The sequence below is a fragment of the Chionomys nivalis genome, chromosome 14, assembly GCF_950005125.1.
Source record: "Chionomys nivalis chromosome 14, mChiNiv1.1, whole genome shotgun sequence".
In the NCBI taxonomy this organism is placed as follows: domain Eukaryota; kingdom Metazoa; phylum Chordata; class Mammalia; order Rodentia; family Cricetidae; genus Chionomys; species Chionomys nivalis.
Genome location: NC_080099.1, coordinates 31,681,094 through 31,753,182, shown reverse-complemented (window position 1 = coordinate 31,753,182; position 72,089 = coordinate 31,681,094). Strand labels below are relative to the sequence as shown.

Here is a 72,089-nt window from a genome sequence, read left to right as displayed (position 1 = left end):
TGAACAAGTCTGCCAGACCGAAATTTTATAGAGAAATAGGGAACTAACAGATGTCAAAACTCAATTGGACTCAACAGACATCTATAGAACATTCCATCCAAACATAAAAGAAATCCGAGAAACACCAAACTTTACAAAGCCACAAATAACCTAAAATATTTTGTAGTAACTTTAACCAAACAAGTGGAAGACTTGTATGATAAGAACTTTAAATCTTTGAAGAAAGAAATTGAAGAAGACACCATAAAATGAAATGATCTCTCATGTTCTTGGGTAGATAGAATTAACATAGTGAAAATGCAATCTTACCAAAAGTAATCTACAGATTCAATGCAATGCCCATCAAAATCCTAGCAAAATTCTTCACAGACCTCGAATGAAGACTGCTCAACTTCATATGAAAAAAGAAAACAAAAAAAAAACAAAAAAAAACAGGATAACCAAAACAATCCTGTACAATAAAAGAACTTCTGGAGGCATCATAATCCCTGACTTCAAACTCTACTAGAGAGCTACAGTACTGAGAACAGCCTGGTATTGGCATAAAAACAGGCATGAGAACCAATTAAATCTAATTGAAAACATGGTATCAATCCACTCAACTACAAACACCTAATTTTTGACAAAGAAGCAAAAAATAGAAAAATAAAAAGAATATTCAACAAATGGTGCTGACATCACTGAATATCAACATGTAGAAGAATTAAAATAGAGTCATATCTATCACCATGCACAACACTCAAGTCCAAATGGATCAAAGACCTCAACAGAAAACCAACCACACTGAACCCCATAGAAGAGAATGTGGGAAGTACACTTGAACACATTGGCACAGGAGATCACTTCCTAAATATAACCCCAGCAGCACAGACACTGAGAGAAACAATTAATAAATGGGATCTCCTAAAACTGAGAAGCTTCTGTAAAGCAAAGGACACAGTCAACAACACAAAACGACAGCCTACAGAATGGGAAAAGATCTTCACCAACCCCACATCGGACAGAGGACTGATCTCTAAAATATACAAAAACTCAAAAAATTGGTAATCAAAATAACAAATAACCCAATAAAAAATGGAGTACACACCTAAACAGAGAACTCTCAACAAATGAATCTAAAACGGAAATGCCCAACATCCTTAGCCATCATAGAAATGCAAATCAAAACAACTCTGAGATTCCATCTTACACCTGTCAGGATGGCTAAGATCGAAAATACTGATGACAGCTTATGCTAGAGAGTATGTGGGGTAAAGGGAACACTCCTGCATTGCTGGTGGGAGTGAAAACTTGTACAGCACTTTGGAAATCAGTATGTTGATTTCTCAGAAAATTAGAAAACAGCCTACCTCCAATACCGCTGTTGGGTAAATACCCAAAGGATGTCCTATCATACCTCAAGGACATGTGGTCAACTATGCTCATAACAGGGTTAAATATAATAGCCAGAACCTGGAAACAACCTAAATGCCCCTCGACTGAAGAATAGATGAAGAAAATATGGTACATTTATGCAACAGAGTACTATACAATGGAAAAAATAATGACAATTTGAAATTTGCAGGCAAATGGATGGACCTAGAAAACATTATATTGAGTGAGGTAACCCAGACACAGAAAGACGAATTTTATATATACTCACTCATAAATGGCTTTTAGACATAAAGCAAAGAAAACCAGCCTACAATTCACAACCCCAGAGAAACTAGACAACAATGAGTATCCTAAGAGAGACATACATGAATAGAATCTACATGGGAAGTAGAAAAAGGCAAGATCTTCTGAGTAAATTGGGAGCACGGGGATCATGGTAGAGTGTGTAAGAGGAAGGGGAGGAAAGGAGGAAAACAGAAAAAATATATTGCTCAATAAAAAAGTGGCAACATGAAATAAAGAATAATACATTGTTATCTCATCAATAGATCCTGGCTTTATATAAGTTGTAGAATCAAAATTATCTAGGGAAGTTTATGGCCTGCGCATCATGACCCCTTTGGGAGTCAAACGACCCTTTCACAGGGGTCACTTAAGACCATCAAAAAACGCAGATATTTACATTATGATTCATAAGAGTAATAAAATTACCAAGTTATGAAGTGGCAATGAAAATAATTTTAGAGTTGAAGGTCACGACAGCATAAGGAACTGCATTAAAGCATCACAGTATTAGGAAGGTTGAGGACCACTGGTCTAGGGAGACAAAGAGGATTATAAAAAGGGAAGGGAAAGAGAAAAAGAGGGCAGCAGGATATGAGAAAGAAATATGCTCAAAATAGATATATACATGTACAAAAGTTAAAAACAAACTAAACTAAACTAAACACCTCAAGAAAACAGTTTACCAGGAATGTTTTAAGTATATGCTGTGTTGTGCTGGAGCAAACACAGGAAACAGACATCACTATAGGAATACCATTCACACTGATGTTTATCCCTGGGTGCCTGGATATTATTTTATAACTAGAAGGCAATGCTTCATGATGTAATCCTGAAGGGCACTGGCTGCTGTCTCACCACGAAGCATATATCCAAAAACTCAGAGCTAAAAATGTGATTGGGTTTTGACAGTAGTTTTAAAATATAAGGAAAAGAAAAGCTTGGAAATTGAGTACACACATTTTTCTTTATCAAAGCAGTTAATTTCACAGATCCCTCTTGAACAGTAGAGTTTATAAACTCCTACTCCCAAAAGGCAGAGCTTACAGCGAAAGAAATACAAAACAGCGAGTGTAGAAAGAAAACTCGACTGTAAGACTTTTGCTTCTTATGCTGTATATACTGTCATTTAATTTTACCATTATATGTCATGTTAAGTTTATGAATTAAGTAGGTGTACGCTAAGAACTAATTCTCTCTAATACGTAAGTAATCTTAGAACAACTAAAATTTGAGGAAATCGGACTGAATTGTAGGCAGAAGATTCTGTACCACAAACTACCCCCAAATAACCACACAAAGACTTAATATTGATTATAAAGGCTCAGTCAATAGCTCAGGCTTGTTATTGTGCCTTTTCTCAGTACACATGTCCACCTTGCTTCTCTCTGTATCTGCTCTTTAGTAAACTAATCACAGCAAAATATATTCACACAGTATAAAGGAATATTCCACACTGAATGAGCTATGCAAAAAGAGTAATTCACGAAATAATAAGTAAGACCTAGTAAGTCACCACTCTGTGGCACAGACAGGTACCACTGAAAATAGCACAAACTGTCACCTAAAGAAATTCAATGTCAACTTGAAAATAAAAGGTTCATTTCACTTCTGTAAAACAACCAAAGGAGCAAGTTGTAGAAATTATATCTTACTTTTCCTGGCTGGACTGCAGAGCTGAGAAGTTCACTTGAAATAACTTCACATAGAAGAAGCTAGTAGAGAAACAACCACAAACCCTCCTATTGAAACATTTGCTGAATCTCAAAGATGCTGGAACTCTATGTTTTTATCTTTATTTACTTCAAGAAATTACACTTTTATCCCTTTTGATTTTTATTCAACACATTAGCTGTCTATGAGAGTGTTAATTTCCATGTATTTATATGATATGTAACATATCTTTTATTAGTGAGTTTCAATTTTCTTTTATAGATGATGCATGCTATGGCTCTGATTAGTGTTTAATGTGCTGAGATTTGTTTTGCAGACAAACATGCCAATATATTCCTTGTACAAATGAGAAGACACTGTGTTCTGTAACCATCAGATAGTTTATAAATATTTGTTAGGTTTATGACCTAATTCCAAGTCCTTTGTTGATTTTTTCTGTGTGAACTGTCCACTGATAAATAGTGGAGTGTTAATTGCTTGACAGCATATTAGAATCTCTGCCTTATCTTGAATATAGAAATGTTTGATTAATGTAATTCAGTGTTCTGGTAAGGTATATATAAATACTTACTTTATACATCTATTTATATTAAATATTTATTTAATCAACTGGTAATTAAATTGACCATATTGGTTTCATATTATACTTTCTAACTTAAAGTCTGTTTCAAATCAGTGCCATTGCCTTTGACTTTAGAGTTCTGTTCCCGTGTTTTATATTCTATCACTTCTCCTTGGTTTTTCCATCATTTCTCCTTAAGTGTATCTGTGACTTTGTCAATAGTGTGCCCCCTGAGGATTTAAGTAGAACAGTTCATTATGGCAGGAAAACATCAGCAGAGATGATGGTGTCTGGAGTGTTCAGGCATAAACTTCTCACATATTGCCAGACCAGGAAACAGATGGGATAGGAAGCAGGACTAGTCTACAAAGCTCAGGACCTAATTCCAGAGTTTCAACACCTTAGTCACAGCTACACTTCCTAGAGTATCAGCAACCTCCCAAAACAATGTCATCGGGGAACAAATAGTCAAACACGTGGGCCTGTGAGAGACATGGCACATTCAAACCCTAACAAAAGAGGACTGTGAGACCAGAGGCAGGAAGAGGGAGGAGAGAGGTAATAGCCGCAACAGGGCAAGCAGAAAGGAAGCTGCTGGAGGTGGGGGACAAGCAAGGTGTGGAAACCCGGACAGGGAAGACAGTGAACTGCTCAAAAACAGAAAAAAATGATAAATGTGTATGAAATTTCCATAATGAAACCAGCTACTTTATAAGTCACAAATTAAATCTGTAAAAATGGGCTGTCGTCGCTGTTATGTCTTGCTTCCGTATAAATTTACTAAGACTCCCAGTCAATCATTATCGATACAAATATGTATCGATTGATATTCTGATTTTTTTAAATGTTCAAATGAGTTGTTTGTTGTTGTTTTCTTAACTTGGTTGTTTTTGTTGTTGTTTTTTTAAGTTATTATATGAAAGAAATTTAAAGATACAAAATTATACTTTAGAAAGTTTTGCCATAAAATTTGTGACACAGAATAGCTACCAGGCAAGTTAAAGAACTGAGCCATAAGCCTTCCAGCTGTCTGATGAGAATTCAAGCTGGGTCCAGTGAAACTAAAATGCATCCAGTTTCAATACTGAAAACAGTTCTTGTTAGAGAGGGGACCACACACATTACAATGAAAAATTGTAGTTGAGCGCCTCACGACTGCCACCTTGAGGACAGGAAGAGAACTGGGTACAAAAGCCTTAGCAGCCTTGTGGAAGTAGAATTTGAATTAGTACTCACTCTTACCATTTCTGTATTCTATTTACAAGGGTTTATTCTTCCTCACTTTGTTCTCTCAGATTGCCTTTTCCTCCCTGTTTTTCTTGTTTCCCCCCTCAGGAAATTCAAATGGCTTCTTTTCATGATGATCATGATAGCACTTCTCCGTGTTCTCTTCAGTTTTATATTTGTTGTATTTTACCCTCAGTAACTTTCCAAAGCGTCACATACTTATTCCAGTCAACCAGCTCTCAAGTGCTTAGTTGCAGACAAAACTGTCTATGAGACACAATAGTCGCCTGTGTCGTGATTTAGGACCTCAGTAAATCTGCTTCTTATTCTTCCTACCCACATTACCGGAGTGTGCTCTTCTGCTCTCTACGCAGCACCCCACACCGAGTGTGATGCTCTCGGTTGTCAATTTCACCCAAATGGTAGGTGGGAACCTCAGTTGAGTAATCGCCTCCATCAGAGTAGGAATGTCTTTGCGGCAATTTCTTCTTTATTCCTCTTACTTCACAGAATATATTTTTAAACACACAAAATAAAATGAGATTGCAAAGGAAAGCAATCATGTTGAAATACAGCTGTGCTGGGGGGCAGCTGAATTGACAATACACACATTTCAGAATACCGATTTCCGCAAGGTGAGAACTCGTCAACTAACACTTTAAAGAAACTGCAATAAACTTTCTATGTGTGTATTTTTTTTCTCAGTTCTTCTTAAGTCTGCAAATTTGGATGATGTGCTCTAATTACTGAACCAGGTTTGTTGATGTGCTAGAAAAAAGAAAATGTTTTTTAAAATGATTAGAGATACACAAATACATTAAATAATGAAACTAGATCCAGAAGAAGCATGTCTTGATTGCTAATTGATACAGAAGAACCAGTCCCCCGGAAACAGTGCCATCTCTGGGCAGGTGGTCCTGGGCTGTATTGTTAATCTAAGAGCAAACCAGGAAGCAGCAATTCTCCCTGTTCTCTGCTTCAGTTTCTCCTCCCAGCACCTGCCCTGGGTGCCCTCAAAGGCAGACTATAACCTGTAAACTGCATCAAACCCTTTTTTCCCAGGATGCTTTACGTCATGGTGTTTATCAAAGCAACAAAAACCAAACTAGAACAGTAAGTACATAATGTATTTCTTATCTACCCCTAGCAGAAATACACATCTTCATATCAGCCTTGCCACATGCTGTGACGAGTACCTCAGGGACCTACATCCAACAGAGAAGTCGCAAGTGCTCTGCCACACGCATGTTCATTCTCTCTGCCTAATGCTATGCCACCTCACGTGACTTGGCAAATTTCAACTCACACTATTTAAAAGTGATATGCTCGGATAGTAAAGTTGGCACAAGCTAAAGTCATCTGAAAGGAGAGATCTTCAACTAAGAAAATGCCTCCATAAGATCTGGCTGTAGGGCATTTTCTTAATTAGTGATATCTGAGAGACCACCCAGTCTATTGTGGGGCATGACACCCCTGGACGGGTGGCCCGCCCCAGATTCTTTTTATTTTATTTTATTTTTTTCATTTATTTATCGATTGATTGATTTTTTTTTTTTTTTTTTTTTTTTGGTTTTTCGAGACAGGGTTTCTCTGTGGTTTTGGAGCCTGTCCTGGAACTAGCTCTTGTAGACCAGGCTGGCCTCGAACTCACAGAGATCCGCCTGCCTCTGCCTCCCGAGTGCTGGGATTAAAGGCGTGCGCCACCACCGCCCGGCGATTGATTGATTTCTTAAAGATTTCTGCCTCTTTCCCGCCACCGCCTCCCATTTCCTCCCCCCTCCCCCGATCAAGTCTCCCTCCCTCATCAGCCCAAAGAACAATCAGGGTTCCCTGTCCTGTAGGAAGTCCAAGTACCACCCACCTCCATCCAGGTCTAGTAAGGTGAGCATCCAAACTGCCTAGGCTCCCACAAAGCCAGTACGTGCAATGGGATCAAAAACCCATTGCCATTGTTCTTGAGTTCTCAGTAGTCCTCATTGTCCGCTATGTTCTGTGAGTCCGGTTTTATCCCATGCTTTTTCAGACCCAGGCCACTTGGCCTTGGTGAGCTCCCGATATTTGGTTTCTAGCCATAAATAAAGGACATTGAGCCTATAATTCGTGATCCTAGAGAAGCTAAATAAGAAGGTGAACCCAAAGAAAAACATATAAGCATCCTCTTGAATATTAACCTTCATCAGGCGATGAAAGGAGACAGAGACAGAGACCCAGATTCTATAAGAAAACAGGTTGAGCAAGCCATGAGGAGCAAGCCAGTATGCAGCACCCCTCCGTGGCCTGCCTCCAGGTTCCTGCTTTGCTGTAGGAAATCCTACAGCCAATAGCCTTTAAATTACCCGCCCACTGGGGCGTGGCCTCGTATACTATTTATGCTGGTGTAAAGTGTGCATCTGGTCTCTTTTCTGGCTGCGGGATTCAGTTACTGTTCTCAGTTCCAGCAGAGGATATTGATTTGTGAGTCTAGTCCTCAATAAATAACCATTCTCAATTCTGAGCTAGTGTGGGATTTCTTTTAAGCGTCCATCTTCATGGCCTTGCTTGAGTTCCTGCCCTGAGTTCCTTTGGTGATGGACTAAAACGTGAAAGTGTAAACCAAATAAACTTGATTTTTCTCTTCAACTTACCTTTTGGCCATGGCTTTTCGGCACAGCAATAGAAACCCTAAGCTTACCGCTGATCACTATCTGGGAAAATGCCTTACATGTGGATTTCATGAAGTCATTTCCTCAACTGAGGCTACCTCATCTCCAATGACTCTAGCTTATGCCATTTTGACACATAAAACCTCTCAGTACAACTGATCCCTTGTCCACTTGACACACAAACACATCATTATCAAGCCAAAACCCTTCCTTCCTTATTCATCCTCAAGATCTCATATCAAAATCATAATTTTGAAAGTCCCACAGTCTTTACAAAGTCAAACATTAAATTTTCAGTCTCTAAAATATCCAATCTATGGGTTCCTTTAAAATTCAAAATTAAATACCTTCTTCAAGAGGGAAGAACCAGGGTACCATCACAACCTGAACCAAGCAAAATCAAACTCCAACAGTATAAATAACTTAATGAACAATTATCTGGGATTCACTCACAATTTTCTGGACTCCTCCAAAGGGCTTGGGTCACATCATCAGCTCTGCCCTCTGCAGTACAAACAGTTTGTCTTCTAGGCTCCAACTGTCTCTCCACAGCTGCTGCTGTTCTTGGTGATCTTCCCATGGTACTTGCATCTCCAAAACACTGGACCTTGTGCCTTCTACAGTCTTTGATTTTGTTTGACTAATTCTCATTGATCTGATAAGAGTTCAACAATGAAGTACCACATTTTAATTTGAATTTTCCTGTTACTGTTGGTGATGTGCTCGTTTTTCATTTCATTTTTCTTTCATAAATAGTATATGTCTATCCTTTGCCCATTTTTAAATCAAATTTCTTGACCATATCAACGATAACTTATAATCCTTAGTATATATAATCAAGTATTTAATTATAATGTTATTAATAATTATGGTAGATGAGATTGGACATGTTCAGGGTTGCATGGCTGCAGATATGTCCCAGCCCTACTAAGGAGCTATCAGCAGTTGATAGTTATTGAGGAGAAAGTGTCATTCTCCATTTGGAACATGGCTGTGAATAGGTTGCTCATTGCTATATATCCATGTGTATAAGGGCAGCAGTGATTTAGTGGATTATTAATAACAAGTTTTTAAAATGAGATAATAGGCATCCTGGGCCTCTGGTTTTTCCAATATTTCTGTCATTTTCCCTGATCCTTAGATTTAGAGATTGTATTCTAGATATACAAGTTGTGTTTGGGCACCCCATGGTCACTTACTCTCTGCATTTTCATGTTGTGTATCTCTATGATTGGGTAATGAAATGTCAGTTCTATCAAGGCTAACCAAATGTGTTTGTGTGTGTGTGAATATATGTGTATATATATACATATATATATATATACAAATTCTAAATGATACTGATGATCTTATAAATAGTGATAAGAATTTTAGATTTGCAGACTTCTTTTATATCTATTTTAGCTATTTATAGTATAAGTTTTACATACAGTATGTATAGACAATATGACACCTCTGTAAGTCTTTGGGGATGTGCTACATACAACTCATAACAAAGCTTTCTATTTTCACAATAAATATTTATTGTGTCTTATTAGAAAAATGAGTGAGTTTTAGTGGATTTTTAGTGATTTAACTCAATTTTTGCCATTTAACTCAATTCTATGCTTTTTATTTTAACTTATATATCACAAATAAGGTATGATCTTATTAGTGCAAAAGATCATTGCCAAATGTGTTTTTAATTGTCTTCTATTACTCAGACAAAATTTGGTAGGAAACTATATGATTTTTATTTATTTTGTTGTTTTTGTTGCATAGATACATAGAGAGAGAGAGAGAGAGAGAGAGAGAGAGAGAGAGATTTTTAATGAATTGTCAAAGTGCTTTCCTGGGCTCCTGTTTCTAAAACTATTGGGAATCTCTTCTTCCTTATGAGGTATCTCCTTCATATGGTCATTTTCATAGTACATTTATTTAAAGTATAATTATATAATGTTCATAATGCTCCCTTTTCTTTCCTTGCTCTATCCCCTGCCATTGTGGTCCGTGGTGGCTTAATGAGAATGATCCCGAGGCTCTTGTGATTTAGTGCATGGTTCACGGTTAATGGGCTATTTAGGAATGATGAGGAGATATGGCCTTGCTGGAGAAGGTATGGGGATTGAACTTTCAGGTTTTAAAGCTCACCATTCTTGGTTAGCTCTTCCTCTCTCTATCTTATGGTTGTTGCCTTAGAATGTAAATTCTCAGCTAAGCTAATGCTCTGAAAGATTAAAAAAACTTAACAATATGGTTTTTGTTGCTAGAGTTTAACCATGTAACACGCTGACTCTGAAATCGTTTATTTTTTCTCATTCCTTGCTCTTGGAGTTGACATTAAATTAAAATCACCCATTTTCAATGTAAGAAAGAGACACACAATGAATAAATAAAGCATATGATTAATCTTTCACAACTATCCTTTAACACAAAGGAGACTGTCAAATTATCTCTCGTGTAATTCATCACTGTCTTTTATTTTCTGAGAAGAGTGGAGAAGTGTCCTTGATCCTGGTAGCATGGCAGGACACATTTGATTCATTTCCAGAGATACATAGGAAAATGCCAAAAATACTACTCTACATATTTTAGTGCTTAATTGGACCCTTTATTCTTGTGTTTCCTCTTCTGTTCCTCTTCTACTATGAACTGCTGGGAGCTTTGGTAACAATGGATGACAGTACTTATGGATACCGAATCTTTAGACTGAATTTAAGTACCTTCCAATGATAAAAGATGTTTGATTTTTCTCCACTCTTTTGTTTTGAGGTCTAATAACTCTTTATTACAGATTCATTTACTACCTTGTTTAATCCCAACCAGTAATTTAATATTGAATGACTTTAATATTAATCTGTTACTGTTTCCTCTCTTAAAATTTTTCACTTTTTTGTCTTTTGTGACCTATATTTGGATTTTCTCCAACAATCAAAAATCTTAATGTATTCTTTGGAGCCAACTCATATGTCACCTGTTTAGCTAATCCTCCTGAGGTTACCATTAAAAAATTTAGTCAGTCAGTTAGTTAGTTAGTTCATTAGTTAGTTCTTTAAGGATAGTAACATTATTTCCTATAAAAAAATTTATAAGTTTTGTGCATGGTGATAGATATGGATCTATTTTTATTCTTCTACAGGTTGACAACCAGTTCTGCCAGCACCATTTGTTGAAGATGCTCTCTTTTTTCCATTGTATACTTTTAGCTCCTTTATCAAAAATCAGGTGTTCACTATCCTAAAGTGAGGTATCCCAGACCCAAAAAAAGGAACGTGGGATGTACTCACTCATAATTGGTTTCTAGCCATAAATAAAGGACATTGAGCATATAATTTGTGATCCTAGAAAAGCTAAATAAGAAAGTGAACCCAAAGAAAAATGTATAGTCATCCGCCTGGATAGGGGAAGTAGACAAGATTGCCGGGCAAAAACTGGGAACTTGCTGGTGAGGTGGCATGGGGCTAAGGGGAAATGGGGTGAGAAACGTGAGAAGGGGAGGATGGGAGGAGCTTGGGGGAATAGGATGGTTGGGATATAGGAAGGGTGGATATGGGAGCAGAGAAATATATATCCTAACTAAGGGAGCCATCTTAGGGTTGGCAAGAGACTTGACTCTAGAGGGGCTCGCAGGTGTCCAGGGAGATGTCCCCAGCTAGTACCTTGGGCAACTGAGGAGAGGGAACCTGAAATGACCCTATCCTATACTGATGAATATCTTGCATATCACCTTAGAACCTTCATCTGGCGATGGATCGAGATAGAGACAGAGACCCAATTTGGAGCAACGGACTGAGCTCTTAAGGTCCAAATGAGGAGCAGAAGAAGGGAGAACAAGAGCAAGGAAGTCAGGACCACGAGGGGTGCACCCACCCACTGTGACAGTGGAACTGATCTATTGGGAGCCCACCAAGGCCAGCTGGACTGGGACTGAATAAGCATGGGTTGAAACTGGACTCTCTGAACATGGCAGACAATGGAGACTGATAAGAAGCCAAGGACAATGGCACTAGGCTTTGATCCTAATACATGAACTGGCTTTGTGGGAGCTTAGCCTGTTTGGATGCTCACCTTCCTGGACCTAGATAGAAGTGGGAGGACCTTGGCCTTCCCGCAGGGCAGGGAATTTGGACTGCTCTTCAGTATCGAGAGGGAGGGGGAATGGAGTGGGGGGGGAGGAGAAGAGGAGTGGGGATAGGGGGAGGGGAGTGGGGGGAGGGGGCAATATTTGGGAGGAGGGGGAGGGAAATGGGAAATGGGGAGGAGGCAGAAATTTTAATTAAAAAAGAATAAAAAAAAAATCAGGTGTTCATAGCTTTGTGGGTTAAAGCCAGGGTCTTCTATTCGATTCCATTGGTCAACTTCTCTGTTTCTATGCCAATACCAAGCTGTTTTCAATACTGTAGCTCTGTAATAGAGTTTGAAGTCAAGGATGATAATGCCTCCAGACAATCCTCTATTGTATAAAATTGTTTTGGCTATCCTGGGTCTTTTGTTTTTCCATATAAAGTTGATTAATGTCCTCTCAAGATCTGTGAAGAACTTTGATGGCATTTTAATGGGGATTTCATTGAATCTATAAATTGCCTTTGGTAGAATTGCCATTTTTACTATGTTGATCCTTCCAATCCAAGAGTAAGGGAGATCCTTCCATTTTCTGGTATCCTCCTCAATTTCTTTCTTCAAAAACTTAAAGTTCTTGTCAAATAGATCCTTCACTTCCTTGGTTAGAGTTACCCCAAGATATTTTATGCTATTTTGGGATGTACTCACTCAGAATTGGTTTCTAGCCATAAATAAAGGACATTGAGCATACAATTTGTGATCCTAGAGAAGCTAAATAAGAAGGTGAACCCCAAGAAAAACGTGTAGTCATCCGCCTGGATAGGGGAAGTAGACAAGATTGCCGGGCAAAAGCTGAGAACTTGCTGGTGAGGTGGCATGGGGCTAAGGGGAAATGGGGTGAGAAAGGAAGGATGGGGGGAGCTTGGGGGAATGGGATGGTTGGGATATAGGAAGGGTGGATACGGGAGCAGAGAAATATATATCCTAACTAAGGGAGCCATCTTAGGGTTGGCAAGAGACTTGACTCTAGAGGGGCTCGCAGGTGTCCAGGAAGATGTCCCCAGCTGGTACCTTGAGCAACTGAGGAGAGGGAACCTGAAATGACCCTATCCTATACTGATGAATATCTTGCATATCACCTTAGAACCTTCATCTGGCGATGGATCGAGATAGAGACAGAGACCCAATTTGGAGCAACGGACTGAGCTTTTAAGGTCCAAATGAGGAGCAGAAGGAGGGAGAACAAGAGCAAGGAAGTCAGGACCACGAGGGGTGCACCCACCCACTGTGATAGTGGAACTGATCTATTGGGAGCCCACCAAGGCCAGCTGGACTGGGACTGAATAAGCATGGGATGAAACCAGCCTCTCTGAACATGGCTGACAATGGAGGCTGATGAGAAGCCAAAGACAATGGCACTAGGTTTTGATCCTAATACATGAACTGGCTTTGTGGGAGCTTAGCCTGTTTGGATGCTCACCTTCCTGGACCTAGATAGAAGTGGGAGGACCTTGGACTTCCTGCAGGGCAGGGAATTTGGACTGCTCTTCAGTACCTAGAGGGAGGGGGAATGGAGTGGGGGGGAGGGGGAGAGGAGTGGGGATAGGGGAAGGGGAGTGGGGGAGGGGTGATGTGGGGGAGGAGGGGGAGGGAAACAGGGAGGAGGCAGAAATTTTAATTTAAAAAGAATAAAAAAAATTATAAGAACAAGAATACAATTTTTAAAATAAATAATATCCAAACTGGAATGTGAGGTCAGATGTGCTGGCAATATAAGATCAAATTTATACTCAGTATAAGCCAAACTCACAGTATCTAAAGTCAACCAAAGGTCAGACTGTGTAGTGTCACCTATCAATCCAGCATTTGAGAAGAAGGGACAGGAGGATGCTGAGTACAGACAACCTTGGGCTATGTAGAGAGAATCTCTAGAACAGCAAACTGAAAGGGCAAATCAAGGTTCTAACATCAGAGGGGATAAGCACATAATTAAAGCACACATTTGTCATAACTTAGAGGTTTTGGCTTAAACCTTAAACTTTCAAAATTAAAATTAGAGTTGGGTATTGGCTTTAAAAATGAAGTGATTGTAGATGTACTAATCATGGTTCTTTAGAATAACAAGTGATAGAAGGGATATCTAGAAGATAGAAATGATGGACACTGCCTGTCTCCCAACAGAAAGGCCAAGAATCCATGTAGTTGGTTATCTTGGCTGCTCTTCAGTGTATGTTGGAATCTCAAAGAAGTAGGTCCTCATAGCACTGAAGGAATGCCTCAGGCACAAAAGAGACAAACTCACCAGTAAGAATGAGAGCAAGCAGGCACAAAGCAAAAGTATCCCTCTTTCTTGTCTGCTACACTAAAGGATGTGGCACAGATGTATGGTGTGTCACCTGATACAAACTGATCTGGATTTAGAGAGAGCCTTCTCATGACAAATGATACAGTTGAGGAATCACAGATGTGCCCAGTTGCTTAGGTTCAGTTGACTCCAAGAGTGGTCAAGTTGACAACCAAGATTAGCCATCACAGGGGGTTAGTAAGATGACCTGGGGTGGAGGGAGAGTATATAGCTCCTGTGTTGTAACAGAAGACACTGAGGGAAAAAGTGTCAAGTCTCATGGAAATATGGAACATACACAGAGAGTCTGGATTATGTATATTATTGTGTCTTCTTTAAATTATTTGACTGTGAAGGAGCTAAGTACAAAGAGGCATTTCATTGTATGGGCTGCTAAGCTAAACCAATCTATATATTTTAAAGGTATCTTGATTCCAAAATTTGCTTTGGAAAAGAGGTTCTTCCTGTGTTTCCCCAGAGGATGAGAACCTGTGGATTGCTTCCAGACTAATGTGATTTGATGGACCAAGATCTCAGAAAGGTGCTGTGAACACCTCCAAAAATTATCTCATCCAACAAAAAGCAGGAAGAAGTTTGGAGGGAACTATACCCAAATTCCAAAATATTGGTTACAAATATTTGTTTACATTTAAAGGGAGATATGCCATAGAGATTTGCATTGGTATAGATTTTGGTTTATTGATACAAATTTAAGGTCAATTTTATTATATGTATATTTCTGCTCTTGCTTAAGGTATTGTGTTTCTGCATCTCATTTAAAAATGTAATGCATAATTAAAAATATAGATGAATACATAATCATCTATAATAGTCAAGCTTGTAGTCATATTAGGTTTTCTAGATATATAGAGATATATTTCAGTTAGATAGAAAATTTTCAAAACTTTCAGCGACCTTCATAATATGGCATTTAAAATGTTTTAATAACTTAGTACTTTTCATGACAGTGAGACACATCTGCTCCTGGCAGAACCAATTATTTTAAGAGGAAGATGAGCATTGAAGAGGCTCTTTATGGAGTTTGCTAGCCATTTGGACAAGAAACTGTTTTTGCCTAGACTGCTTGATGTTATGCTGTGTGAGCTGGACATGTGGGACCCACTGAGAGATGACTGCTGAACTTGCCTAAAAGTGAGATGGTCCTGCTACATGAAAGAGTCTGCCAGACATTCTGCAGGACACAGAAGAAGGCAACTGATGGACTTTGTCATTACAAGTCAGAAGAGATCATCAAATTTCCAGTTTTATGGATATTATGGGCCTGTGGGCTGAATGATAGAGAAGAACTTTGGGTGACTGTCCAGGCAGCAAGATATCTTTCAATTCTGGAGTTTTGGAAGTTATTTACAATGCACTTCCTGTTTACTTAGGTAATTTTATAACCTTCTGGAGTCTTTGATGGAGTTGAAGAATAGATAGAGTTTAGTCATATAAAAGATAAAATAGATATAAATATTGTAACTATAATTCTTGCTTGATAACTGGTTTGTTGTATGTAATCTTGCTATGTTAAAGTTAAAAACCTTAATTTTTATTTAAACAGAAAAGGGGAAATAGAATGGGAAGTCCTTCTGTCTATATGTTACTTTTATTGGTTAATGAATAAACCTGTTTCAGCCAGGAACTTAGCAGAACTGAGCTAGGTGGAGAAACTAAACTGAATGCTGGGAGAAAGAAAGCAGAGTCAGAGAGAAGTCATGTAGCCTCCACCAGAAACAGACATGGCAGAACCTTGCCAATAGGCCACAATCACGTGGCGATACACAGATTAATAGAAATGGGCTAATTTAAAATATAAGAGCTAGTCAGAAATATGCTTATGCTATTTTCTAAGCAGTGTTTAAAATAATATAGTTTCTTTGTGATTATTTCGGAGCTGAGCAGCCAGGATGAACAAACAGCCTTCTGCCTACAAGGCACAACAGATTCTAGTTCAAATGGGAAGTAAAATCCGTGTAGCAGTTAAAACAACCTTAAATGCATAAACTCGATGTACATTTGTTTTCATAACCTAAAGAAGACCATTTTCCTCACTGTGATGAAAAACTTTGACTGTCTCCTTTAGGGTTTCTATTGTGCGATGACGTACCATGACCAAAAAGCAAGTTGAGGAGGAAAGGGTTTATTTGGTTTACACTTCCAGATCATAGTCCACCATTGGAGGAAATCAGGACAAAAACTCAAGCAGAGCAGGAACCTGGAGACAGAAGCCGATGCAGAAGCCATGGAGGGGAGCTGCTTACTGACTTGCTTCCCATGGCTTGTTCAGCCTGCTTTCTTATAGAACCCAAGACCAGCCCAGGGATGACTCTGCCCACCATGGATTGAGCCCTCCTCAATTCATCACTAATTGAGAAAATGCCTTACAGCTTGAACTCATGGAAGCATTTCCTCAACTGAGGCCCCTTCCTCTGATGATTCTTGTGTCAAGTTGACACACAAAATCAGCCAGTATAGTGACCAACCAGAAAGGAGTCATTTCCAATTCCAGTATCAATATTGTTGATATTACAATCTGATATCAGTGATATCAAACACTAAAAGTGTCTTCTCAACATAGACTATTTTATATCTCCAGTGCCCACTGATGCTGCATTAACTTACCATTCTAAGCCATCTTTACTCTTAAACTAGGGACATAGCACACACCACAGGTGAAGTAAAGATTCTAGTGCCGCTGCAGTTTCTTTAACAGATAGAAGTACTTGAGAAGGTATAAAATCATAACTAACCTACAAAACTAAATTGTAAAGCACCACTTACCTGTTCCTTCAAACATTTGTTTAATTAATATGATTTTAGTGGTAATAGTTACATGCTTACTGAGAAAGCTTAATTAAGAAATACAATGATGAAATTAGTAAAGATACTAACGGAAGCCATCTGGACATTCAGGATCTCCACCCATAATGCCTGTGTTCATGTTATGTTTTTAAGGTGAATCTAGGAACAATTTAGAGAGCTGATAGAGCAAGACCAGATGCACTTTCTTAACTGATTATGAAGCAGATGGTTTTACGATCACATTTGTGTTGTGAAAGGTGCTATTCTATTATGTAAGATTCACATTTATGACACATGCTCCTCGTTTAGCACAGTCCTCCTGTCAGATTATCTCACACACTTCTTTCTACACATTTGTTCAGTAAGTGTGCAGACTGATTCTCCTAGGAAGATGGATACATCTCCCAATTACGTTGTTCAAAGGATGTTGTATACACAGCTCTAATTTTCATTCTGAAAGGATGACATCAGTGCAACTCACAGTTTGGGGAAGGATGAAAAATCAACACAGGTATTTGAAAACAAGGCTGGAATGTATCCATTTCACAAAATCTATAACCCGTGTAACCTAGAAGATTTAATATAGCCACTTTGTTCTTTTGCAAAAAAAAAAAAATCACCACAAGGTTGTTTAAAGACAAGGTACAGTACAATTTAGAGGTAAATCTCTATTGAGAACTAAAATTGAGATTATTTATCTGAGACTCCTAAATACTAAATAATATTTGCCATTACTTAACCACAATAGAAAACAAGTGTTTCTGTCGAAATAGGCATACCTTTCTGAATAAACCAATTGGATAGCTGTGCCTGTTATTTGTACAGTAAATTTTAATTTTTTACTATTTTTAGACGCAGTAAAATTGCTAACATAAGCTTGCCTTTTCTATAGACTCAGGCTTATGTGTCTTCAAAACCTGGCACTTTTCCCTGACTAATCTGTGGAAGTAAATTAATTTCAAATTTGAGTGTTCTAGTGGGAATAACCCTGCAATCTGAATTTGCTAGATTGGTGCTACTGGGAGAAGACCATATTCATTCAATTAGCATTTCTTAACTACCTACAAATGTTCCTAGAATTGCCACTGGGAAGAAAAATATAAGTGGATCTTTGTATTTGCCTTCAAGTTAATCTTAGTCCAGCTCAGTAAAATATTCCCAGTGGGGTAATAGTGGCACTATTACCTTGGGAGTAACCAATAACCATCTAATGGGACTTAAGAGTCACTCAATAGGGGGTAATTTATGTCTGGAACTGAAAACCTAAACAACTACCCACAGCTGATGAGGTCATGAATTTTTTCTTTTTCTTTCTTTTTTTTTTTTTTTTTTTTTTTTTTTTTTTTTTTTTTTTTTTTTTTTTTTTTTTTTGATATAGGCTTTCTCTGTAGGTTTGGAGCCTGTCCTGGAACTAGCTCGTGTAGACCAGAGTAGGCCTTGAACTCAGAGATCTGTCTGCCTCTGCCTTCCGAGTGTTAGGATTAAAGACATGCACCACCAATGCCCGGCTTTACTGCCACTTTCCAAAACCAGTAAAATTCCTAAAACAGTCTAAATATTTGTCCCTAGATGAACAGATAAGTGTGGTTCTTTCCCTTCGTCAAAGAAGCTTCTTTTTGAAGTAGAAGGAAACCATCACAGAAAGTTGCAGTTATCAATATCCAGGAAGAACAGACTGTGGAGTGTACAGCCCCAACTGACATACCCACAACACAACTCAGACCTATGGCTCAGAGGACTTAGAAGAAGAGGACTGGAAGACAGTAAAAACCATAGGACCTTGATGTTTGTTGTGAGGTAGTGTCTTCTAAGTATGAAAGGGAAGCTCCACCCTTAGAATATCAAAACTGTGGTCACCTAAACAAGACCCATACAGCGACAACACCAGTTGAAAGGCCAATGTGGATGGGGGAAAGCCCACAAGGTCCTACCTCTGGACGAAGAGCTGCAAGCAATTAATGGCTGCTGAGAGAGAGAGAATCAGTCTTCTTCAGGGGTGATCTCTGATAGGTTACCCAATCTCAGGTGGTCAGCCCTAAACACAAATAAATATGAGCAGCAGCAAGTGAACTCAGCAGGCTATATGAAGTCATGAACTTAAGAGAGGGTGGGGTGACAGAAGAAATTGGAGGGGTGGAGGGAGGGGTGTAAATGAAGTAAACATAGTATTCATATATAAAATTCTCAAAAACTGCTCTAAATTTTTATCAAAAACATACATAATTAAATGAGGCTCAGGCCCCTAAAAACAAGAAGAAAAGAAGAGACATATGCCTGGTGATAAATCAAGTTGAAAATTTTTTATAAATTTTAATGAGATTTATTACAAAGTAAAGTTTATTAATATTTCCTAAAACTCATTAATAATAGCAACTTTTGACACTTTGTGTTTCAATGGTTGCCTTGAGATCAATTTTACTTTTTAGAATAAATGGAAAAATTTTTATTAAGTAGCAAATAAAATCATTCATTGTTGCATAAAACTGAAAATAATTGTATGTGTATATAGATCTATATTGTAAGTCTCGGAAAGAATTACATATTATGTGTATTATATATATAATATTTGCATATAAATAATTATGTATAGCTACAAAGTTGTAATGCTATACTATAAAATAAAATTACACACATGATTATATGTATTGAGAGAAATTGCATTATTATAAACAAATATTAAAATGTAATTTAATGAAGGGCCCGAATGGCCACCAGAGTGGGAGAGTGGGAGAGCTAACCCCCGCCCTCATCTGCCATTCAGCGGAGTGAGCAAGGGAGAGATGCCTAACCCATCTCCTCACTGCCTGTGGCAGGTGGGATAGCTGGCCTCAGGGACCTAAGAGCAGAAAAGCTGGCTCTGGCCCTCCCCAGCTGCAGCATTCCAGAGAGTGGGCCCTTCACCTCATCTGGGCAGCACAGTAGAAGTGACCTTGGTGGTATGGTTGTGGGTCAGCCAACCCTGAGGGCATGAGAGCAGAACTGGCACCAGCAACCCTTGCTACCTGTAGCATTAGGTGAGCTAGCTGCGGAAGTGCTGGGGCGCTCCCCCTGGTGGTGAGGATGAGGTAGAGCTGTCAGGCTGACACAGCTACCAACCAGACCCAGAATCAGACCTATGAGTTGGCCCATGAGGACAACCTCCACCCAGCCACAACATCACCTGCTGGAGCATGCGAAGGGGTTGGTCCTGCAGACCCAAAGCTACAGTATCTTCAAGAAACAGGGCAACAACAGAATATCCAAGGAGAATCCCAGTGAGGGCCCATCGTCGTTAGTGTAGCAGAAGCCAGAGGCCTCTAACCAGACCAAAGACTCATTGTGACAAATACTAGCAAGTAAAGATGTATAGACTAAAGGGTATACTGTGTGACTCACTGCATCATGCTACAGCTTCCACAATGAGGTTTTTTCTTTTAAATTTTATTTTATTTGCGGGCGGAGGTTGCAAGGGCAGAGGGCAGATATGAAGGGATGGGAAGAGGAATAGGATTAGGGTGCATGAAATGAAATCCACAAAAAAAAATCAATAAAACATTTTTTGAAAAATGAAGGGCCTGAAGATATAGGTGATGGAAGACAAATTATAAGTTGCAGAAAGCATACCCGAGGAGTTTAGAAATTTCAACCGTTTAAGGATAGAAAATGAAATCAGGTCAGGTAAGATATACAAATTACAGGAGTGTGGGCTTCCTGCACCAGATTAAACTAACAGTTCACAGGAAACAGCCCTATGGGTTTCTCCCAATACCAGCTGGAGTGATATAACATTTTGAGTGATGGAAGGAAATAAGTATCTTGCCAGAAGCATGCCCTAAAACTAAACATTCATCAGGTAGGAAAACCAAGCAGTGGGAATAGCTTCTGCAAAGTTTCAGAGCTTTGGAGGGATGAGCCTTTATAGGGATTACAGGTCATTCCTGAGAACTGGAATACTCATCTCAAGGCAGAGGGAGGGGTCAGAAAAGACCCAGAGGTGGCAGTTACTTAGCTACAGTTAGACAGGAGGGAGGTGCTCCAAGGCTGTTACAATCAATGTATGACTACTCCTGATAATGAGGAAATGCACATTTTCTATATGCCAGAAGAAAGAGGTTTAGGGTTTTCTGTTTGTTTGTTTGTTGGGAGCTTGTAGATGAGAGCATTCTTTCCTTTTCAATCATGTTTCCTTTTGATGATGCAAAAGTTGAGCAGTGTCATAAAGTCCAGTCAACAACGCAGACTTCACATCCCATACCCCTCCATCCCCATCACACTGCAGAACGGCAATTATATATGATCACAAAAATAGCAAAGTTGGTTACAAGCTTTCTACAGATAACCTAGCATCTGTGGCTTGGAGATTCCACTACTACAATATAACTCATTTTTTACTAACCCATACCAGAAATGGGAAATTTCTCTCTGTACACTTAGGTTTACTAGCTAAATATTACCTTTTAGCAACTCTCCAGACAACCACTTTCTTGTGTTTCTCTATTTTTTCTTCCTACTAAAATACACGAACACATAAAATACATGTATTTTAGTCATCCTTCCCCTCCCACCTCCAACTCCCCGTATATCTCCACGACCTACCCCTATCTACATGTGTTTAGAACTTGTCTGTGGAGAAGCACTCACCCTCCCTTTCCAGTCATTGACTGCCTATAGTTTTTTCACTTAGGGCTTCTAAAAGAAGACTTTTCTTTGTCTTTCCCAGTCCCAGTGGACCAGTTTCTCTCTGCCTGCTGGTACCTGTAGTCACTTATGAAATAATCACTCAGAGTCTAAATATTAAATATAATTGTTTGGCCAATGGCTCAGGCTTCGTACTGGCTAGCTCTAACTATAAATTAATGCATTTTTAATGACCTGTGTATCACCACATGGCCATGGTGTTAACTCTAACCTGTAACTTTCTTCTTTGGTGGCTCTGTGGTGTCTCTTCTTCCTCATTCTCTGTCTGTTTGTCTGTGTTCAGATTTCCTGCCTAGGTGTATTCTATGCAGCCATTGACTGGAACAGCTTTATTCATCAACCAGTAAAAGCAACACATATACAGAAGGACATCCCACATCAAGGGCTGGTGCCCTATGGGATTCTCCCACATTCATGAAGAGAATTAGCTACTACCATCTTGCTAAGTTGCTAGTTTCCAACTATCTTCTAAGTACAGATCCTGATACCCACAAGTAAGTGTAACTCTCACACCTCACCAAAGAAGCTCCTCTTTTTGCAGTGGACAGAAGCTATTACAGACATACTTAGTGAGACAAAATGGAGAGAATCAGCAACAGGGGTTTGCTCAGTCCTATGTCGGGCCTCTATAACACAACATCAACAACAAAAAGGGATATTGAAAATTCTTAGCTTATAGCAATGATGAGGGAGGCTGTAAATTCATTCAAATCAATTTAAACACTATGCATATGTATCTATATCAAACTGTACTAGCTAGTTTTATGTCAGGCTGGTACAAGGCGATGGCTCTCAGCCTGAGGGTCACAGCCCTTTCGGGAGTCAAATGGCCCTTTCACAGGTGCCACCTAAGACTATGGAAAACACAGATGCATTGTAACTCATAACAATAACAAAATTACAATTATGAAGTAGCAATGAAAACAATTTTATGGTTGGGGTCACCAAACATGAGGAACTGTATTAAAGGGTTGCAGAATTAGGAAAGTTGAGAACCAGTGAGCTAGAGTCATCAGAGATGAAGGAGTTTCGACAGAGAAATAATCCCACAAGATCAGGCTATAGGCAAGCCTGTAGGGCAATTTCTTAACTAGTGATTTATATGGAAGGGCTCAGCTCACTGTGGGTGAAGCCATTTCAAGGATGATGGTGTTTCTGGACTCTACAATAAAGTAGGCTGAACATGCTGTGGAAAGCAAACCAGTACACAGCTTCTGCATCAGTTCCTGCCTCCAGGTACCCACCCTGTTGGAATTCCTGTCCTCGCTGCTTTTGATGGTGAATTGTTATATGGAAGTGTGAGGGAAACAAACCCTTTCCTCCCCAAATTGCTTTTGGTCGTGGTGTTTCATCACAACAAATGCAACCCTAACTAGGACACACACATCATGTAGTGTTCTATTAATGTTCATTGCTATGTTTTATGCATCGGTTTAAAGCACATTAAAAATGCCAAGTTTGGGAATATATGGAGCTGCAGAGAGTGTGCTCATTTTATGGTAAAAAAAAAAAAAGCTTTGGATTTTATCTTGTGATCAGTGAGGAAATACTGTCCAATTTTTGGAGAGAAGTGGTGTGGTTGCACACCCTATTCCCGATTACTCCTCTAGGCACAGCATAGAACTTAGAGCGGACACTGTCAATCTAGAGGCAGAAGGACCAGCCAGGAGTACTATTCTAAGGTCAAGTAAGAGATGATTGATGCCCCATACTGATGTGTGGTAGTAAAGGGCAAGTGAAAGATGACTGGAACCCCAGACAGAGATGCAACAGGAGGGAGGAAAGGCCTGAAGAGAAGAAGACAGGGGAAAGGACCACGTCAGCAATTGATGCAAAAGGTTGAAAGGGGAAAAATTCATGATATTAGGCTTGTGGACCAAAGCTAGTCACGATACAAGTATTGGAAGGGTTTGTATAGGGAAAGTAATGTGAACTGTTTTTAGGACATAGGAGGAACACCAGTGTGAACCAATCAAAAATCATTCGGGTTAGCGAAACGAGACAAGAATGAACATTGTGAAATACCTCTTAACAGTTTTCAATACTGAGGTTTCAATGTTCAGTTCCCCATCAGTCATAGATAGACTAAATACTCGAATCTAAAAATAAAAATTAGCAGGAGAAAAAAATGGAAATCAAAAAAAGTTTACAAGATTCAGACAAGAGTATATATTCTTGCTTGGATAAAAAGTGCATTTAAACATGATCTGCAAACTGCAAGCAGCCTTTACATTCTTAAAATAGCTAACAAATTGAGTTAAAGCACTCCAAATTGTCCCAATACCTTAAAACACATGGAACAAGGACCCACCTCGCTCCTCCTTCCTGCTCGGCATTGATACTATTTTTTTTTTATTTGATATGTCATCCTGAAAACCACAATATGAAGTCAGTGATGAAGTCAGGTACTCAGACCCTGGGAGGTATGTTAAATAGTGGTGCATTACATAGCTTTTTTCTTTAAATGAAGCACTGAAGCAGAGAGAATTAAGACACTCAGGAAGCTCATAAAACTGACAAGAATCCCTATCTCCAAGATTATAAAAGCAGTGAACAATCACTGCGGGAGGAGGGGGGAGAAGGAGGTTTTTTGTGAAACTGCCTGCAAGTTACGGGAACTTCGGTGGTACAGCTTTCCTTAGTTGTCAACACGCTGTGTAGTGCTGCAGCTGCCTGGGTCACTCTCCTGCGAGTAACCCCAATACATGCAGTGTTTCACAAAGCAAGACTTGATGGAATTATCCCTTCGTTCTGCTGCTGGTCTTCGTTCTGGTCTTCCGTAGCTGTTTGTTCTCATGCACACATCGTAACAGCGGGGAGCCCTTTTACTGTTTCTTAGTAAACTTTTGTATTTGGTATAATATTCAATTACTCTTATGTCATTAAATGTTTCTGTACAGAGGCTGAGGATGTGCAGTGATACACCACCACCACCATCAACCACTGCATTTCAAGGTATTAACCTCATGAAGCTCTCTCATGTTAAATGCAATAAGGAAATTAAAAGGTATACTGCCTGGAAATTAGAAAATAATGTCACGTTCATTTCTATGGATAGACCTTTAATTTCACACTGTTGCGGAAGACACCAATGATCTTAACTATGAAGTAATATTAAAATATAAAATTTTATATTCATAAAGCCAAGTAGCTTTGGCTTTCACTGTTTAAAGCAGAGCTATATGAATAATTTCAGCTAATTTTATGAGTTCATTTTTCTTACATTTCTGTTTAGATACAGAAATATATACTGAAAGTACACAAATCATTTAATATTAAAATCTTATTAAATTCATAACCAAAACTGGCATTTGTCAAACTATGTTTCTCAGAATATAGCTAGCATTCATTCCATAAAACATTTCACAATGCCAGAGAACTTTCATTTCACCTGCTCAACTTCATCCATCTGTCTTTACTCCAGAGAGCATTCACTTACAATATTAACCCGTTGGCTTCTACAGAACATTGAATTTTATTATATTTAGGTTTTCAATTAGTTAATTATTAGTGTTTTTATATCAATGACTGGGTGTATACTAAGCAAAATATAATTATGTTTGGCCACAGACAAAATAATGAATTAAGAGGCAACTTTAACTCAGAATCCGTCAGCTTCTTTCTTGCTTACCCTCCATTTATAGCCCTGCATTGAGGATCTCGTAGCTCAATAGTGAAGGCAATGGAGGTCCTGCAGCATCAGAGTCTGTGTTACTACAAAAGCAGTACTTATCCTTCCAGGATAAAGACCAGAAACTCGTGACTACTTCATTTCAGCACCATTAAAACCAATATCTCCGGTTTCATTCCAATAGCAAAAACTTACCATCCCTATTTAAAACCAATTCCTATTCTGATAAAGATACATAAGACATTCAAATCAGCATATGATCAAAATATGATCAAGCACCACTTCCGAAATCTAAAATAAATTAGGTCACCCAAGGAATAAATTAAGAGCATGGTTATTACAATTTCTTCCTTGCAAATCTTTTCATTGCTTATGTTTTTTTTAAAAAAAATGTTTATGTGTACACATACAGAGAGAAAGTTAGACATAGCTTCCTTCTTCTCTTCTTTTTCCCTCATATAATTAATCCAATTTTCACCAGACAGCTTCATTTCTACCCTCATGTTATGACACGTTACAAATACATGATTTTATGTATATCTATAAAAGCTAGGAACCATAAATGTGAGAAACCCAGTACATGCCCTTGTTACACTGTTTTTATTTGTATGCTGTGACTATCACCAGTCAAATTACGTTTCTGCAAACAATGTAACATCATTCTTTTTATGGTTAAAAAATTCTACTGTACAGATATATGACATTTTCTGTACCAGGTCCTTTGATGCTGAACACTTAAGTTCATTCCATAACTTAGCATTTGTGAATAATACTGCAATAACCACTAATGCACAAGCATCTGAGATAGATTAACTTAGAATTCTTCAGGTTAAACCAGAAGTAGTATAACTGGACCATGCTGCTGAGTGACTTTAAGTTTTTGAGAAGCTTTCATAGTAAGTGGCCTAGTTTATATTCCCACCAGCAGATATCGTGTTCACCTTGGTCCACATCTTCATTAACATTTGTCATTTTCTCAATGACTGACATTCTGATTGGGGTAAGATGATTTGCATTATCTCTTGGCTAATAAAGTTCCATATGTTTGGTTTTTGTGGGTTTTTTTTTTTTTTTTGTATTTACCTTTGGAGAATTGACTATTCCATTCCTTAGCCCTTTGTTTTAATTAGGTTGTTTTACTTTGCTTGTTTTTTTTTTTAAAGTTTATTTATTTATTTAGTATACAGTGTTTTGTCTGCATGTTTGCCTGCAGGCCAGAAGAGGGCACCAGATCTCATTATGGATGGTTGTGAGCCACCATGTGGTTGCTGGGAATTGAACTCAGGACCTCTGGAAGAGCAGTCAGTGCTCTTAACCTCTGAGCCATCTCTCCAGCCCCTTTGCTTGGTTTTTGAGTTCCTATACAGTTATACATTACTCTTCTGTCAGACATTCAACTGAAAGGTTTCCTCTCTTTCTTTAAGCTGTCTTTTCACTCAGTTACCAGTTTTCTTCATTGTACAAAACCTTTCTCATTTCATGATGTCCTGTTTGTCTATTGTTGGCATTATTTCCCAAACAACCCTAATCTTATTCAGAAAGGCTTTACCTATGATTGTATCTTGACATGTTTTCTGTAATTTCTTCTCTAATTAGTTTCAGATCTTCATTAAAATCTTTGATGAATTTAGAGTTGATTTTTGTGCAGGGTGAGAAATAGGGCTCGCTCTCATTTGATTCTTCTATATTTGCATGCCCAATTTTACCAGAATCATTGTTGAAGAAGTTGCCTTTTCATCAAGTGCGTTTTTGGCATACTTGTCAAAAATCAAGAGGGTGTCGTGTGAGTATATAGCTAGGTATTTTTATTCCATTGATGTATATGCAAAAGTTGTTGACTTTCATATGCTGATTTTATATATTTCCACTTTACTGAAAATGTTTATTCAGTTTCCTGGTAGAGTCATTGCCTTGTTATAGAATAATTTCATGTAAAAACAATGATACTTCTTTCATCTATTAAAAAATTTAATTCACAGGTAAATGGGTGGAGCTGGAAATAATCATTCAGAGTGAGTCAACCCAAACCCAGACAGACTAATGCCATATGTTTTCTCTCATCTGTGGATGTTAGTAGTGTTAAATCTTCAAATAGGTGCATTTTGTTTGGCATGCTCATAATGGTCAGAAAATTATTAAATAAAGGGTCATTGGGAGGAATATTTGAGGGATGGGAGATCGAATGAATAGCATAAACAGTTAAGAGGGAAAAAAGGAACAGGAAGAGTTAATCTGGAGCAGATGGTAGGGTGTGGATAAAGGGACTAATAACAACAAAGAGCTTTTGGGGGGCGGGGGGGGGATGGAACCTACTCCTGGAGAAATTTCTCCCTAAATAGTAAGGAAGCCAAGCTTTCTGCATGGCAGGCTACCCTAGAGGTAGCTGTGTATATTTTTAACTCTCCAGGCTGCATTAGTCAGGCTTCTCTGGAAGCCCAGAACTGATAGAATGGATATAAATAGGGTTTGTCACAGTAGTTTATAGGCTGCGATCAAGCTAGTCCAACAGTGACCGTCTACCAATGGGAGGCCCAGGAATCCGGTAGTTGTTCAATCCACAAGGCTAGATGTCTCAGCTGGTCTTCAGAATACACCTGACTCCTGAACAAGCAGGCTCTGACGACAGTAAAGGAATCAACTTAGTAGTGCGAACAAAGGCAAGCACACGAAGAGCAAAGACTTCCTTCTTCCATGTCATTTATATAGACTGTCACCCAAACGTCTGACTACATTAAAGGTGGATCTTCCCACTTCAAATGATTTAATTAAGAAAAGTCCCTCACAGGTATATCCAGTTTCTTGGGTTTTAATTGATGACAAATATAGTCAAGTGGACCACCAAGATGGTCATCATATCAGCTTTAAAAAAAATAAAAACTAATGATCTGCTTAAATACCTCATAAAATTAAATGATCAAGGAAACTCTCAATTCTGTCAGTTATTAATGAATTAACTTTCTAGGATAATGTAGAATGAGAAAGTTCTATTTAGAAGGTAAAAAAAAAAATGAAACCAATAGAAATCTGGTATGGAGGAAGATTTTGATACATAAGAGTTCAGTGGCCAAGTAGGTAATGCTACGAGGCTGAACCATCTAGGACATACACACTGATATCTCATTGGACTACATTTGGTCTTTCAATCAAGATGAGCAGAAGTCAAAGATGGGGAATATCTTAACTAAGAAGACCAGTGTTTCTTTTAGATAAGGTGGAAACTAATGATGTGGAAACCTACTCCTTTACATAAGGAAAGAGGCTGAGTGACTGCTGCCTCCTGTTTGTGAAAGAGAAATCTCAGTGTTTGGAGGTGGGGGAAGGGCTGTTGTTCCTTTACCATGCAGAACTAAGGCAATAGATAGCATTCATCTACATCTCTTTGACTGTTGACAACACTGAGATTATATTTTAAAAAAAGTGACTTTCCCAGAGATTCAGGGTTAATAACTTTGAATATCTTTGTTAGATATAGAAGTATTGACTCATAGTATGTGGCTCTTAAATCTTGAGGACAATTATCTTGGCAGGATTTAACTATTCATAGAATTTTAGCTTTCTCAGTTTGAGAAAGTTATCATCTCATAGATTTGAAATTCTTATTTTCAGATTTAGGTAATATGGAAGACAAAAGACTAAGTTTTATAATTAACTAATTTCTGAGTTTTTTGCAAGCTCATTTAACCTATTGCTTAGCCTACATTTACGATCACATTGATATAAATTTTATTCATCTTTTGACTCTTATAGTCCTGAATATTGAAGTCTGACTTTAATATTTCCTATTCATAATATTCTCAATTTAACAGATACTCGGGCCCATTTTGTGACTATTATGTAACCTTAGGAAGCAAAATTCACACAGTAATCTATGTTAATACCCTGAATATTCTGCTAGATACCAACAACAGAGTGGCAAAATCATACATAATTTCTGCTGGCAATGAACTTAAGAGTTTAATGGGGAATAAAAAACATTTAATATGGACATTAATGTTATACAGTTTTAAAACTTAAGAAAATAACATGGTCTAGTAAAACCACAATAAAGACTGTTAACAAATATTACAAATTACTGAGCATAGATCACACATGGGGACTGATAGGACTGGAAAGTCATGATATGGTAATACTAAAACGCACTGCATGGTCAGGTGGCTTGAAAGGCAGGCTAAACCATGTCAGACCTTATACAACACAAAATATAAATGGAGAGATTAAAGGTTGTAAATTGGATAAGCAACATAGTCTCCTTTTGAGGGAATGGCCGGCAGCATATAAAACTAGACTTAGGAAGATCATCAGTTTTCTAGCAATTTCTCCAACCCAGGCAAGATATTATGAGTATAGATAACAACACAGAGAGAATGAATGGATTTGAAAGACATTTCACTGCCTTTTGAAAGCAGTCAACATAAGACAGATTGTCCCATCGCAGGCATTGGGAATGAACTGAGCTCATTCACAAGCCATGACAACCTTACCACCGAACAGGTGCAGCTAAATGCATAAGAGAAAGCAGCCAACTGATTGGGAGCATTTTTCTAAATGGATTTTCATGCAAAGTATGTTTTTCAAAGACAAGGGCTGACATTTTTAAAGTTTACAAATATATTACTAAAATTTAGCAGGAAAACTGAAGTAACTGTTTAGAACAAAGCCAAGTACCTGTTGACTTTACAAACTATTACATCTATCAATCTATATAACTTTTAAGGAAGCAGAATTTCATCAATGGCCTTTGTCACAAGCTTATAACACATATTAATAATAAAATCAAGTTTAATTTAGTATATTTATTGATTTTGTACTCTCCACAGAAGTCTTCCCCTTCCTTGTTCCCACACACAGAGCTAGCCTCTGCATAACCCAGTCCTTGGTTACCCTATGCAGTTTGTTATTTCAGACATGATCAAGGAGTAGGCTTCAACATCGGCATTATTGACAATTGGGCTATGTAATTCTTTGTGGAATCAATAGTGACCATGTGGTTAAGGAAGAATGTGAAAAGTCTGCTATGAAAAATCCTACTATTCAGCAATGATTCTAAATTAGACAATGATACATGTGGGAGACAAGAAAGGAAGCCATTAGCTCATCCCACACTTTCAAATGACCTAATCGGCAAATAACTGGACTGACAGTCTTTATGTAGACCACTGTGGCACAGTTGAGTGTCCAGAAAACTGGCAATTGTGACTAGAGGGTGCTATGGCATTAAAGTAGGAAGCAATTGATGCAGTGATTATTTCCAACGAGATGAAACTGAAATAGTACTTGACGTCACAAAATGGATCAACAACTATCAATTCACTTCAAGTCTACCCATTGGTACGTAAACAGCATCCCTCAGAGAAAAGTAAAGGACATGCGCACCAGCTCCTTATGCTAGTCATCATGATTCTATCCATTTTATCCAAAATTTGCTTTTAGGTTGCTTTATATTTCTTAATAAAATTATTTTAATGAATGCATATTAATTGTAAGCTTATGTTATGTAAGATTGTCAACATAGTAAGCCTATGTAGAATATAGTAAGCTTATTACATTTTCATACAGGAAGTACAATAGTGAAATTATATATAAACCATATTTTTAAGGTTTGGTTTTGGGGATTTTTAAACCTCTATGCTTAATTCCATAGTGTCCAGATTAATATATGACACCATCAAAATTGTTCAAGTGCTCCTTTTCCTAAATTCAACATCTGTAGTTTGTTTTCTTTTTCTCTTAGACTTTGAGGGCTCTATCATCCAACTCCCAAATAAATAAATACATGAAGATTTATTATTACTTATAAATGCCCAGCCTTAGCTTGGCTTATTTCTAGGCAGCTTTTCTTTTATTTTATTAAAAAATTATTTATTTATTTTATGTATATGAGGTGCTATCTGCATGTATGCCTGTGTACCAGAAGAGGGCATCAAATCCCACTATAGATGGCTGTGTGTCACCATATGGTTGCTGGGAATTGAACTCAGGACCTCCGGAAGAGCAGCCAGTGCTCTTAACTGCTGAGCCATCTCTCCAGCCCCATAGCCAGCTTTTCTTAAATTATCCCATCTATCTTTTACCTCTGGTATTTTCCTTTTTTCTATTTCTGCATAACTTTTCTTTCCTTCTTACTCCATGGCTTGCTGTGTGGCTGGCCCCCAGTGTCCTTCTCTTTCTTCCCTTGCTCCTCCATCTCTCTTCCCAAATTTCTCCTCCCATTTATTCTCTCTGCATGTCAACCCCTCCTATCCTTTCTCCTGGTCAGTTGTTGGCCAGGAGATTTATTAGGTCAATCAGGTGTTTTAGACAGGCAAAGTAACACAGTTTCACAGAGTTTAACAAATACAACACACCACTGCATCATTAAAAAAAATATTCCATAGCATAAACAAACGTAACACATCTTAAAATAATATTCTACAACAAACAGCCTCACCACATTTATTGTTACTTACTAGATGACAGAAATTCTGCTCGGGTCTATCCTGGTTTTGATGGACAAGTGATCCAACATACCTGCAACAAAATTCTTTTCTTTTAAATGATAACAAATTTAAATTTAAAGTGTTTTCTCTGAATAGCATTTAACATAATTCAGTTTGGTCTCTCCCAAATTTCCATCTTTATGATTAAATAGAATTCAACAAAAGTTCTAAAAACTGGCTATTATGTTACACGTCCATATTCACAGATATCTCGAAACATGCTTCTACCAGTTTAATAAGATTCACAAATTGTTTTTCTCAAAAAATTGCTTTGTTTTGAATTTAAAATTTTTAAAAACAACAGTAGTTTTAATTTCAGTCGGAATGTAAGAAATATATTTTAAAAATTTTAACTTTTTAAATTTCTCCATCTAACAATGTTTGAGGCAACCTTTAAAAATTCATTAAAATTATAAAGTCTGTTCTAATGATTAGACAGTGTCTCTTATTATTTGCTTTATTTAACTAATTTCTTCTGAATTTTTTATTTGGGCTTTTTATAGAAATATTAATCCTTTTTTCAAATCTAAACTCAAATACAACCTACTCCAGAAACCTTCTGTTCAAATTACCTTTGCTTTCCTATAGTGTTTGTTGCATGACTCTTCCTGGGATAATGTAAAGAAATATCTCTTCACTCCAAACAGAACCAACGCAGACGACCAAAGAAAGCCTCCCATCCAAGTCCAGCTTAACTCGTTTGGTTTACATACTGAAGCATGAGAAACCTGAAGGCAGCTACATCACTGAAAAAGACCCACTCCCAGCATGTAGGAACCAAAGGCAATGGCACCAGTGAAGAGCATCACTCCAATCAGTTGTTTACGTCACATAATATGAGGAAGGAGAAGGGCCTTGTGAAGCTATTAGGAGCCTTCTGAGTCACATGAGCCTCCTTCCTCCAGATGAGAGAATGTTAACAGGATTGGTTTCTACGAGGTCTCCTTTGGGCGGCCACAAAGGCTTTGTTTCGGCAAAAAACAAGCAGCTTCACGCTATTAAGACTCTATTGGACATTTATACTACTCTTCCATGTGATAAAAATCTTTCTTTCTACCACAATTTTTAAACAATATATTGACTAGTGTTTAGTCTACTGAACATAGCAAATCGTTTTGCAAATAGATGATTAAAATGATTGTTAAATTGAATCAAAACCCACTACTGTATTGAAAATGAATTGTAACTGGGCTTAAGTATTTTCTAAGAATAAACTTCAATTACTATAGGTTTTGGTTCAATAATCTTGAGTTTTATAGTGAGGGAATATGTAAATAATAAAACCTGTATGTCACATTATGAAGGGACTTAGAGTTATTAAATGCATTAAAGCATTAATTGTTGAGTAATCGGTAGATAGCTGGATGAGAAAGAAGAGCATGGGGCTCAGAAATTATTAAGATATCAATGACTGTGGATGAAGGGGTGTGGGAGGTCCTTCTGTCTATGTGTTGCTTTTATTGTTTAATGAATAAAGGAACTGTTTTTGGGCCTATAGCAGAGTTATAGGGGAACAGAGCTAGGTGAAGAAAACTAAATGGAATGCTAGGAGGAAGAAAGAGTTGGAGAGATGCCAAGGATCTGCTGCCGGATATATACGTGCTAAAATTTGCTATGTGGGCCATGACCTTGTGGTGATACACAGATTAATGGAGATGGGTTAAATTAATATGTAAGAGTTAGCCAATAAAAAATTAGAGCTAATGGACCAACAGTGGTTTAATTAATACAGTTTCTGTGTGGTTATTTTGGGTCTAAGCTAGCCGGGCAGCCAGGAAACAAACAAGTGGAAACAAACAAGGAAACAAACAACAACAAATTGGAGCCCAACTTATTTCCACAATGATGAGTCTTGAACTGCCCCTGTTATTACTATGCCATTTGGCTTATTTGCCATTCACGAGACATGAATCATTCATATGCAATGTTAAGATCAAACACAATGATGAAAATAACAGCCATTTAAACTATAGAGAAGCAAATATTCTTCAAGTGTATGTTGGGTTTCCACTTAAACAGCACAACCTGCCAGGTTATTACTCCCATTTTTTGTAAGTAAAAATCTTGGCATACACAATTTCTGAAAAGCAGACACCACAGCTGTTAATATGTAGAACTGAAGACTAGCCTTTTGCAATATGACTCCAGAGCTCAAGTCCTTAGCTACAATTATGAGTTGCTAAGTAGGCGTTGGCACCCTCACTTTATATTTGGTAAAATGAAGTTTTTGTAAAATGTTAATTAGCCTTTTCAGAATATTGTGTTCTATAATTTCAGCAATAAGACTTTTTGATTAGTAGTAAGTTTAAAGTCATAAATTTAATCAAATTATTCCATTAAAATTCAAATGAAACCTAAGCAAAAAAAAAAAAAAAAAAAAAAAAAACTTTTGGAAGATGTTGTTAGGAATATTTCTTGAGAAAGCCTCTCCGCTGACACAAATAATTCCAACCAAACATCCCAGACTCCTTGGGTATATGGGTATCAGGGGCTGGGGTCTCACTTCCAACCAAACAGATATTAAATTTGTAAAGATGTTATTGTAACTTGAATATTTCCTGTCTCCTACTAGTAGTGTATTCTTTAGTATAGTTATTCATTGAACCTTCAATAAATCTGATGGTTTACTGTAGTTTGTGACTCATTTAAAATAAAAATCCAAGACTTCATCTTTTGCTAAATATAAATAGATTCAGAAGACCCATCAAGTTTCTTTTTAATTTGGAAAAGGTTCTCACACACCATTCATGTAACTTTCCTCAGCTTTCCAACTTAGCTTTGGTGCCCGATTTAGAAAACAATACTGCCACCAAGAGGATAAGAAGTGGAAATGCAGTCAAAAGAAGAAGCGTGTCACTTGTTTCCAGATTGCATAAACAGTTATGTTTCTTGTGGAATTACTGAAACAATCCAACTACTAAAGGCTGTAATTTGCATGTGTAAGAAAAATGATGCAATTCTTGGTAACTTATGCTTTCACCCTCGATGAAAGTAAAACACAGTTGTACGGATATAACTATCTTCTTGGCAAAGTCTATTAACTTCCCAACAGCTACATTGGAATTCCAAAGTATATGAAAAATATTCTAGATAGAAAAATTTGGCTAAATCTGTCAGCATTGAAAAGAACAATGAGAACATCTAGCAACCAGTGCTAACCCCATCTAAAAAAAGTGACTAAATCATCTCTCCCCAGAGTCTTGGGGGCTAAAGTTCATACCACAAGGCGTGTGCTTACAGCAGAAGAAAGATAATGACGAATGAAGTCATTGTGTAATTTACAAAATTCTTCTCCCCACATGTGCTTTCCTTCTTCTAATGGTGAGCCCTGGAAAGCAGAAGTTGTGTCATAGATTCAGTGTAATTCATCAATATATTTCCAAGTGGGTTTTTTTGGGGGGGGGGTTGTTTTGTTTTGCATCTAAGAAATCATTGCATAATACAGAGTCGTAGGGTTTGTAACCTAAGTTATTTTCTGCAAGTCTGAGGTTTCTCATTTTGGTATATGTAGTTTCTTTAGTTTTGGAGTGGTGTGATACAGTGCTTCATACAGATAAATAATTATTCACTCACGTGTTGCTTAAAATACTGTCATTCTGCCTACTTATTTACCTTCATAATTTTGTTTAAAAAACTGTCCACATACATGTAAATGTAGTTTTTTATTCTTTCCTGATGCTAAATATCTAGGTTTAGATGTGTTTGCAAACACGGCTCCTATTTACAAATTGAGAAAAAAGATAGAATTGGCAATACTAAGGCCTAAAGTCAAGGTCGCTTTGAAGCCATCTAAGAGTGTGCCCCCTGAACTAGGTATTGATTTTGCCTACTCTTCATCCAGATATTCAATTTCTAATCCCTAGTGTGATGTAATTTAGGGATAAAACATTTGTGGGAGTAATTAAGGCTATTTAAGATCATTACTGTGAGATCTTAATCCAAGAGTGTTGTGGCCGTTAAAAGAGACACTAGAGAGTTTTCCACGTGTGCAGAGAATAAAAGTCATATGAGAATATGGCCAAAATTAGATGTCTGCAACTGGAGAGATGAACCCTAATGGCAACGTTTGGGAACACAGACCTCTGCCGTGCAATCTTCCCAGTCTGTGGGATTTTGTTACATCAGCCCAAGCACAGCAACACAGCGGGAGGTCAGGGCCTTTAAAGAACATAAGACAGGGCTGGGCAGTGGTGGCCACGACTTTAATCCCAGCATTTGGGAGGTAGAGGTGAGTGGATCTCTGTGAGTTCGAGGCGAGCCTGGTCTACAAGAGCTAGTTCCAGAACAGGCTCAAAAGCTATAGAGAAACCCTGTCTCGAACCCCCCCCCCCAAAAAAGAAAACCTAACACAGGGAAAACTGAGTCCCTGGTGATCGTGTTCGTGGACCCTCAGTTCCACTAGTGTTTGATGATATGCTGTCCTGCCCAATCCAATCTGACCCGATGAGTTTTCTAGCTTCCTCCACCAACACTCCCACCCAGCAACTGTTACCATCTTGTTCAAACGCAAACGCATATTCTTGAGTCTTAAGCAGAAATCGCAACCTTTAGGAATCCATACTGGTATTTCTGTAACCTTGTATTGTAGTTGAGAAAACTGAGAAGGCACCACAGCAGTTTCATGAGGTATTATTATTATCAGTGGAGACACAATGCAATAAACATTTTACTGCTTTTTAAATGAGGGGGGTCTTGCATTTCCGTTTTGCCGTGGACCCCATATTCTATGCAGTAGTACCTGAAGTCGTGTGTGTGGCCAGCCCCAGCTAGCAACTTTGAACAAGGCAGTTAATTTCGATGTCAGGGGTTTTTTTTTGTTTTTTGTTTTTTGTTTTTTGTTTTTGTTTTTTTTTTTTTTTTATGAAGATAAGATTCTGGAGTTAATTCGTGTAAAGAGTTTGGCCCAGGACATCCTCCTTTATAATGGTCACTACTAGAATGTGTAATAGTAGTTGATCTAGTTCAGAGTCTCGTTTTACATTTCATATGCCCACAGATCCAGCTCTTCAAACACAGTTCTCACAGGGAGTAACAAATGCTTCTCTTCTATTTCAGATATCCGTTTTACCAAAACTCAGCCTTTCCACATATTCGCGCTTCGGCCGGTAAGAAGCAAAAGGTACAGAGGGAGGCTCTTACAAAGATGTCCTTGAAAGAGCAAACATCTTCACAAGCGCTAGATTTTAGAACTGAACAAAATCGGCACCTTGATCTGTTCAGGAAAACGTTCTCCGCTCCTCCTCAGTACCGTCCAACTATAATGGAACACAGTGGAACAATCCCCGAGAAAATTTCCCTTTTCTGCAAACACCAGCTAATACCACGCCCACTCGAGCGCTCACTTGCCTGGTTTCCAAGGAAACGCTCCATTCCGGCCCTTCCCACTTCCGGTACCGCCGGAAGGTCCCGATTCTTTTCAGGCATCAGCGCGCAGGACGGTGAGTTTTGGGCGGAAGAGGCCGCCGTCGGTGGGCGTGCCTGCGCAGCCGCGGTGTAACCTCCGGCGTTCACGTGCGGAGATGGCGGCCGATCCTCCTCCTCCGGCCGCAAAGCCTCAGCTGGGAACTCTGAACCTCAATAACGAGGTGAGCGTCGCGGGCCGAGACTGTGGGGTGTAGGGCCCTCTCTCCGCCTCCGGGGTCTCCCGCCGCGTGGGTGGAGAGCGCGGCCTCCGAGGACCCGTCGGGTCGGGAGACGGGAGCCATGCGCCGCGGGTCGCGTCCCCGGTCTCAGGCTCCGCACACTTCCGTCCGTGCGACGATGGGGAGGTCACTCGGTGTACGGTCACTTTTAATTGTTCTCTGTAGAATGGAGCTCCACGATTGTCCCTTCCTCATAAGCGGGTAAGGTTTAAATTTGCTGGACTCAGTGCCTGGCCGTGAGTAAGCTCTCAGTAAACCTACATTTTCTTGATTGTCAGAATTGAAGGGAGGAGAATTCAAACTGCAGCACGGTTTGTGATACAAGTTACAGATCTTGGATGACCCTGTACGCACTCCGGACACCTCTTTTTTTTCTGATAGTGTCGGTCCCATTGATCTGTTTCCTTTACAGCTGAACTCTAAAAGCCATTTGCACTCGCTGATCCCCTTTATCTCTCCCCGGTTTCGTGCTTAATTCCCGTCTCACACCCTCCTCCGCTGGAGTGTTAGTCTTGCCAGGCCCACCAAGAGTTTTCAGTATATGCTTTTACCAACTTACACTTGGCATCCCAAACAATGTTAAGTGCCTGGAGGAACGAGAATCGAACGGACACCTCACAGCTGCGTATCGTGAAAGAGTGCCTTACCCTGCTTGTCGTTTCTATGCAGGTCACTGTCCCAATTGCAAAGCTGTGTAGGACTTCTTTGTTGTTGTTTTTCGTTTTCCAGTAACCTGTGATAGAGAATAAAGTACAGAATAAAGGAGGATTCTACCCCTCTCCCCCCAAATAATTGTGCAGAAGTTTTTGCAGGAGCAAAGTCAGATGTGTGATAGAGTCCTTAATCTTCTTGGGGAGCCCTCTACAGGAATTGCAGACAGTAACTGAGTAATGTATTGGAAGACCTTGCAGGCATAGGGACTCTTCTAAGCAAAAAATGGTTGGCGGTAGAAAACTCTAAATAATGAACGGCTAGAAAGCGGTTACTGGTGAGAATTAACAAATATGTCACTGTCTTATGCCAGATTGAGTCTTTTTGTTTTTGTTTTTCGAGGCAGGGCTTCTCTGTAGCTTTTTGGAGCCTGTCCCTGAACTAGCTCTTTAGACCAGGTTGGCCTCAAACTCACAGAGATCCGCCTGTCTCTGCCTGAGATTAAAGGCATGCACCACCACTGCCCGGCCATATTGAGTCTTCATTTCAGTAGGTAATGGGTTACAAGGTGTCAAAGAGGGAGAAACAAGGTGTTTAGAATTTCCTGATGTTTTTCACCCATTTAAACTTGTATTTTGTGCAAGAAAATTGTTGGTGGGTTTCTCATTAAGTTATGTATGAACTGTGAAAGATCTTAATTGTCCTTGGAAGTTCAGGGAAAGGGATAGTAACATTTAGGTTGGGTTTTGATTTCTAGGGTCACGATGTCAGGGAATCAGTCGAGCAAGGTTCCTTTCCACTTCCGCAGCTTGTAGGCTTTTTCAAAATAACTAAGTAAGATCATTAAAAAGAATTTACTAATTGATTTTTACCAGATTGCTTTCAGTGATGTGACCACCTGTTTCTGTCATATGTGCATGTAGGGATGTTCCCCTGGCACATACATGCTCTAAAAATGTTTTCTGGGTGATTGGATGAATTTACCAAATGAGAAAATTTAAATTGAATATGTCCTCACAGATACCGAATAAAGAGGACAGAAAAATAGTGGAAATGTTGATGTCATAATTCAGGTCAAAATAAGAATACAAATGGAGTCGTGAGTCACTTAGTGGAAACAGGTTCGAAAATACATGGCACTGGGTAATTATGTCGTTGAGCCACAAAACCCTTAATAATTGTGACATCACTATCACTTGGTAATAAATTATTATGGGACCACTGTCCTGTGTATGTCACAGCTTCAAAATTTTTGTGCACATGACTATGGCTTGACCTACGTAAAGGTTGAGAAGCAAGATGACAGAAAAAGCAAAGATGACTGCCTAGAAAAAGCTCGCCAGACATGACATTTTTAATAGAAATTTGGCCAGGGCTCACCCCCAAAGGGAAGCAGATGTGAAAAGTTGAGACTCAGTGTGTCACACTCTGCTGCTGTGGCCATCCAGAGTATTCCCCAGACAGAGCTGTTCTGCTCTCCTCCTAGCTACTGGGGTGACGCTGTTGATCATCTTACCATGCTACTCAGTTTTTTCTTCAGCTCAAATTTAAGAAGTCATTTCTGTGTTTTAAACCCACTGGCTTGCTTATGGATAAAATTGAACAACATAAGGACACCTGTCCGCCTTGTTTTCTCCTGTCCCCATTAACCCATGTTCTCAGCTGTATTGGCTCCTTCTAGCCCTGCTCTAGGTCCTTGGCACACCCTACTCCGGGATCTAGAATTTCCTCTCACCAGTCCCACTTACAACTTTCTCAGGAAACCTGTTGCTAGCTTTTATCCTTTGTGTACGTTCTGGAAGCACCACTTAGTTCTCCTTGTCAGCGTTTGTAATGGCATTTATGTGGGCGTACATGCATGAAAGAGACTTTGTGTCCCTTCTACCTGCCTTTATATTTTTCCGTATCATATTCTCAGTATATATTTTGTAAATGTCCTTTATCTTTTTTCTTTAAGATTTGCCTGTTTATTTTATGTATGAGAGCGGTATGGCACATTTCTACTTTATCAAATTTACAAAGATTTGTAAACAAACCTCTGTGGTTTTGTCTTTGAGATAATGATAATCATAGCCGGGACTTGATTAGTAACCTTGTTTTTCAATTTTGATTACTTTTTAAAGGTATATCGTGGTCTGGTTACATAGCTCAATGGTAGAGTGCTTGCCTGGCATGCACAAGGCCCTAGGTTCAATCCACAGTATTACCAAAATAAATGAATAAAGTCTATAATTATTATATATATTTTATTTAATTTAATGTGTTTTATAATATATTCAGTTTACAGAATGTCTTGTGAAAAGTGAAGTCTTCCAAAAACTATATTGAAATGAGAGGTAAAAAAAAATCTCTGAAATTTTTGACCTTTTTTTCCTCCCATCCCATTAGAACTAGAGAAGCAGGGATGCACAGTTGGAAGGGTCTATGCTATGACATTTAGTGGTTAAAGAATTTCTAGAACTTCAGCTAGCTTGATTCTGTTCATCGCTTTCCTTGGCTGAGGCATATGTGTATTTAACTGTATATGTTTAAGATTAGGGTTGGGGTATGGCAGTCTGGTAGAATACCACCCTTTGAAGCATCATGAAAGAAACTCCCTAGAAAAAGGTTATGTAATTTTATAATTTGGTACAAAATAATAAGTTTTAAATTTTTTTAAGCTAGTAATGTAATATGAGCTCCTTCATCTGTGGTTTTGATTCTTATTGTTTTGATTATCTGAAGTAATTTGTAAGTTTTGAGTTCACGTGTGCTGTTAAGAGCAGCATACGAAACCATGTGCTGTCCTGTCCACATTAACTTACCACTTACTCTAGGGTACCTGCATTATACATGCTACCACCCATTGATCCCTGATCTCTCAGGGTACCACAGTGCAAGAAATCCATATTTAATAATGACCATGAAAGGAAATTTTCACTATGACATGTTATTACTGATCTGTTTTACTGTTTTTAAATTTTTGCACCAACTTTATAAATAAAAAAATAAGTACACACATGCACACATATGTATATGGGAAAGAATTTAGGATTTTGAACTATCTGTAGTTTCAAACATCTTTGGGTATCAGAAAATATTCCCCTTAAAGGAGGGAACTATTGAAAGGTAGAAGCTAAATGTCTTTACTTTCTTCCATGTTTTTTTTTTTTTTTTTTTTTTTTGATTTTTCGAGACAGGGTTTCTCTGTAGCTTTTGGTTCTTCTATGTATTTTGAATGATAAGAATATCAAAAACTTTTTGCATGTATATATGACGTTACAAAATGTTTATATCATAGGTGCTTAGTATTTGAAAATTATTAAAGTGGTAAACCTGCTCATCTTAAAAACACACCAGCTTATTTACTTGTTAACTGTTCCCATGAGTTTTGCTAGATGGCAGCATAAGCTCGGTAGTGGCTAAATTACAGGCAATCATGCATCATTTTAGATTTTTTTTTAATTCTTGTTGATCAAAAATAATTCAACAGTAAGTTATGATCTAGATGACTAACTTAAAGTTTCCTTATAAAGGCATAATAAAGTTCATAACTGTGAAAGTGATAGAACATATGTCTTTGTAACCTACTTTTATTTAAGAGTTCTCAGATTTTTCTGCATCATACTTAAAACACCAGCTTCTTTTTTCTACGTTGGAGGTAATTATTACTCTTCTGGTGTAGTTTCTCACCTATATGTCTCATTCTTTTGTACTATTTCTATAGCTAGTGTATAGTATTGATAAATATTTTTAAACTTTGCATGTGTGATACTATACTGTAGAAATATGTATGTCCTTTTTGTGTACTCTTTATATATATTGTATCCTCAGAAACATTTTCTAATGAGTGGAGCATGGAAAGCATTGTGCAATTCTTTACTGTTGAAACATGGCTTCTAATAGACTCTCAGATGTAGGATTTTTATTAAAGATTACCAAAATTTCCTCCATAAAGACTATAGAAGTTGCCTTTTCTACCAGCAGTTTCTGAGCATGCCTGTTTTCCCCTAGCCCTGTGATCCAAGGTTTATGATTTCTGTATATCCAAGAGTGAATAAGCAGAAGTTACAATGTATTCTAAAATACCACAGATGTGCTCAGCTTTTCCTAATAACTATCAGTTTTGTTAAAGATTGCTCTAATCCAAGAACATGGCAAAGTAATTCATTACTTGGGTATTAGCTAATTTACTAGATAGCAGATAGTCAGCAAGAGTCAGTTCAAACTGCTGAATTTTGTCTATGATCCATAGTATTAAAAATTTGTCACCATGAATCCCGGAATATAGCTCTTTTTCTTGCAAGTGGATTATCACTAATCATTAGCTTATAAGAGATGCATAGCTTATGTAAGTATACATGGGTAAGGTGGTTCATTAAGGAATGTTTGGAATGTAGAGAGGATGTTCACATTACAAAACACTGATCCTTGTCTGTGATCATTACCAGCAATGGAATGTTGGACTGCAGAAAGAACTTAGTGCATAGCTAGAGAACTCTTTGGACAGAACGTCCTTCCTTTCATGATCAGCTTTTACTTGTTTGTGGTTCCTTCTCTTCATTTCTCTTCTTTGAGTTGACTTTCCATTTGTTCTTTTTTTTTTCTTTTAATAAGAATGCTAGGTTTTGACTTTATTGTATTATTTTGTTATTTAGCCAAGAAGTGATGTAGGTTACTTCAATTCTAGTCATATCTCACTGCCCGCACAGAAACACTCTCATTGTGAATTTTCAATCTTCTAATGGGTTATTTTAAATGCTTTCTTTTGCTGCTTCGAACATCAGCCTGAGTAAAGATGAGTTAATAGAGTTTTACTTCAGTTTCTCTCTTCGAACTCTTCATACTTGTTGTTCATCTTGTCTCCACTATTCTCTCCTGCCCTATTTGACCTAATTTCTTCTTCCTCACACCTACACAGCATTATAGTCTAACTAGCTCAGTTGGGGGTTGTTTGGAGTAGTTTGTTCATTCTTACTCTCTTTGTCTTCCTGTCTCTCTCTTGTGGGTGCAGTAAACTTTATTGATGGTATTCAAGAAAGTGGGGCTCTCTAAGCTTCTTCCCTTCTTCTGGGGCTCTGAGATGGAAACTGTGAGGAAGATGCTTCAGGGCCTGAGTTGGGACAGGGACTTTGCAGCAACTAGGGGTCTCTCTCTTGCTCTCATGTTTTTGCTGGGGTGGGTGGGCTAATGTTCCTTATTCCTTGGAGGCCATGAGGTCTTTTGCTATATGTATTTATTATCATACCAGGAAATGAGCTTTGCAAAGCTGTCATTGAGAAAAATGCCAGCCCCAGCATCAAAGATGGAAGAGTGGGCATCACTATTGAGGTCACAGGAGACAACCTGGTCCTCACTGTCGCCCAGGATGCCCTTTAGTGGGCCCTAGTATGCCTGCCTTCTCCATGTCATCATACTTGGTAGCTTTCTCCGAGTGGTATGTCAGATCCAAGGAGGACACGTTGTGGGTAGGAACACAAAAGGCCATACCAATGAGCTTCCCATTCAGCTCTAGGATGACTTTCCCTACAATCTTGGTACACCATTGGATACAGGGATGATGTTCTGGGCAGCCCATAGCCATCATGCCATAGCTTCCCAGAGGGACCATCCACAACTTCTGGGTCACAGTGATGGCATAGACTGTGGTCATGATTTCTTCCACAGTGCCAAACTTGTTATGAATGACCTTGGCCAAGGGGGTTAAGCTGTTGGTGGTGCAAGAAGCATTGCTGGCAATCTTAAGTGAACTGTCATACTTCTCATGGTTCACACGCATGACAACCGTGGGAATGTTAGTAGAAGGGGCAGAGATGATGACCCTCTGCCCCCCCCCCTCAAGTGGGCCCTGGCCATCTACATGGTGGTGAAGAAACCAGTAGACTCCACAACATACTCAGTACCAGCATCATCCCATTTGATGTGGGTGGAATCTCGCTCCTGAAAGATGGCCATTCTGTTGATGACAAGCTTCCTGTTCTCAGCCTTGACTTTGCCGTTGAGCTTGCTATGGCTAGAGTTATAGGAACATGCAGACCATGTAGTTGAGTTCAGTGAAGAGTAAGTGCATTTATGGCAACAGTATCCACTTTGCTAGACAAGAAGGAAGCCCCCTGTAGGGCCAAATCTGTTCACTCAAACCTTCACCCTTGTAACTCAAGTCACACACACTGCGTGAGATGTGACTGTCTCTGGAACCGGGAGGAGCAGAGCATATTTTCTCTCTTTCTCTCTCTCTCCTTCCCTCCCTCCGTGTGTGTGTGTGTGTGTGTGTGTGTTCATTCTTTAGTTTTTGAGAAAGACCTTGCTAGGTAGTCCAGTCTAGCCCTCAGAGTACAAACTCTGCGGCCCTGGCCTCTGAGTGCCAGAGTCATAGGTATGTCCACTATAGATACCAGCTAGTTCTGCTTGCTTTTAGTTAGAGAATTTGCCGAACTGTGACGGCCTTCTGCCACACACATGCCAGCTTAGCCCCATAATTCCTGGATGACAAATGAATTGATAACCTTTAATAGCCTCACAAAAATGCCACTGGTAATGTTTTACAAAAGTAAAGCTAAGTTTTTAGAGTAATCAGTAGGGAGAAAATCAAAAATTTCTTTTTTATATATATAGTGAATGCTTATTATGTGCTATACTTAAATTTGTCTGTTGCCTGTACATGGATACTGAGAAAGTTAAACAAGAAAAACATGTTTGGTATTGGTGTGAAATGTGACTATGGAAAAAAGCATTCTCTTTGTTCTTAGAATTTCTTACCAAGTAATATCGAGCATACCCCTTTTGAAATCAGAGTTTTGAAGTTGGAGACTAGCTTTCCTGTGATTGGAATGTAACTAGGGACCAGCTCTGCTGAGATATATTAGTTAAGTTCGTTATTAATAGTGTTATATTATCATTTCATAAGCCTGCAAGGTTAAGCACTGAGGAATATGTTTTAATGTTTTAAATTGACATGTGGTAGTACTTTTTTTCATAAATGACTTAATTTTGCAATGTATCATAACTATTATGATTCTATTTCTCAATTTTTAGTTTGTTGCTTTGTTTTTTGAAATAATCTCATTCTGTTGTCCTGGCTTATTTCAGACCAGGCATGCAGTACAGGCTGTCCTCAGGTTTGTGGTATTTTCATTCACTTCATCCCAAGCAATGGGATTGCAGATGCAGCCACAGTGCCTGTCTTCTGCTCGTGAGAAAGGGCAGTAAAAGACTTGTGGGTTCTTTTATTCCTCGAAGAAAATCTATAGTAAAAACAAAAAGAAAATTTCAAAGACGTTGCTGTATTCTAGTGGGAAAGATTGTGATTATGTTCTTTTAATATAGTAGACATCTGAAGCAGTAAATGAACAAAAGGTGTGCTCTGTTCTGGTTTTCAGCAAGTTTTGTTGAACATGGTCTGTATGCCGTGTACTATTTTAAATGTTTAGAAATAATGTTGAGTAAAATAAGATTTTTAACTTTCATGGAATTATCTCGGGGGGAGACACATTAAACGTAATTAGATTAAAAGTAAGACATTAATGTTCTTGTAGTAAGTTGTAGAGGTGCCCTTAATTGCAATAAGAGGAAATTTGTGACCTTCATAAATGATGTTGAGCCAGTCAGGAAGAATAGATGGTAACAGGCTCATGGGAAGACTCTTTCCTATCTCAAGAAGACTGGGGTAACAGCTGTGATGGTCAGTACAAGCACACTGAGGCCAGAGACTAAGAGAAAGCCTGAACATCCAGTTCCATGAAACTGTTGAAGAAAGGTAAAGGTGTGATATCAAAAATGATAAAGATGAGTCTTTGATCTCAGAGGTGAAAGGTATTTCTCATAGAAAAATCGTAATTTAGTATGTTCTAATCCTAACTGAGTATAACAGTAAAATACTAATTGCTGGAAATGTTGTATCTTTAAAAATAGAATCCTAATGGTTCTCCTTCGATCCCTGGCAATACAGTTTTTTACCTTTGTGTTCCTACACTGTTTATGGAACAAGTTTGCATCAGTCTGAGAATGTCAAGCAGAGCTTGTAGGATTCTGTGTAATAATATTCAAAATGTCTTTTTTCCCCATTAATTTCGTCTTTTTTTCCTCCAAGGTTGTGAAGCTGAGAAAGGAAGTGAAGCGAGTTCGAGTTTTGGTTATCCGAAAACTTGTCAGGAGTGTTGGCAGACTGAAGTCCAAAAAGTTAGTTGTGTGAAATAATAATCCTGTAACTAATAAAATGTCAAAAGTATTTTAGAGGAAAATGAGTATATACTCAGCTCTGAAGTTTTCTATGATATGATCTAGGGTGGAGTGAGCTGTTCAGCGTGCCCTTGTATTTATGTTTTAAACCTTTCTTGCTTAAGATACAGAATGATATCTTCCATTGTTAAGAAAGTTCTCCCTTTCCTCCTTCCAAATTGAAATTGCTTGCAGTGTTCCTTATGTGCTTTATGTAACTAGAAGTTATTTCTGAGTGTTAGTGAGTCTAAGATGTGTCAGTTATGTATCAGTTCTGACTTTATTTCATTCACCTTTCTTTGTCCTAGTATTTTGAAATTTTTGGTATCTTGAGGAAATATTTGTCAGTTTATTGTATGCTGTGATGTTTTTGAATAAAAGAATATTTTTTATTTCCAGCATCAGTAGTGTCAATGAAAAGCTGTTTGCAGTTCTTAGGGTTTAAGCACAAAGATTTAGATAGCCTTCAAACGTGTGGTTTGTGGTTTTCTGTTTGTCCTGCCTTTAGTTGTGTCTTTGGAGGCTTTTATTACTTTAAACAGAGTTTTTGTAACTGACATTGTCATTAAAAGACTAGAGAAATCGACCAGCCAGTGAAATGATTCCAGTATAGCATGTGTCTCCTCCCATTTCCAACACAGTGACAGCAGGTGTGTGTGGCACGGGGTTGAAAACAGCAGTACAGGGTGCATGCTTGTCACATAGGTTTTCTCCAAAACTTAAAACACTATTTATGACGTGTCTCTAAAGCTCATGTTTTCCTTGGTAATAATTGTCTCTTTGCAGGGGCACTGAAGATGCACTGTTGAAAAATCAGAGACGAGCCCAAAGGTTGCTTGAAGAAATTCACGCCATGAAGGTAAGGGCGTGCGAGTGGGTGTTCTGTGCTGTTTCTCCTGGCAGCCCATGTCTTGTGTGCATGGTGCCTCTTTAATGACTCCTGGGTTGCTCAAGGCTTATTTGTGTGGCTGAACTTGGTGATGAGTGGCATGTTTGCAAAACTCTGATATGTGTAAGCTTGCATCGTTCCCTGTTTTTTAAGTACTAGACTAACTTGAGTTGAAACTGCCAAACTAAACTCATTTGTGTTTTATGATGCCTCATGTCTAAGGCTTTTATTTTTACTGTTACTGAGGCATGTATTCTAAACTAAGGTCAATAGTTAAAGGGTTTGTGCTATTTGGAAACAGGGATAGTGATGCTGGTTACTGACATCATGCTTCTCCTGTTGCCAACTCAATAAATTTCTATGTAGTGGTGTCAGCATTTTATGAGGTTCTGTAGAACTTAAAATAACTGTAGTGTTGAACCAACATGGTTCATATTGTCGTCTTTTCAGCGAGACTCTTCACTAGCATAATTTTTAGGTCTTCTTGCTGCCCTTTTTTTGTGGAAACTTTCATTTACAAAATGACATACCATTAAATGTCTGGAAGACTTTTTTTATTGCTGAACTTAAAACAACATTTGGTACCAGCAATTATCTTAATTGCAGAGTAATTTTCTGTGTAAGTTTTGACTTTTATAATTTAGTGTAACTTTCAAGTTTGGTTTAGATAAAAGAGCAAAAGAATTCTTTAACAATATTTTAATTGAGTTGAATTATCAGTGCTATTCACTGCCCTTTTTAAGAAATGAGAAAGTGTTGAAAAGGATGCAGTTATCCCTGTTACTACGGGGGTGGGCAATGATTCTTGGGGATGAAGAGCCCCATATTTATTAGTAGTTGTCACTCCTATAGGACTGTCAGATAGAAAATCCTTTTGGTGGATCCTTTCCTGTGATTTCTTCTAAGTATTAGTCTTTGTAATTTTAGTTGTTCACAGATTTTGAACCACTAGATAATTGCTGATTTCTCTGAAAGAAGAATTCAGCACACGTAACAGACTTGCAGTCTGTAAGGAGTTTGGTGACAAGTGACTCCTTTAGGTCTTTAGAACACCTGCATTTTGTAACTCTGGATAATATGCTTTTGTTAGTTAGCGAGTTGTCGTATCTGATTTGTATATGAAGCTTGTTTTCTGTTCTTTAGTTTCATCAACAGGGAAGTCAGACCCTAGAGATGTTTGCAACGTTACTACATTTGTCTTTCCTGCTATGTGAGAACACTTGTCGTTACCACATAGAGCCACAGTTTAGTGGCTGTGTATTGAATTCATATACTTTATAGTATACATATTGGAATTCCTGGTGGGGATTAGGGTATTCTGGGTTGGCCAATCTGACTTTTATCTTGTTTCTTTTGTTTTTAATCTCTTTTTGTATTGACTTAAATATGGCAGTAATTGAATTAAATATAAAAATCCAGACTAGTAATACTAGATCAACTAATTGTTTACTTAGCTAAAGTGTTTAATTTCATTTCTGATTTGTGGTACTTTTACAGAACCCGTCTTTTCTGAAAGGAGTAAATATACTTATCATTTTTTCAGTTGAAAGGTCTTTCATAATTTTGTAAGGAAGTGTTTTTCATACATATGGGAGTATCAGAGAAATAACCACAAAACAGTAGATTCACAGTCACACAATTAAATTTGGAGAAGAACCTCTACTTAATATTTTTCTAGAGGAGTTATTTCTTTAGCTCATATACCACTAGACTTTAATGGTTCTGCTCATGACATACTGTTTTATACTTGCTTGGTATGATAATAGGGTATTTTATTGCAAGATGTCATCCTCATTGGAGAAAACCCCATATATTTTTAGAAGTGGGAGTAGTTTCTTTTTGGCCACAATATAGGATACAGGGACCAGATCTTTATGATTCTGTAAAATGATAGGTTCTAATTTTATATAGTGTTAAGGATCCTTCTCTGATGTTGTTTCTGATAGTATTCATACTCTTAAGGTGTTAATGTACATACTGGCTTCTAAAACAAGTTTTTTCTCATTGAGAGGCAGCTTATCAACTTAAAGAGCCCCAAGTTACTAATCTGGAGACCAAAAAGGTAAAACTGAAGCAAGATAGTACAACAAACTTAGTTGGCTATTTGTGTGAATGCTGGGGATTAACTCAAATCTTCCTACTTACATGGCAGCAACATTGTCTACTAAACCACCTCCCTGATCCCTAACACCTTACTCTTCATGTTACTAGTCCTAAGAAACCTTTCCCAGCACTACCGTTGATTCCAGAACTATTGACCCTCTCAGTATAGCTCATTATATTTCTGCTGTGGTCTGTTTTCATAGCATTCCTACTCAGGGAAGGTATCTTAAACTATTGAGTCGGCTTCCTCAGTTAATTCTCCTAACAGGTAGTGATGTGCTTGTCATATGGATGGTTAAGTGGCTTTTAATACAGCATTTTTTGATGCTAAACTATTATTACTAAAAGGATATGAAATTGAGGGTTTTTTATTACTTATTAATAAGTAATAAAGTTAAGTGTCAGAAATATAAAGATAAAAAAAGCTAGTTTTTCATTATATAAAGTCACCTTAGTCAGTGTCCTAAGGCCATATAACTTTGTGGTTTTGCAGTGTTATTTGTTTGTTTTTGCATGTGTGAGTACGCGGCAGATGCATAGAGGTCAGAGACAACTAAAGTTGTTGGATCTCATGTTTCTCTGTGATGTAGGTCAAGGGGTCAAGATAGAGTCTCTGCACTTAGTTAGTGTCTTTGCCCACTGACCCATCTCACCACCCCTATTTCATTTGTTAAAACAGAACTTTTCTTCTTAAAGTGGACAAGACCCCAAAGTCCTGTGACTTTTGAAATGATCAACAGGAAATCTTTGCGGTGTTACAGAGATCAATATATACTGCCCCACTCATACTCTGGAAACACCATTTAAAAAGTAGTTTTTAAATTGAAATCCCACTTTGCTTCCTGGAATGCAGTTTCTTCAACTAGAAGTCTGAGCTTTGAATAGGCCATATTCCTGACCCCTTGATATTGTTTCGTTGTAGGTCCTGTAATGAGGACATTATGTCAAGCATATGGTGGCCTCACCTTACTCTTCTAAATACAAGCAGATGTTTCAAATGTAAGTGGTGTCTGTACTCTGAAACTTCCTGTCCCTGGGGGAAGCAGGGTGAGTTAATAAACATGAAATGCTCTTACAGATGAGGTTACAGTACACACCAAGATTTTGAGTAAAGAACTGATTCTGGAATTGATAGATCCAAATAAACCTCCTTCTCAACTGAGTAGGTATAAAAGATTTAGAAGTAGAAAGTGCTCGGTGCGGAATAGGGGGGAAGGGTGTTGTTTGTATTTGATTTTTCAAGTTTTGTAATTCTGGGAACATGAACTTTTCACCTTGTCAGGATGTTTCCTCCAAAGCACTTTCCAACATTAATGTAAAAAAATTTGAACAAGCAATACTATCATAACTCCAGTAAGATATAATGGGTACTTGAAAAAGAAGAAACTATTACCAGCATATTTTGTAGGAAATAGTAATAAAGAAAAGCAGCAGTAAATTCAGTTGCTATAAATGGGTATGAACTCAGTTTGGGGGTGAGTTGGAAACAGATTTTTAATTGTTTCTGTACACTTTAAGCTTAGGGTTTTTTTGTTTTGTTTTGTTTTTTTTAAGATTTGTTTACTCATGTTTTTCCTGTCTGTGGGTGTTTAGCCTGCATGTCTATGTGCCTGGTACTCAATGCTAGGAGATGGCAGCAGAGCCCAGAAGCTGAGTTGTGAGCTATCAGATGTGTGGTGGGAACCAACCTCGTGTCCTCCTCAAGGGCAGTAACTGTTGCTGACCACTGAACCTTCTCTCCTTTCCCCTAAACTGATCTTTTAAAATTATATATTGTAACATAAGACTTTTTTCATGCAAGTACACAATGTACTTAGTGCGTATTATTCCCTGTGAGTCGCTTAAAAATCCCTCTTGTCAGCTTTCCCCGTGGTTCCCGGACAGTTCTGCTTCTGCTCTAAATTCATCAGTACATTGTTGGTGGCGGCCGCTTGTGGTTCTTGGCTGCTCAGCCCCAAAATAATCACATAGAGACTATATTATTTAAAACACTGCTTGGCCCATTAGCTCTAACTTCTTTTTGGCTAACTCTTACATATAAATTTAACCCATCTCCATTAATCTGTATAAAACCACGTGGCAGTGACTTACCAGTAAAGTTCCTGTGTCTATCTCCAGCAGGGCTACATGGCTTCTACTTGCTCTGCCCTTCTTTCTCCCAGGATCCAGTTTAGTTTTCCCCACCTAGCTAAGTTCTGCCCTAGGTCCAGAGTAGTTTCTGTATTCATTAACGGTAATCACAGCATACAGAAGGAAATCCCACATCAGTACATATGTGATTTTATGTATCTATAAATTTTAGGATTCACAAGTAAGAAAAAGCATGCAACACTGAGACAGATTAGTATCAAGTATTTATACATATCAACTTGAACATATAACAACAATTTTTTTGATGAAAATCATGTACTTCGGGTTTTTCTGTATGTTATAGCATACCAGTACTATGCACATGAAGTTAATATGTTTTGATAGCAAGAGAAGCTCATAATGTATGTTTTTATTGATATAAAAATTTATAGGGTTTGGGGAGATGGCTTCACGTTTAAGAACACTGGCCGCTCTTCACAAGACATTGGTTCAGATCGCAGCACCAATGTGGCAGCTTTGAATCTAACTCCAGTTGTAGGGGCTCCAGCACCCTCTACTGGTCTCAGGGGACACTGCATGCACATGATTTCAAGTTTTGTAATTCTGGAAATCTGAACTTTCCCCTCTATCAGGATTTCCCTCAATCCTAATAACCATGAAAGCATCCAAAGCACTGTCAACTGTTAATGTAAAAATTTTGCATCCAGCCAAAACACTCATACATATATAAAAATAAATTAATCTTTAAGAATAAAATAAAAATTATTTCAAGCAAGGAAAATTGCTCCAATTTTTAATTCTGGCAATTTCTAGTAAAGTTGTAGACATCTCCTTTACATGCTCTCCTTTTTCCTTTCCAAAGCAGCCAGGCCTTTAATCTATCGTTTTTATGTGGGGTGAATAAGGGAGTGAAATTTGCTTTTTTAAAACCCTTATAATTGTTGAAGTACATTATAATAGAAGTTGCAGGTTTGGGGAACATTGGTTCTTCATTCATCATGGTCTAAGAAAGCATCTTAGTTTTTAAAGATCATATGTCTGATTAGTCATAAAATTGTCATAAACTTTAAAGACACTTTAACATGTAAAAGGATGTTTCTAGGAAAGTTCTTAAAATTCCATGTTATATATGTAGGTTTTGTACATTTTAGTTTAAAACTGTGTGTGTTATAATAGTAGATTTCTAATTTCTCTGTAGGTGTACTGTTCTGTTGGAAACAAACAATTTAAAAAATTTAAAAGGTGCTCACATCTAGGGAAATGATTGATTAGTTTAGTGTCTAACATGATTTTATGTAGATGCCTCAGAGTGAAGACACTAGAGACACTTAGAACTAAAAGCATAAATATGAAGTACCTAGAACTCAGTACTCTGGTAAGGAGAATGCACTGCAGACAGCACGCAGAACAGTCTTCTCAGCTCTCTCTAGCTCTGGTACACTGAACTGTGCGTGCACTGTGTGAGCATCATTTTTATTTTTTACTTATCTCGGTTTTCTTCAGAATGGATGTTATTATGTCTCATCATTTAGTTTCCATCTCAGTTCCCTGGTTGCAGCATCACGCAGATGGTTAGTGTACGTCTTTAGTAAAGTAACCAGCATTACTGGTTATGGAATGAGTGGAGATGTAAAGGTCTAGCAGGTGCTTAAATTGCAGGAGTCATTCCATTTCAAAGACTTTTGAAGGTTTTTTGAGCAACTGTTTTCTAAAATGATGAAACTGAAAGGAGAATAGAGGAATAATGGCTAGAAGAGAGTAAGTTGGATTAATAATTGTATAAGAGACAATGGTTTATAGATTATCGTACCTATGTAAAACCGACATTTTTTAAGCCTTTGTTTTTGCACGTGTTTCATGACCGCTTCTGTTATCTACTTAGTTAGGGTTTCTGTTGCTGTAATAAACACCATGACCAAAAGCAACTTTGGAAGAAAGGTTCATTTCACTTCCTCTTCCACATCCTAGTCTGTCATCAAAGGAAGTCAGGGCAGGAACCTGGAGACAAGAGCTAATGAAAAGGGCATAGAGGGCCATTGCTTACTGGCATGGTCTTTATGGATTGCTCAGCCCGCCTTCTTATAGCACCTAGGATTTATCAGCCCAAGTATGGCACTGCCCACAGACCAATCTAGTGGGAGCATTTTCTCTATTGAGATTTCCTTCAAAATAGTGCTAGCTTATGTAGAATTGATGTGAAACTAGCCTTGCCAATTTCACATGCAAATACATCACTATTTAAATAGAAAACTTTCTTTTTCATAATCTCTAAAATGTCAAATTAATAGGCAACTCAAATAACTTTAAAAGCCCCGTAGTCTTCAAAAGTCTCTTTAAAACACCAAAGTTTCTTTAAAATTTCAGTCTCTGGGCTTCTGTAAAATCAAAAATGCTTTCTTATTTTAAGAGGGAGGAAGCTAGGGCACACATTTTTCTCTTAACAAAGCAAAATCAAACTCCCAACAGTGAAAATAACCTGCAGTCCAATGTCTAGGAGTCACTCACGATCGTTTTGACTGCTTCAAAGGTCTTGGGTTACTTCCCCAGCTCCTTTCTCTGCAGCACACACAACTTGTCTCCTAGGCTCACACTGGCTCCACTCCACAGCTACTGCCGATGCTGCTGCTGTGTGGCTATTACCCCATGGTACTGGCATCTCTATACTGCTGCAAGTGGGCTGCACTTTGACCAGTAGCCTCTCCTGGTCTCTTTTCGGGAACTCTGGCCCTGCTTCATGGTTTATTAGTTCTAATCATGGTGGCATGTGCATGTGAGTGTAGTTTCCTGAAGTGGCCAGAAGTATCAGTCAGATCCCCTGCGGCTGGAGGTACAGACAGTTGTGAGCCGGGTGATGGGGTGTTAAGAATCAAATTCTGCTCTTGAGGGAGAGGAGAATGTGCTCTTAACCTCTAAGTATTCTCTGATGAGTATGAGTGTTATGGATACAAGTGTGTGTGTGTGTGCACTTCTGTCCTGGTACCTGTAGAGGATGGAAGAGTTGTGAGGGGCAATGCGGATGCTGGAAATTGAACCCAGGTACTCTGGGTAATCTCTCTTTATAGTCTGCCACTTTTCCATATGTATAAAGTAATGACCTCTACAACCTCCTTCTGTTTCTCTGCTGTTTTTCCATTTGCAATTTTTCTTTGTAGTCATAGTAATGGGTTCATCTGTTGTGCTTTTCTTCTGTGTCAGTACAGTTACTCCTAACCTGCAAATCCATACTCACTACAAGTATTGCTAGTAAAGTTACTTTCCCAGGCTGATGTTCGTCTTTTAGAGTACCCTTCTACAGAGGATTATGTATATAGTATTCCTTGCGTTTCTACAAGTTCAAAACTGTTTATTTATTGTATTTGTTTTTGTAGGCTTGACATTTAAAGATTTTCTGACTGCATATGAATCTTTGGGTTACCTATAGTCCTTGAAAATGGACTAAACTTGTGTCTTGAAGTGATCAGATTGACACAACACTTAAAGGCATTTGTCATAGCTTCTAGTGCGTGGTAATTTCTTAACTGTGATAGATATTATACTCCTTTTCTAGAAGTTAACATTTTAAATATCAGGTTTCTTAAATCAAGATACGAAAGGAATTTTAATCACAATGATCATAGATTAACTAAAATTGGTTTCTTTCACAGGAATTGAAACCTGATGTCATAACTAAATCCGCTCTTGGTGATGATATCAACTTTGAAAAAACTTGCAAAAAGGTATGTGTGTGGTAGAGACAGAACAGTGTGGGGCGCCTCATCTTGCTGCTTAGTGTTCTCTCATTGTCTTCCGGATTCGCCTCTTTCCCATCTCCATTACCAAATTTTCATAGCTAAATAAAGTAGTGGAAAGTATTATAAGAAACTAACTTAAACCACTACTAAAAGTTAAAGTATCTTTTCTTCTAGTTCTTGTTACTCAGGTCTTTCCCCCAGAATTCATCTCTTCCTGTCATTAATGTCCAGTGGCTTGGCAGTGTTAAAGGAGTGTGTTGTTTTGTTGAAAGATTCATCTTGCCCTCTGCCTACTTAAACTATATGTCAACTATGTGATGTTAAACATCAATTTCTACTTCTTGTTTTTCCATTTATTTTTGTTGTTTTATTTTGTTTTTGTTTATTTTTCTTTTTTGAGACATGGTTTCTCTGTAGCCTTGGAGCCTGTCCTGGAATTAGCTCTTACAGACCAGGCTAGCCTTGAACTCACAGAGATTCACCTGCCTCTGCCTCCCAAGTACTGGGATTAAAGGCGTGCGCCGCCACCACCCAGCCCATTTATTTATTTTTAAGAGACTTATTATTGTACTTACTCTTATTTTATGTGCATTGTTGTTTCTGCCTGCATGTCCCTGGAATTGGAACCACAGACAGTTGTGAGTTGCCATGTGGGTTCTAAGAATTGAACTGGGATCATCCATTTTTTTTATCATTGTTTTTCATATGCTATATTGTATGTTTAACAAAGACATAAAAACATTCTGTGTTGGGAATGTATCCATTTCTTTTTTCATCTCTATAAAGTACTACAGAAACAGAGAGAGAATATATTTTGGCTCAAAAAATTAAGGAGCTATTGTTCACTGAGATGGATTGTTGGAGGTAGCATAGATAGGCACATGTACAGCAACAGCGTGATGAAGTCTCCGAGGAGAATGCAGAACCTAGCATCAGAGAGGACAACTTGCAGGCTCTCTTAGAAGAATTGAGAGCCCCTGAGGTCAGGAGTAGGAGTCTCTTACACTTTCTGAGGATGAGAGTGATTGGCATCTGAGAGCCAGGTGGTCAAGTGTTTCCCAGAGTCAGGGTGGGTGTGAGGAGCTGGATATCTGGTCCCTAACACCTCCTTTGATAGGAATTTGTCTGGTACAGGATCTGTCAGAGAGCAGCCTGTTAGTCAGGGTCTCAACAGTCAGTGTGCCTCAGTAGCACCTATATGTCTAAAAGGGTAAAGGTTGCTACTGCCGCCAGACTCTAACATTACATCTGTCCATCATGATGGAGAAGGCGTGGTAGCTAAGGTTTCTCCATCCATGGCAGTGGCTTCTTGTGAGGCTTGGTTACATTTTGATGGGTCCAGAAATAAACAATATGGATACAGGCAGCATTGTACATCCAGGCTCACTAGTGGTGCCAGTCAGTAGGCCTTGCTTCTCAAAGGGTCCTTAACCTCCTAAAACAGCTCCTAACTGTGACTGCCTTTCTGATGCGCCCCAGTGTGTTTTAACGCACCCTGATTCACGAATGTCTTTGTTCTTTGAAACTATAAAATGGCATGAAACTGCTTCCATGCTGGGGTTCCCTAAGTCTGTGTACTTCGGCCGTGACTCCAGAATAAACTGCCTCTTACACTCTCTACGGTGATAGCTGTGCATTGACAATATAACTTGTTGGTTTATTTCTTTAGATAAAGTGGAGTTGAACTTAGTCCCAATTTATTATTACAAGCATTAATATTCATATTCTTCCTCTACCCGTGGGTTTACAGCTTATTTAGGTGACCTTTCAGAGATTAGGGCAGCGCATGAAGTGAGCTTTCTCTCTTAGACACTTGTTTTCATCCAGAGGATATTTGAAGAATTCTTTTCAAAATTGAATAACAAATGCCTTTGTGTTGATAATAAATACCCAATTGCCAAAATAAAATTTTTCCATTAAAAGATGAGGGTGTTTTCCACTTTTTTGTTTAATTTATTTGAAATGGAAGAAACTGGAGGTGTGTGAAAAACCACAGTTTCCTGAGAATTTTCCATGGCAAACATTGTGTCAGTTTTAAATAAGGAAAAGCTGTGGTTTCCTTCATCCAGCCTAAGCCTGTGAAGGCTCCGTGCAGCCCTGAATTACTGCACGGGGTCTGCCCCTTTTATGTGTCCCTGTAGCATTGCCTCTCAGATGAAGTTTATCACCTTCTGATTTGGATTAGTCATTTGTGGAGAAGTTTTAGCCTTTTAAACTAGAGTCACAACAGTTAGTCTGTAAATGGATAGAGGGACTCGAGCGAGGAGGTTCCTTGTGCCTTAGTTCCGCACTACACACATGCAAGTGCAGACGGCAGAGCAGCCGAAAGATGGGCCTTTGCCCACTACTACTTGCGAGCCTTTAGGTTGGGTTTGGTTTTTTTCACTAATGTTTTTATTCCTTTTTTTTCTAAGAAGATTTTAGTGGATTTTAAACAATAATTTGTAGTTGTCACTAATGATTTGTGAATTAGAGGAAACTTATAGGGCGTATTAGACCAAATACATAAAGCTGAATTTGAGATCCAGTTTGTTTCTACATAGCTAAATTAAATGATATTGAAGTCAAGATTGTTGGTTTGTTTGGTTGAGGAAAAAAAGCCCTTGGCCTATAGTCTTTTGTTAATATTTGAATTCTAAAATTGAAATAAATATTGTCAAAGAAAAATCTTAATAAAAGTTTGAGATGTTAAGTTTGCTTTCTTGGGAATAAAATTAAAGAAATGCTTGAAATATTAAATTTTGCCTTCTTAGGAATCCAGATTAAACTTTAAGGTGTCCTGTGCTATGTGAAGGAAGGAAAACTGATGGCAGAATCATTATCTGAGCACCTAGAAGGGAAAATATATTCGGGAAATGGAAAGGATTGTAAGAGGACCTTAGGAGGAACTTTAAAGATCTCTGTTTAGGTCATGCCAATGGAGATCAGCCTGATCCCGGGATGGAACTAGAGCTAAGAATGTGGATGAGGTCGGTCTTAGTGGCCATGTAAAAAAGTGGCGTGTGTCATGAATGTCTTAATTTGTGAACACAATAAATCCTACGTGCTTCTATGTTCCTATCCAGTAATCAAATATTTGTGAAGTGTTAGTAATGAGCTAGGTACCGGGTTGTGTTCTGAGCATATACCAAAGAAAGAAGACATTCAAAACAGGAAGAGAAAACACCATATTCTGGGTTCCATTAAGTGAGACTTACTTATTGTCCTCATGACTTAGCACTAATACAGTAGTTGAATCTTTCTTATTAACTTGATTTTCTTAGACATTTAAACTCTTTGAAAGTAAAAGCTATGATTTTTTTTTTTTCAGAACCCATGATGTCTGGCACAGTTTTTAGTTTTTATAGACTTAAATTATAACATTTTAATTATTAAAGATGAGTTATGTTTTTATCAATGTGATCTTTGTCTTTAGATTCCATGGGTAACTTATCTAGAGAGAATATTTGCAAAGTCTGTGACTAAGACATACAAAGATTGATAGATATCAGTTCAGTCATTTCCAATTAATGACAGGTTAATTTTGATGCTGTATATTTATTGCTTTCACTTTTCAGCCAGATTCTACTGCAACTGAAAGAGCAATTGCCAGATTAGCAGTTCACCCTCTTCTAAAGAAAAAAGTAGATGTGCTAAAAGGTAGGAGTTAAATTACAGTAGTGTGCCTAATGCATTTCGATATATGACTTTGGATAGATGATAAATATCTTTAATGTATAAAGCTATGGATATGCATAAAAGATTTTGATATAAAAAATTAAATCTGTATTTTCCCAAATTTTAATATGTGTTATATGTAAAAATTATAGAAAATATATATACAGGCATGTTGAATAGTTGTTTTAAATATTGATACAGTTATATTATGTCACATAATTTTTATGCATCTTTTATAAAATATATTTATGAAATTAAGTGCTTTGTCAAAGATTAAATGACACTTATTTTTAGGCCTGAAACTAATTCAGTGGCATTAACATAAATTAATGTTGTCATTTTATTGCTTTTAGTGATATTTTTACTTCATAATTCAAAGCCATGAAGAAAGTAATTTTCTTTACATTTTTCAATTCCAGATGGATATTTTCTAGTGTTCCTTTTATGGATTTGGTATTTAAGTAATGAAAAGATTTCTTTGTGACCTCAAACTCCTGTTCCATACATACTGTAGATTCTAGTTGTTCTCAGATATTTCCACATAGCTGAAGCAGTACTGTGTGGGGACAGGGACACTTTGTGCCAATGCTGAAACAAAGTCATGTACTATATTCTTGCAGCTGCTGTGCAAGCCTTCAAAGATGCAAGACAGAATGCTCCTGAAGCTCAGTTATCAAAGAATACTTCAGAAGAAAGCCAGTGTAAGGACACTCGGTGTTCAAAGGATGATGCAGGCGAGTCACGGCATCATGAGAGAACTCTTGGCAGGGAGCAGAGAGCAAAAGAAGCTAAAACAGTAACAAAGAAAGCAGTAAGTGATTCAAAAGAAAAAACAGCCGTGATAGAGCATGGACCCAAAGCAGTGGCCACTCCATGTTCTGCAGGCATGCCCTCAGGAAAGGATGCCATGGCCACTCCATGTTGTACAGGCATGCCCTCAGGAAAGGATGCCGTGGCTACTTCTGCACACCAGAAGGCGTCATCCACTGACTCAGAAGGGCAAGCCTCACCCAAAACCGCAAAGACAGAGAGTGAAGGCATCCTTGGTGAGAACAGTGGCAGCGAGGAAGAGGTGAGTGAGAGTGAGAAGGAGTACTTCGACGACAGCACTGAAGAAAGGTTCTACAAACAATCTTCTGCATCCGAGGACAGCGACAGTGGTGATGACTTCTTCATTGGAAAAGTCCGACGGACACGAAAGAAGGAAAATAGTGTCCGGTCCTCAGCTAAGGAACAGAAACCTCTCCCAAAGGTCTCGCCCAAAGCTAATACCCTTGAAACCCATTGGGATACACGAAATGATAAACACAAGCTGATCCCAGAAGCCCGGAAGTTAGAATCCGTGTTTTTCCACTCTTTATCTGGACCTAAAAGCTCCAGAAGGTAAGGTCATTTTTTATTCTGAACTGATGTAATTCATTTGTTTACTATATGGAGTGACTGCGTATCCTCACAGCCTGGGAGAAAAACTCCTCATGAACCTGCTTTGTGTCAGCCTTGCTGGGTTTTGGGTTGGTCCTCTTTCTCCGTCGTCATAATTGGCAACATATAGAGATACACATACAACAGTGGCACACTGCCCAGCTTCATGAGAAAGGGTCCATTAAGCCCAGAGAAATGCCTGGTTTTGTTCTTTCTATTTATCAGACTTTCAAAATTTGGGATTTTTTTTTTAATGTAAAGCTTTAAAAATATTCACATCTGTCTTGATAAACAGAATTTTCTGATAAATGTGTGATAACCTGCTGCCATTCCAAACATGGCTCCTTCCCATGTTTTAGTACATGTGACTGCCTTCCCAATTTATTTTGGGATATTGCTTTTCATCTCTGCTGATAGCCACTTTTCACAGCTGTTCCCCTAGAGAGTTTCATTTATCACACTTAACTGATAGAGAATACTGGCACATTTTTAACTAGAGGCTGTGACTAGCTGATATCATCAGTAATGACCCTTTTTCTGTATATTTATTGGTCAGAGATGCTCTTTAATAAAATAATACAATGTAAATACTTTTTCTAAACCTAGCATAGAAAAGAACTTCAAACAATGTTAAAGCCTTGAGAGTAATTAAAATATTTACCTATCTAACTCAGTTGTGCGCAAAAGATCTCTAGATTTCTCTTGGTTCTGTACTAAAAATGTAGGTGCTAATTTTCATTATCAATCATTCTCCTCTTTAAAAAATTTTTGAAGTTCTTTATATAGAAAGTATTCAAGAGCAAGATAGACAAAATGGATTGAGCAGAAGTTCCTATGTGGGTGTAAAGGAAAGGGTGTGTGTGAGTGTGTGTGTGTGTGTGTGTAGGATTATTTTATTTTATTGGCTGGTGGTGGAGTGAGCAAGTGGATGCTGAGGGTGAATTTTATCATTCATTCTGTCATCAGAAGATTTGTTTTGTCTTTTAGTTCCTAATGTTGTGTTTTGTTTTTGTTTTTTGTTTTCTTTTTCTTTTTTAGGGATCCCAGAGAACAGGCCCCTAAGAATAAAGCTCCAGGTGTGTATTCATGACTGCTCAAGCCGATAAGCAGTACTGTGGCACTGGGAGAGGATGAAAGTTGTCGTGTCCTAATAGTTACTGAATTGTGTACCCACACAAGTGGAGATGGAGTGTCTTAGCATCAGCAATATCATTTTGTATTGGCTCCTTTTGGCTGTAGCAAAACTGCATGCTCTCTTGATGCTACTGTAAGAATAGACTCACTAAGTAAGGATTTCTGCTGGGTGTCCGCTTTAAATTGTGAGATATTTTGTCTAAGTAAAATGACATTCTTCTTTAGTAATTGGTGTGAAGAGATGAAGTCTGTCCTTTTCAGGTATATTTAGTTGTAATTTTTCTTTTTCTTCCCAGATTTTCCAGAAGATGAACTTCCAGTCAAGAATGAGTTTGCAAAGAGTGCACGCAGAGGGTTTGAGCGTGTGAGGCAGCAGGTGCAGGCTCCTCTGCACCCTTCTTGGGAAGCGAGCAGGAGACGGAAAGAGCAGCAGTCCAAAATCGCTGTGTTTCAGGGGAAAAAAATCACATTTGATGATTGATTGATTGATTGATTGATTGATTGATTGATTCCTGCCTTTTCTGCCAAAATTTTTGTTTTTATTTTTAACTAGCCTATTTAAATAAGTCTTTTTGAAAGTTAAAAAATATATTGCTTGTCTTTTCTTTTATGTGTGAGTTTGGGGAGTATTTATATAATCTTTTACAGATCTCTAAATTTGATTTATAAGAGTGTTTGCTCCAAGTTATTTCTTATAATTGAGAAGTTACAAAATTTTAGATCCTATCATCCATGATTATGAAATATATTTTACTAGTTAAACTTAACCTATTGTCTTAAAAAATAAGGCAAAACGGGGCTGATGAGGTAGTTCACTCCTGCAAAGCTCATGACCCCTGAAGTTCTCATAGTGTGAGGACAGAGCCAACTCGCAAAAGTTGTTCTCTGCACGTACACAGTGTGGCACATGCTTGTGTATACAGTCACACACAATGATGTCATAAAAATGTTAAGATATGATAAAAAATGTAGTGTTTAAGCAGCTTGCTTATGTATAGTAATCAAAAACTGAATTCTCTATACCCCTGCAATAAGTATCTCCACTTAATGAAGAAGAACGTATATCTAGAAATTGTAATTTCTTCTGTCCACTTTGTATATGTTAACAGTAGAGCAAGTACTGGATAAAAAATGTTCGTGATACAGGAAAGAAGAACATGGTGTCTAGTTATTCTAGCTATGTATTAGTTTTGAGGGCACAGTACTGGGAATTGAACTAGGACCTTAGACGTACTAGGTCTTCTTCATGCGTTATCACTGAGGAGCTTGCTGTGTGGCTCAGGCTAGCCTAGTTTTTTACTTTCCCAGTGCTGGGAAGCAGGTATGTTCCACCACGCCTTGCATTGAAATGTTTGTAGAAGAGGCCTCAAGGGTTAACCTAAGTACAAGTTCTAGAAAAAGGTGGGATTAAAGTGTCTTAGTAGAGGAGATGGGACCCCTAAAGAGCCACCTACTTTATGGGTAACTGGGGGCAAAGAATTTTTTGAAAGGTCTTTATTTTACTGGTGTGGAAGACACGAAAGATCATTGGTTAGTTAAGGAATGCTGACTGATTTCATGTTGCCTGCACATTTAGTGCTCTTAGAAGAAGGTTTGGCCTTCCACTTAGCCCGCAAGCATGAGCTACCAAGTCCAGGTTCTGTTTTACGAACTTAGGAATGTCAGTAGCTAGAACAATGGAATTCAGATTGTGGTATAGATGTGGGGGTTTTTTTCTTCAATCTGTACATCATTCCATGCACGTATACATACATGTGCACACATACACAAAGTGTAAGGAAAATGTCCGTGTACCTCAAACTTACCCAAACTAAAGTTGGGAGTGCTCTTAAAAAATTTGTAAGTCTGCCTGAAGATGTTAACTCCAGCTGGGAGTCAGAGATGCCCACCTAAGAGTTAGAAGCAGCAATTTCATCTCCTGCTGCAGCTGTGCCATGGAAGCTTTACAGTGGCAGTGGACTTCTCTTAGCACCTGGCTTAATTCTTTGCTACAGTGACTCCATTGGAACAGCTGCTAGTGTAGGATAGCTAGGGCTGCTCAGTGTCTGGTGATTTTGCCCGAATATCTGGAGATGCTTGGGTTATTACATGAGAGGTACTACAGCTAACAGATAGTGTAGGTTCACTGCTGAATTCTCTCTAGTGTAAACATGTCTGGGTTTTGAGCCTAAAATGTTATGATTCAAAGGTTGAAACCCCCAGGTTTATGGCTCTGATTGCCATACTTGAATATTGTTCTAGTACCACAAATTGCCTGGGCCTGTGTGAGCTCCTATACATTGCATAGGTGGGAACCCATCTTCAGATCTCTGTCCTTCCTCTTCGATATTTAACCTCACAAGTTCTGCCAACATCATCACACCTCACACTGTTGAGTGGGGAGTATGCCTCTATTCTGCAGTACTGCAGCCCAAGAGTGGTCTGTTAGCTGACACCTTTGCAGACAGCAGAGTCAGCCACTTAGTACTTGTTTTCTTGTTTCTCTCTAAGCTGATGACATGTGATCTCAAAACTCCTGGAACCAACTGAGTTCTCTGAACTCAGGAGTTAGTCAGTCTTGCAGTAATTCAAGGAGTGTTTGTGTCAGAAACTGCCAGTTTCTTGATAAAACAATGATGGTTGTCACAACTTAATTTGCCCATCCCCTACTATAGACCCATGGTAGCCTTGAAAACCAACAGTGCATTATCACAGCGAAGAGTAGCCTGGTACCCACAGGAAATAAACAACCTCACACATCTACATCTACAGGGACATTCCTAGGAATTGCCTGACTGGATGGTTACTCACTGGAAGTCGCCCACGTGTGTATTTGGTGGGAGTAAGAGCTTTCTTAGCTTCAAAAATACAGATAGTTTGACAGTATGGCTGCCATAGGAAGAAGAAATCTGTTGAGGTAAGCAATGCTTTAACCAAAAAGCCTAGAGGGAAACCTGAAGTAGTTAGTGTCTGTTCATAGGGCTTTGGAGGTTTCTGTCGTTTTCTAGGAGTTACCATGCATAAGCACAGGCTGAGTGCCTTCTCAGGACTGAACTGGAGCACCCTCAACTCTCCCCAGGCAGGGAGATCACACCCCGATGGATAAGTGATGACGTGTCTGCAGACACTTAACAAGTACTGCTTCCGGCATTTAAGGGGATCTATTGAGTTAGCACACTAGACTACACGAAGCATACTGCTGTGGCCTTACACATCAAAAGAACTCAACTTAGAAATAACTCAGAAACCATTGCTAGCCTTAAACAGGCATAGCGGCCTGATTTTACAAGTATTTTATTTAATGTATCCCATTTTCAACAAAATGAAATATGCACAAGGAAGCAGCCATAAGCAGAACTTGAGGAGGGGCATGTGTTGCAGCTAAAAATAAAATAACGAATTAGAAATTAAAAAGAAAGGTATGGTCCACATTGCCTGTATTGTAGCACTCAAGACTGAAATGGGCAGATTGAAAATGAGATTAAGCTAACTCAAGAAAGAAAAATTTGAAGTTAGTGCAGTTTCCAAACTAAAAAGTTGAGAAGGGCTCCTATGTTGATTGAGATTATGCACTTTGAACAACAGGAAATAAAAGATTAAGGGGCTTGAAAGATAGCTCAAAGATGGTAGCATTTGTTGTGTGGTTTTTATGAGGGACAAAAATCTCAGCACCCAAGAGAAGAATGGTGTCCTGCAAAAGACCTGTAGCTCCAGCTCCAAGGAGTCTGACACTTTTGGTCTCTGCATGGGCACACAGAGTCATGTATCATACGTTAAAAGCAAACCAAACAATCGGATTTTTTTATGTAACCAGAGTTGCTAGCTGTATTTTTCAAAGACTAGGAAATCATTCACATCAAAACTTCAATATGAGTATTCATAGTACAAATAATAGCTACACAACCAAAATAAGCAAAAGGTGATCCTCACATGCAGTGATAAATTCATCCATAAAGAAAAATGAGGTATTTTTATAGTATGGGTGAGCCATGAGAACACGCTAATTGAAAGAAACCTTGGATCAGTTATCTGGCCCTCTATATCACAGTCTGCTTTGGTGTAGTAGACAATACCCACCAAACAGCTCTTGGCTCTTTGGAAATTTTGGGCAGCCAGTCGAACCAACATTTGGTACCAGTTTTGAAAAGCACAATTCTTCCAGCCTCCTTGGTTTTCAACATGGCTCAGGTTAGCCACAAAATCATATGCTTTCTATTTTGTGTCACTTCTTGGCCTGCTTAGTCAAAACCACCAGGTCATAAGACCAAGTGCAAGAACATGAAAGGAGTTTGTCATGATATGTAGGGCTCTTCATCTAGACAAAGTTTTGTGTAATTTGGAAAACAATGTTACCAAGTCGATTTCATTTCCCGTGTTGTCAACCAATACGATGCTTTGTGCCCATGAACAGATTGAAATTTGTTCAATGGAAATTCAGTCTAAAGATTGTCTCTTGTCATGTATGTGTGTCTTCTCGTGTATGTCCAATGTAGGCTCATCTCCACAAGTCCAGAGGTGTATTTGAGCTCCGTTATTCTGATGAAGCTTGGTCTAGATGCTCTAGAGTTAGTCCACATTCAGCTGTAACAATTCAAAAGTTGAACTGAATACCTCTGGAGCTCTGGTTCCCAGCCTTCCTGATGCTGCGGCCCTTTAATACAGTTCCTCATGTTGTGGTGACCCCAAGCCATAATATTATTTTCGTTGCTTCTTCATAACTGTAATTTTCCTAGTTTGCTAGGGGATCGTGACCCATAGGTTGAGAATTACTGCTCTAGAGCAACCACATTTTCTGTTCTCTATTAAAAGTCAGCCAGACCATAGCCTATGGCTCCTAGAACATGGCTGTACTAGATCTGACTTTTTCTCACCACCTACCTCAATTCTCTGATGGAGTCAAGAAAGGTTCATTTTCTAATTTATCCAGTTCATATTTTTCTAACAATCTCCTCCTCAGCTTCCTGTATTCTTTGTCCCAGTTCCATTGCTGCCACATCATTTATGCTATAGACATAACTTTTTACATAACCAAGTTCATAAGTCACTACAACCTTCCTGTCTGTGCTTTATGTTTTGCTTAAGAAAGCCTACCCAGTGCGGGGCGGGGGGGGGGGGGAATCTGCCATAAACCTTGAGCATCCCTGTTATCTTGTTCGACATACCAAGAATTCCAGGACCTTTTGACTTTTCACCATGTTCACTTCTCAGGCTGTATTTATGCTGACCAATCACAAAGGATGGGTGCTACCTTCCTAGCACAAAATGTTCCCATCCCCCCCCCCCCCGTACAATCCACTACATCTGCAAGAGTCTACAATGGTTCATTGTGTTTCCTCTGCAGAACTTTGAACAATATAAGCATGTAGGAAAGGTCACCATATGGCTCGGGTTACTCAAACTTTGCACGTTCCCAAGATTTGCCTGTCTTCCAGACTGGTCCTTTGGGGAAACAAGCTCTGAACTAACATTCCTGACTGAAAAGAATTGTTTGTATGTGTAAGAACTTGGGCCAATCGAATACTTGTTTGATCAGATAGTGTGTTTAGCAGAGTGATTTATGAGTATTTGTGTACTCTGGGGAAACAGGCTAAGTAGCAAAGATCAATCATGAAAGTGTGTGTGTGTGTGTGTGTGTGTGTGTGTGTGTGTGTGTGTGTGTGTGTGTGAATTGACCCAATATAAACCTAAGACACCAAGATTCAGGTGAGCATGCCTGCTTGGAAATATCCAAAGGATGGAAGTAAGCACAATCTGGAAAAGTTCTCTAATTAGGACCTCACTCTTGTCTGCTTCCTAGGATATTAACGAGGTTGACAATGCGATCAATGAGTAACTGCTAGAAAAGGGATTTATGTTCAGCATTTCTTTGCTCTAGGAGACTGAAGCATGAAGTGCTAAAATTAGGTTGACAGTTTGCACCTTTGTGACAGATTCCTCATTTTAAAAGAAGAAAGAACAAAGAAAGCCCTCATCACTAGGATTCAGGTGAACTTCTCAGACTGACATTTCATATTTGTGATGTCATTACATGGAATGTGTCCATGTCTCCACTGAGAGGACGCCTAGACACCTGCTGTCTCTTGAATGACAAGTCATGTCCCTTTTCCCTGTGCTAATTTTAATCTGTATCATAGTGATGATAGTGGTGGTGATGATGATGATGAAGAAGAAGCACAAAACATTCAACAGGTACAACAGCTTTTTCTGAGTCCTTTGAGTCCTTCTGGTGAAATATTGAGGCTTGGGGCTGGCATAGGCATCATATCCATGCTGTGTGTCTTGTTTTTACTGTGAGTAATAAAAATTGCTTGGTTCTGATCCAGCAACTCATTCCTCCACTCGGCCATGAAAGTTCTCATGCCCTGTAAAGTTTATGATATCCCCAAATAACCCTGCTAGTCTTCTAGAACTTTAATAGCTCATGTTGAAATGCGTATTCCTAATCCATCTGGAATTTATCCCTCTGCATTCTGGCAGATTAGCAAACTACTTAATCAAACTAATTATTACAGTACTCAACTAATCTACATTTCTTAGTTCATTCTCTGTGTGTGTGAGACAGAGACAGTGAGATTTCGCGTGTCTTATTGTTTTTTGTTTGTGTCAGTTTGGCTTGGTTCACTTTTGCTTGGTTTGGTTTGGTTTGTTTTTTTGAGATTGGGTCTCATCAGTCCAAGCTATCCTCAAAAGCCTAACAAATCGTCTGCCTCAGCCTCCTTACTGTGAAATAACCTCTCTTGAATTAGGTTTAAGCCATGTAACTTTAGGATTATGTAAGTCATAAACAGAATGAGGAAGAAAATCATGTCAATCACCTTTACTTGTTGCCCACAGGAATTCTTTATTTTGTTTGATCCCATAGTCGGGTGCTCCTTCACCATCTTTAAGATGAAGGAGCACCTGTCGTCTGAAAGAACTGTGAGGGACTTTTCTCTTTGTAAGGCACCCAGACTTAAGTGTTCAAATACTATTGCGTTAAGCTAAAGAGAAGTTGGATTAAAAGATAGTGCAGGTAGCCTATTCTGGTGCAGAATTTGGTGCTGGAAGTAGGATGTTCATGTGAGGAGGATGGGCAGACTTCAAAATACATAGCACAGCCAGGATGAGATTTACTATTCAGGTGTGAAGAATGGGAAGTTTGTGTTATATGACAATTATTAAAGAGGTCATTTGTGATGGACATTGGACTTCATGCCTACTGACCCCTTTTCTCGGGGTGAGGGTAAGAACTTATACTGTTTAGGGAATGTTATTTTTGTTTGTTTTTACCAAAGAAATGGATTTTAAAAGGCGGAGATAAACTATATTAACAGTTTGCAGTTTGCAGGTAAAATAGGCACAAAAAGGAAGGAAAATTCAATGGTTTTAGTTCCAAACAATAAGTTAAATTGAGACTTCTGGCTCCAGCATAGGCATAAGGAAATGTATAGTATTACCTCCTAAATATGTCAGACTTGAAATATGGAGGCAAAGGGGGAAAACAGAAGACTTGAGAGCTACCATTAGGAAAGAACCTTGGGAGAGCACTACTTGCATAGATAATCAACCACATATTTTTATACTAAATTATTCGTAATGTCAGAAACATTGTAAGGGTCAACTTCAGCTGCTTTTGAATTGCCTGTTATAAAAAATGTGTCTGTGCCACTGTAGTTGTTTAAAGAGGACATATGTGACAGATTGTATAGTCCCCAAGGAAGGGTACAGTCCTCATCATAGATTTTGAGTGTGCTCTATTATGGTAACAAAGAAGAACCTCCAAGAGGATGAGTAGAATCGTGGAAAGCAGCCCAAGAGGATTATAGAGAGCAGCAAAGAGGAAGTTCTTTCTAAAAGCAAATTAAAGTCAAAGAAATGCCCTCATTTCAGAGCAGAGGACTTCAAAATGCCCACTCAAGGGGTACGATTACCTCAGATCTCAGCCCTCCATCTCCCTTATTACCTTGGCTAAATAACAGTTCTTGTTCTTTGAAACGTCTCTCTGTGGACACTGTGGTATGTTGGGGCTAGTGGCAGTAGAGAGGTTTTCATCTGTGTGTTCTTTGTGCAGGGGTCACTGGACCTCAGGGAACCATCTCCAGAGCTGATAGGAAGACTCATTACTCACAGATCTCCCACGCAGAGCCAATGCCGTAACAGTGTGGGATTTTGAATTGGCTCCCATGAGGAAGGAAGGATTCATTATATTCTAAGTGTGGTAGGATATTTAATAACAAGTGATAATATAGTAGAAAATAAATTCCATTGATTAAATGTTCATTGAATCTTTTCACCCCGTTTTGGCACCTGCTTGAATTGCATTTCCCTCCCAGCTTCCTGGAAAGAATACCGAATTCCAATGGAATATGGGTAAAAATGGTTATGTCACTTTTGCCTGTTTCACAGAACATTAGAGAAACTCTTCCCTGTACCCATTAGATATTACTATCTTGAGCAGCCTTAAGAGACAGTGTTTAAAGGCGGTGAAGTTCTGTTTGCCAAGGTCTCTCAATGGTGAAATGGAAAAGGTACTCCAAACCGTAAGTAGCCGTATCCAGCTGCCTATTGAACTTCAGTCACATAAGCAAGCAAGCAAGCAAGAAGTGGCAGGTAAGTCATTTGGAATATCTGGTAAGTCACTGTAGTTACGATCTAACACATGTTCATTGTGAGGTGGGGCTTTTTTCAAATGTGATTGTTGTTTTAATGTTATTGTTGGGTAAACGGGTCATTCTTTCATTACTAATTTGAAGTATCATCATATATGTGGTAATATAATCCTAGTTGGTTTCTGTGTCTGAATCGCTCTGTCTGTCCCCCTCTGTGTGTATGGTGTGTGTATGTGTGTGTGTGTATGTGTATGTGTGTGCATGCACACACACATACCCTTATCTCTTTATCCCATGAAATATTACTTTATGTTTTATTCTGAAAGCCAGTATCCAGACTTAACTTTTATATTAATTACTCATCAATGTGATGCAGTGTCTGCCAAGGGCACTTTAAAGGATGAAGTGTTTATTGTGGCACATGGGCTGAATGTACAATCCATCGTGGAGGGGGAACCATGGAAGCAGGAGTGTGGGGTGCTGATGGCTTGGCAGTCAGCAGATGGAAGAGAGTAGCCCACAGCTCTCCCTTGGCTCTTCTCTTTTTATTTCATCAACAGTTGCAGCCATGGGCAGAGTTTCTCACATCCAGGGTGGGTCTCCCCTCCTCATTTACACCTCTGTAGAAATAACCCCCTGGACACACCCATGTGTGTTCTCATAGGGGTTCTAAATCTTTTCAAGTTTGTGATGAAAATTAAACAACCATAAATCTTTTTACATACACATTTCTTACTAGTTGTATGCCTTTTATGAGTAAATTTTTAAAATCTACTTCTCAAGTTTTATTTTAAAAATTATGCTAGTATATAACTCTTAGTTATTCTTACATATTATTAATAACTTGGGGAGGAACTGCACTCAAACATGTTCTCTAATTAATTGCATAAAAATAAGCCTTTGAAAAACTATGGAGTTTAAGAACAAATAATGTATGTGAAGACACGTTCAGTAGCTGAAGTATGATGTCATCCTGCAGAAATCAAGTAGCCTTAAACTGGACACTGGAATGTTGTTTGTCCTTGGAACATGTGTTTCTCTTCATGAGTAAACTTGTTTTGAAAGAAAGTCGTTCTCCATGTTGTTTTCAGAATAAAATTAAAAGGATGTTTTTCAGTGAAGACAGCCAAAACTTAGAGGGTCAATGAAGGGATGCGGGTAATTAGTGTTTATTTTTAAACCAAACATGGTATGAATATTTCACAGCGAATTTAGCTCCCTCTGTCATGGACGGTTCAAAGTCCTCACACATGCTAGCAAGCAACCAGCTTAGGTCACCTCCAAATGTGAGGTAAAGCAGGTAACAGTGAGTTTTTTCTTGTGTCTTTATTTTGCCATAGGTGCCATCTATAATAAAGGAAAGGTCTTGGGGTTTCTATTGTTGTGATATAATACCATGACCACAAATAAGTTGGGGTGCGATGTTTTTCATCTTAAAGCTTTCAGGTCATCATGCAGAAAAGTCAGGGAAGGAATTCAAGGCAAGAACCTGGAGCCAAGAACTGAAGCAGAGGCCATGGAGGAACGCTGTTTGCTGGCTTGTACCCCATAACTTTTTCATAGCTTCCTGGACCACCTGTTCAGGGCTGAGCTGGGCCCCCAACATCAATCGCCAATCAGGAAAACACACTACAGACTTGCCCACAGGCCAGTCTGGTGGGGTTATTTTCTCATTTGAGGTTCCCTTTCCCAAAAGACTCTAGTTGCTGTCAAAATGGAAAAAAAAAAAAAAAAAAAGAACTAGCCAGCACAAATCTGTTAACTTTTAAAATCCTAATCACTGACACCTCATGATCATTATGCCTAGAATTTAATTTCTTCAGTGGTGGAGTTACGTTCTGCATTTGACAGCTATGGTTCCCTCAGTCTTGCAGGCCTCTGTTCAATGGTTAATTGGTTATTCCTGTGCCAATTACCACCCTTGTGTAACTTGATAAGATTTCCAACACCTTCCTCCACAGCAGAAACTTTGTGAGAACAGGAACATGTTTTCTTTTTGCTATATCTTACCTTTCAACACATTATGGTATGTGATAGGTACTCAGACACACACACACACACACACACACATATTTGTGTGTGTGTGTGTGTGTTTTCATCCTGTCAGTTGGGATCGAATAGCAGTAACTATGAATTAGAAGCTATTAAAATAATCTACTGAGAGAGAAAGTGGGTTTGATCTAGATCTATAGATAATAACAGTGGGAAATAAAAATAAGAGAGAAAGTGATGGCGTGGAGGATTACAGGGAAAGTTAGTTAGTCCTACAGG

General features: G+C 38.5%; 1 protein-coding gene across 1 annotated transcript; it reads left to right on the top strand.

Moving 5' to 3' along the window:
* Nucleotides 1–37,213: 37,213 nt before the first annotated feature.
* On the top strand, nucleotides 37,214–65,123 carry Srfbp1 (serum response factor binding protein 1). The gene is made up of 8 exons (XM_057789275.1): nucleotides 37,214–37,320; nucleotides 46,097–46,185; nucleotides 47,011–47,083; nucleotides 54,952–55,023; nucleotides 58,596–58,677; nucleotides 59,316–60,078; nucleotides 61,156–61,193; nucleotides 61,548–65,123. Exons 1-8 carry the CDS (start codon nucleotides 37,255–37,257, stop codon nucleotides 61,730–61,732), a joined length of 1,368 nt encoding a protein of 455 aa, XP_057645258.1. The 5' UTR covers nucleotides 37,214–37,254; the 3' UTR covers nucleotides 61,733–65,123.
* Nucleotides 65,124–72,089: the final 6,966 nt, after the last annotated feature.

What these genes read in the sequence shown, in the direction of transcription:
- Srfbp1 (XM_057789275.1), top strand. Translation starts at nt 37,255, where the DNA reads ATGGCGGCCGATCCTCCTCCTCCGGCCGCAAAGCCTCAGCTGGGAACT. An exon ending in CTCTGAACCTCAATAACGAG is followed by an intron (nt 37,321 to 46,096) that starts GTGAGCGTCGCG and finishes TTTTCCTCCAAG; the next exon opens with GTTGTGAAGCTGAGAAAGGA. An exon ending in TTGAAAAAACTTGCAAAAAG is followed by an intron (nt 55,024 to 58,595) that starts GTATGTGTGTGG and finishes TTCACTTTTCAG; the next exon opens with CCAGATTCTACTGCAACTGA.